The sequence below is a fragment of the Ovis aries genome, chromosome 1 (genome assembly GCF_016772045.2).
Source record: "Ovis aries strain OAR_USU_Benz2616 breed Rambouillet chromosome 1, ARS-UI_Ramb_v3.0, whole genome shotgun sequence".
In the NCBI taxonomy this organism is placed as follows: domain Eukaryota; kingdom Metazoa; phylum Chordata; class Mammalia; order Artiodactyla; family Bovidae; genus Ovis; species Ovis aries.
Genome location: NC_056054.1, coordinates 266,056,691 through 266,115,868, shown reverse-complemented (window position 1 = coordinate 266,115,868; position 59,178 = coordinate 266,056,691). Strand labels below are relative to the sequence as shown.

Here is a 59,178-nt window from a genome sequence, read left to right as displayed (position 1 = left end):
TTTAACTAGATCACGTACATTGGGGAGAATTTGTTCAGCTGCTTTTTACTGATTGGTAGATGATTCAAAAAAAGTTTTAAGACCACTCACCAGATTAAAGAGTTGTATAACAAAATTTTTACATAGTTTTAAAAAATACACAAAGTGCCAAGAGGAAAACTGGAAACGGCAGAAGAAATGCCAGGAGTTATACATGGACAACATTTGCTGTTTCTCATTCGGAGCACAGGGAGCCATCCCTCCCTGTCATGTGGGGACAGTGACAGCCGTCTCTTGGGGGCCCGTGGGGATGGAGTTACTGGATGTCACTGGTGCCTCACATAGTCGATGCTACTGAAGGCGCCTGTTCTTCTGAGGTTGAATGGCAGGAACTTGCCAGTGCGTCGCGGTGACTGATCGCGCTCTCTTGGAGCGGTGAGGAAAGCACACAGTCCACAGTTCTTCCCCCAGGTCCTTCCTGGACATGCAGCTTGCCCATGAGGGAGGGACACGTGTCCACTCCCCTGGCCCAGACAGGGTGGACCAGGTGGTGTGTGACATGTGAGGCCAGGCAGGAGCAGGCAGTACGGCTCTTCCCTAGCTCTCTCGGGCCACCTGCCCTGGAGCCCTGCAGCAGAGGGCAAGGCTGGCCTGAAGCTGCCGATTGGAGCGGCCACGCAGAGAGACACGGGGACACAGTGGGAGCTCTGTGGAGCCCGGGGCCAGACCCAGCCATGAGCCAGCCTTCAGAGGTCTTCCAGCCGTCGTCCAGTGCCAGTGATGGGGAGCTGCCTGGAGAAGACCCATCCAGCCTGAGCCTAGCAGACAGGGACCTGCGACGGCTATTGCTTTAAACCCCTATATGTTAGGGTAACTGTTTCCCATGTGGCAGACTGGCATGATATGTGAAGCTGGTGACCTTGTTCTCTCAAGAAAAGAGCTATGGGGTGTGCCCCCCAACCCTGTCCCCACCTGCCGAAGATCTCACCGAGGGTGGGCAGTTTATCACTGTATTTTACTAAAAACAAGAGAAGCAGCCACACACCACCAACCATGCCTGTGCCTTTAAAGTTCTGTAAAAGTAGAATTTTAATCAACCCAAAGCTGGGACAGGCCCTCCTAAGCCCTGGGATTAACAGCTCAGCAGTGCAGCAGTCCGGAGTTGGGGGGCAGGGAAGATTGTCCCCCAGAGGATCCAGTCCCCAGAGCCAGGAAGCAGGCATCTCATCAGGAGCTGGGCCCCACAGCACCGTGTCCTGTCACTCCCTGCATTTCTCACGACAACACTTACTTTGGGACAAAACTCCGTATTAAAGTGTTCGAGGGGGAAATCTGCAGATCATCTTGACAGGGATGAAGTGACTGATCCTTTCTGGGAGTTGATGTCACGGCAACGGCGGGGGGGGCCTCCGGATTAAACCCTGGGTTCTGGAAACGGCACACTGTGCTCCCCGCCTGTCACTTGAAACTGAGGTATTTGGCTTAAGCTTATTTTCCTCCTAAGCTGCCCGGCACAGACTCTGCCCAGAGCGGCTTTGCCAAGCAAAGATGTTTATTTCCTGAGTTGCGGAAATCCATACCCCTCTGAGCGACCTGCTTACGTGAGAAGTTAAGTAATGAAACGCCAGCCCAGCAGATAGGGCCGCCGAGGGTCTGATGCACCCTGAACCCCACCACCAGCCAACCCCTGCGTCTTCTTGCAGTCCTCTTACCTCCCAGGGTGATCTCAGTGCTCTGCTGGGAGTGTGGGACCACCTGGATAGGGCAGGTCTCACTGTCCGTCCACATAGTGGGGAGGGCCAGGCCTGAGGAATCTCCCCCTCTGCCTTCCTCCCAGACAGCGGGCATAGTCCAGGAGGGCAGCAAGCCCCCTGTGTCACCACCTCTGGCCCATGGCTCAGGCATCCTCTCAGCCCAGTTCCCTCTCTTCAGAGGGCCAAGGACACCACGTCCTGATGGGGTATAGGCTCACGTGGAAAGCAAACAGCATCACACGTTATGTGAAATGCTTCAAGAGCGGGGAGCCGCCAGACAGTGGGGCGAGCTCTCTGGGGGGCAGCCCCCCCTGTCTGAAGGCTTGCTGGAGCTGACTGTGTATCAGCAGGACTGTGAGCCCATCCAGGGACCCAGACATGCCGCCGCCCTGCTGTCCAGTAGGTTCTGAGCATCAGCTGTGGAGAAGAGGGAGCCGAGGCAGAAGGAAGAGGGAGGGAGGGCAGAGGCCTGGAGTGTTTGTGGGGGGCTCCTCCACCCTCTGTTGCAAACTCAAACATGGCCACTTCCGCCAGGCCTCTCCTGCAGCCTGTCCCCCCTGGAGCTGTAAGTGTGACCCCATGTAGGAAAAAGGCCCCGTGTGTGGGGTTCAGTCAAAGATGTCAAGATGAGAGATGGTTCTGGATTATCAGGTGAGCCCTCCCTGCCCTTGTGCCCTGGAAGAGAGCAGTCCAGGGAGCTCTGACTACAGACAGAAGGGCAACGATGACCACAGAGGGAGAGTGGGCTGAGTGACACGGCCACAAGTCGAGGGAGGCTGGGAGCCTCCAGGATCTGGGCGAGTGCAGAGCCTCTGAGGTCAGTGTGGCCCTGCCCCACCCTGATTGCTGCCCGGTGATCCTGATTTCAGCCTCTGGCCTCCAGAGTGTGAGAGAGTAACTTTGTGTTGCTGCAGGTCAGCATGTCTGTTGTCACAGAGAGCCCAGGGCTGGGGGGGGGGGGGGGGGGGGGGGGTGGGCTAGTGCACTGACCAGAGGAGCAAGAGGCCAAGATGAGAGGTGAGTGGTGGGCACTGTGTGGGGCCAGCCCCATGAGGATGAGAGTCCAGCCCTCAGTCCGTCCCCCTGGGGACACCCAGCCTCTCAGAAGAGAAGGCCAGGCTGGGCCTTGCAGATGAAAATGCACCCCGGCCCTGTTTGCTCCGGAGGTTCTGTGTTCTCATGAAATCACTGGTTCTGCTTAACAACCAGTTGGGCTTCCCTGGTGGCTCAGATGGTAAAGAATCCGCCTTTAATTCAGGAGACCTGGGTTTGATCCCTGGGTCGGGAAGATCCCCGGGGTACTGGAGCTACCCACTCCAGTATGCTTCCCTGGGGAATTTCATGGACCAAAGAAGCCTGGCTATATAGTCCATGCAGTCTCAAAGAGTCAGACACGACTGAGCGACTAACACTATACTTAATATGACTTTGGCATGCAGTGTGGTCCCGATCCGGGCATGTTCACCTGAATAAAGTGACAGCAAGAGGGCACCGATAGAGTCTACGATGCTCTGTCTCCTGACAAACTCTTGACAAGTTTGCACCACCGGAGGCATGCTTTTATTTTTTAACTTTCCCCGCAGGGTGCCATACACAGGGCAAATGCATGAATGCGGGGTGGGGTGACTCTCTTTACCAGCGGAGCTAGAACACCAGGCCGGAAGCAGGATGTGGTCAGCACACAGCCCCTCCTTGACCCCTGGTGACCCCTGAGGATGCTGCGGCCCACGTGGAGAGCAGGAGGCCCACACAAGGAGCCGGCTGCACTCAGTCTGATTCCCTCTACAGAGGCGAGGGCACAGATGGTTGCTGGCAGACATGCCCCCCGAATTAAGAGGCTAGGTCCATGCCTCCTGCCTCCAGGGATAAATTCCTCGTCATCTCCCCAGCTCTGCTCGCCAAAGGACTGGGCTGTTTGTTGAAGCACCAGCACCCCATTTCTGTATCAGTCAGCTCTGCTGCATAACCAGTCACCTCAGAACTCAAGAGCTTAAATCAGCACGCGCTACTTAGCCCTGCGCATCAGCGGGTCAGCTGCACTAGCCGACCCCTGCTGGACTCTGCTGAGTCTTGGGGCACTTTGCCCATTTCCCACCCTCATCCGATCCTGCACTCTGTGGTTTCAATATGGCATATTCTTTAATCCCGTGAAAGTGAAAAGTCGCTCAGTCATGTCTGACTCTTAGCAACCCCATGGACTATACAGTCCAAGGAATTCTCCAGGACAGAATACTGGAGTGGGTAGCTTTTCCCTTCTCCAGGGGATCTTCCCAACTCAGGGATCGAACCCAGGTCGCCCACATTGCGGGCAGATTCTTTACCAACTGAGCTATCAGGGAAGCTTCTTAATCCCATAAGAAGCTATTATTGTTGCTGTATGCATCCAGGTCATTGGATTCACCCACATCTTTCCTCTTCATCATCTTCCACCTCCCGTATCCTGTAGTACCCACCTGGGATCACAGTCCTTCCTTGTGCCAAGTACAAAGGATGCGCTTATCAGTTATCGGGGTGGTTATGGAAATCCTTTACTGCACTTTCTTTTTCTCTCTGTCCTTGGTTTTCACTTGCTTACTTTGATGCTCCTAGGTGAGATTTTCCTTCAGTTTTCCTGCTTGGTGACTTTGCTCCTTCTTGAATCTAGAGTTAGATATCTTTCATCAGTTTTAGGAAACTATCAGCCATTATCCCTTTAAATATTTCTTCGGCTTTTACTCTCAGACTTATGCCTTTCCCCTCTGTTACAAGTGTCCAGTCTTCCCATTTCTCTGCATCACTCTGCTGCCTTCCAAAGCAGTTGTCCATGATGAGAAGGAAACTTACTAAGAGCAACACTGTGCGATCCGTGAACCCACTGACCAGAGCTGCAGGGAACCACAGAGGAAGTCCACTGGGGCAGGAGGGGTGTCCTATGGCCTCTGCCCCATGACCTTCCTTCGTCTCTGGGGGTATGGCGAGTGCCCTGTGGGACCTCTGACAGAGCTCTACCTTCTGCAATCATGGGTAGGGAAGGCTGGTTCTATCTTGTGGATGAAGATTAAATGTGTGACTTGTGCTCCGTGGAAATCTGGGGGGCAGGCCCAAGTCCTTAAAGGGCCTGGTCCTCTGCTCCCCTCAACCCACAGGGAAGGTCCTCACCTGGCACTAGAGGTCTGTCCCCATGAATGAGGAACAAAGCCCCACCCCCAGGCCAGCGGGGGCAGGCATGGGGCTGTGACCAGAGCCAAGCCTCCTCTCTGTGGGAAACCGCATGGTGCTCCCAGCCCCCGAGGTTTTGTGCAGTTCTGAAGGCTCTGACTTACATCTTGTCTTTGCCCTTGCAGGTCTTAGGAGATAGCCTCTGTCAGACAGCGTTTGAGTCACTTCTGGGCTGATTTAAAATTTGATGCTCTTGGTGTGACGTGTTTCCAGCTAATAGCTGCCTGAGAAGAGTCAGGATGTCTTCCTTGTCTAAGCCACTGTCAGGTTTGCTGCCTGGCCACCCGAGCTGGCAGCCTCGGTCACCCCACCTGCGTTCGCACAGCCACGCCATCCCTCTCCGAGGGCACCCTCCCTCTTGGGCACACCGCCAGGGCGCTGTTCTCGTCCCTGAGCCGGGTGGCGGGGCTCTTGTTGTACCAGCAGAGGCTTCAGCCACAGCATCCACCTCTCCCCGGGATCCAGACAAGAGTCTCTGACCCCCAGGGAACACAGCTGCCCCTCCCATCACTTCAGAGTGAAAAGACCTTGCGATGTTTGGTGTGGAGGGTGGGGGAGAAATGGTGTGACCATCTCCAGGAGCTTGAAAAGGAAGAGCAGGTCCTGCTGGAGGAGGGAGAGGGAGGGGACAGGGCAGTAACCATCTGCAATGATGAGACACTAAGGCAACTTGGTTCTTTTCCATGATTAACACAACTGACCAATCGAAAAAAAAAAAAGTCACAAATTTCTTCTGCTTTCAGGCGTGAAAAGGTGGCCACCTCTGCAGGGCCTACAGGCATCAGAAGGTTAAGACAAGAATGTCAAAGCAACTTCCCACCGGAAGAAATGGATGATTCCTTGAAAACACAACCTACAGAAATTGTCACATGCACATTTAACCCCCAGGAAAGTCCTGTAACTATCACAGAAACTGAGCCTGTAAAAAAACACCTTCTTGCAAAGGAAATTCCAGGCCCTGAGGGTGGTGAGCTTTTCTTTAAGGAAGGACTTACTCCTGCAGGAAACAAACAAGGGAACCCACACAGCTCAGCTGAGGGGCCAGCACAGGCCTGGCACCAAAACCCACAGGCCAGCGCTCCCCAGCAACATCACATGAAATCCTAAACTCACTTCTAGCATGTTGTACGCAGTGACTAAGAGCAACCAAAGTGACGTACAGACAAGAGGAGAGAAACCAGATTATCAGCTCAATAGCTGCAGGAAAAAAAATGGATCAAGTTCAACCTGTTCATGATAAAAAAAAAAAAAGAAATTAGAAAACTGGAAACAGAAGTCTCTCCCCTGCTGTTAAACAGCATCTTCAGAAACTCTACAGATGACATACTTGATGGTGAAAGACCGCCGCAGTCACTGGATGGAGACACAAAACAGTGATGCCATAACAGGGTTCAGGATGAAGAGTGGGAACCATGGCCCTTATCTCACAACAAACACACCAAATAACCAGGGATGGTCCCCAGACTGAACTGACAGAGGAGGCGGGGCACGGAGACGAGGAGGTTTCTGGAGGACATGCAGGAGAATGAACTCTGACCTTGGCTCTGGTGAGGATTTCTCAGGCAGGATAAAAGCATAACCATAAAATTAAGAAATGATGAATTGGACTTCATCAAATTAAAAACTTCTGCTCATCAAAAGACACCATTAAGAAAATGAAAATAGTTGAGTGAAAATATTTGCAATACAAAGACAGGACCAAAGAACTTCTACCCAAAATATATAAAGAGCTACTAGTAATAGTAGTGATCAATGCAATGAAATAGAGGAAAATAATAGAACGGGAAAGACTAGAAATCGCTTCAAGAAAACTAGAGATACCAAGGGAACATTTCATGCAAAGATGGGCTTGATAAAGGACAGAAATGGTATAGACCTAACAGAAGCAGAAGATATTAAGAAGAGGTGGCAAGAGTACACAGAACTATACAAAAAAGATCTTCATGACCTAGATAACCATGATGGTGCGAAGATTCACCTAGAGCCAGACATCCTGGAATGTAAAGTCAAATGGGCCTTAGGAAGCATCACTATGAACAAAGCTAGTGGAGGTGATGGAATTCTAGTTGATCTATTTCAAATCCTCAAAGATGATGCTGTGAAAGTGCTCCACTCAATATGCCAGCAGATTTGGAAAACTCAGCAGTGGCCACAGGACTGCAAAAGGTCCGTTTTCATTCCAATCCCAAAGAAAGGCAGTGTCAAAGAATGTTCAAATTACCACACAATTGCACTCATCTCACACTCTAGCAAAATAATGTTCAAAATTCTCCAAGCCAGGCTTCAATAGTACATGAGCCGTGAAATTCCAGATGTTCAAGCTGAATTTAGAAAAGGCAGAGGAACCAGAGATCAAATTGCCAACATCCGCTGGATCATCGAAAAAGCAAGAGAGTTCCAGAAAAACATCTGTTTCTGCTTTATTGACTACACCACAGCCTTTGACTGTGTGGATCACAATAAACTGTGGAAAATTCTTCAAGAGATGGGAATACCAGACCACCTTACCTGCCTCCTGAGAAATTTGTATGCAAGTCAAGAAGCAACAGTTAGAACTGGACATGGAACAACAGACTGGTTCCAAATCAGGAAAGGGAGTACATCAAGGCTGTATATTGTCACCCTGCTTATTTAACTTACACGCAGAGTCAGTTCAGTTCGCTTTAGCTGCTCAGTCATGTCCGATGCTTTATGATCCCATGGAATGCAGCACGCCAGGCTTCCCTGTCCATCACCAACTCCTAGAGCTTATTCAAACTCACGTCCATAGAGTTGGTGATGCCATCCAACCATCTCATCCTCTGTCGTCCCCTTCTCCTCTCACCTCCAATCTTTCCCGGCATCAGGGTCTTTTCCAATGAGTCAGTTGTCCACATCAGGTGGCCAAGGTATTGGAGTTTCAGCTTCAGCATCAGTCCTTCTAATAAATATTCAGGACTGATTTCCTTTAGGATGGACTTGTTGGATTTCCTTGCTGTCCAAGGGACTCTCAAGAGTCTTCTCCAACATCACAGTTCAAAAGCATCAATTCTTCAGCGCTCAGCTTTCTTTATAGTCCAACTCTCACATCCATACATGACTACTGGAAAAACCATAGCTTGGACTACATGGACTTTTGTTGGCAAAGTAATGTCTCTGCTTTTTAATATGCTGTCTAGGTTGGTCATAGCTTTTCTTCCAAGGAGTAAGTATCTTTTTATTTTATGGCTGCAGTCACCATCTGCAGTGATTTGAGAGCCCAAGAAAATAAAGTCTGTCATTGTTTCTATTGTTTCCCCATCAATTTGCCATGAAGTGATGGGGCCAGATGCCATGATCTTAGTTTTCTGAATGTTGAGTTTAAACCAGCTTTTTCACTCTCTTCTTTCACTTTCATCAAGAGGCTCTGTAGTACTTCACGTTCTGTCGTAAGGATGGTGTCATCTGCATATCTGAAGTTATTGCTATTTCTCCCAGCAACCCTGATTCCAGCTTGTGCTTCATCCAGTCTGGCATTTCACATGATGTACTCTGCTTTATTGACTAAGCCAAAGACTTTGACAGTGTGGATCACAACAAACTGTGGAAAATTATTCAAGAGATGGAAATACCAGACCACCTGATCTGCCTCTTGAGAAACCTGTATGCATGTCAGGAAGCAACAATTAGAACTGGACATGGGACAACAGACTGGTTCCAAATTGGGAAAGGAGTATGTCCAGGCTGTATGTTGTCACCCTGCTTATTTAACTTATATGAAGAGTACATCATGAGAAACGCTGGACTGGATGAAGCACAAGCTGGAATCAGGATTGCCAGGAGAAATATCAGTAACCTCAGATATGCAGATGACACCATCCTTACGGCAGAAAATTAAGAACTAAAGAGCCTCTTGATGAAAGTGAAAGAGGAGAGTGAAAAGTTAGCTTAAAACTCAACATTCTGAAAACTAACATTATGGCATCTGGTCCCATCACTTCATGGCAAATAGACAGGGAAACAATGGAAAAAAGGACAGACTTTATTTTCTTGGGCTCTCAAATCACTGCAGATGGTGACTGCAGCCATGAAATAAAAAGACACTCCTTAGAAGAAAAGTTATGACCAACCGAGACAGCATATTAAAAAGCAGAGACATTACTTATTACTTTGTCAACAAAGGTCTGTCTAGTCAAGATTATGGTTTTTCCAGTAGTCATGTTTGGATGTGAGAGTTGGACTATAAAGAAAGCTGAGCGCTGAAGAATTGATGCTTTTGAACTGTGATGTTGGAGAAGACTCTTGAGAGTCCCTTGGACAGCAAGGAAATCCAACAAGTCCATCCTAAAGGAAATCAGTCCTGAATATTTATTAGAAGGACTGATGCTGAGGCTGAAACTCCAATACCTTGGCCACCTGATGCGAACAACTGACTCATTGGAAAAGACCCTGATGCCGGGAAAGATTGAAGGCGAGAGAAGGGGATGACAGAGGATGAGATGGTTGGATGGCATCACTGACTCTACGGACGTGAGTTTGAATAAGCTCCAGGAGTTGGTGATGGACGGGGAAGCTTGGCATGCTTCAGTATGTGGGGTTACAGAGTTGGACACAACTGAGCGACTGTACTGAGCTGAACTGAACTGAACTAGTAATAAGAAAAAGACAAACAACCCAACAAAAATTGACAAAAACTTGAGCAGACACTGTGCAAACAGGATGTCCAAGTGGCCGATGCATGCGCGCTCAGTCGTGCACAGTTCTGCGACCCCATGGACTGGAGCTGACAGGATGATGTCCAAATGGCCAATGTGCGTGTGCTCAGTTGGGCCTGACTCTGCGACCCCATGGACTGGAGCCAATAAGTGTATGAAAAATCGCATAACATCATGATTCAGCAGGAGCTGGGCTGCAAATTAAAACTATGATGAGACCCAGGCACACCCATGGGGACGACTGAAGCAGAGAAGATGCTGACACCAAGTGCTAGGAGGCTTCAGAACAGCAGGACCCCTTCCCCTCTGGAGTCCCAGAGTAGGGGGCGGTAAGTGGCACTGCCGTCCTGAACACATTTTGAGGGTTTCTAATGACATTAAATCCACCCTTCAGCCTGGCAATCCTCCTTCTGGGCATTTACCCCAAAGAGACCACAAAAAGCCTCCACAAGGATGCACAGCAGCCTATTCATCGTACCCCCGAACTGGAGACAAGCCCAACGTTCAGCAAAAGGAACAGGGATGAAACTCAACTCATGGTTTGTCCACAGGTGGGATAAAGGGAGGGAGCATGGTAGGACACGACAGCATGCACAGCTCTCCAAGACCAGGTGGAGAGGAAGAAGCCAGGCCCAAGGAGGGTGGGCTGTGCGATTCCATGTACCTGGTGTTCATGGAAGGCCCCGCTATCCGCCCCTCGGAAAACCACAGGTCAGCGTGGGGAGGACCCCTCCCATCCTTCGGGGCTGCGGTGGGGTCACCTCTCTCTGTGATGGATCCCAACTGCAGAGGGGCCACAGTTACCCACAGTTACCTGAGGCCCCTTCTTCTTCCTCCCCATGCTTCCACTGCTGCATTAAGGTGGTCATGCGGGAGGACTTTGGGGTGCCTCCCAGGACACAGATGTTGGGAAGGGGTCTTCTGGAAGCAACAGAGGATGCCCACCACCCAGAGCCCCTGACTGGAAGCTGGTGAGACCTGGATGGCCCCACAATGGGGAGGGGACTCTGGACTTTTCAGTGGCAAGAGGACAGATGTGCTGGGTCAGCTGGGAGGCCTGTGTGAGAGGTGGAGCGTGACTGCTGCATGGACACAGGCAGGCGTCCTGGCTTAGGCCGTCTGGACCCCTTCCTGCATTAAGGGTCTCGCACTCTGGAGGCTGGAGCCAAAGCCTGCCTGGTGGGAGCAGGGCTGTGTCCCCGGCCCCCTGTCTTCCTACACCGCGAAGTGTCCTCCAGGGGGCACCATCCACCAGGAACAGGAGGCACTCATTGTGTTCTAGATCTGTGCAGTGACACGCATGTTCCATATCAAGACTCTGCTTGTGACCGCGTGTCCATAACCGACATGAATACTCACACTTGTCCTGCACTCTAGGGGCTCCTGATATGTTGCCAGTGAAAGTGAAAGTCAGTCATGTCTGACTCTTTGCATACAGTTCATGGAGTTCTCCAGATCAGAATACTGGAGTGGGTAACCTTTCCCTTCTCCAGGGGGTCTTCCCAACCCAGGGATTGAACCCAGGTCTCCAGCATCACAGGCAGATTCTTTACCAGCTGAGCCACAAGGGAAGCCCAAGAATACTGGAGTAGGTAGCCTATCCCTTCTCCAGCGGATCTTCCTGACTTAGGAATCTAACCGGGGTCTCCTGCATTGCAGGTGGATTCTTTACCAACTGAGCCACCAGGAGACCCCTGACAGGTTGCCAGAAATCACCTCGGGTTGAGACGCAAAATACGGCACCATTTTGTCTCTCAAACTTGGCTCGTTTCCCCCTAACTGGGTTTCTTTCTTTAGATAAAACCACAAGCTGTGGCATAGCTCGACCTTGAGCCAGTCATGGCACCGGCTTGGAAGGTGGGAGGTGCGGTATGGCCGGGGGTGGGGTGGGGGGGGGCGGGGAACGTTAGTGCTTCTACTGGATCCTGAGGCCCCAGGTTGTCACACTTCCAGCTCCAGAGATCTGGGCGCACTTCCTGCGTGCTGACAGCAGGTGGCGGCCTGGGGCAGCTGTGAGAACCTGAGGATGGGGAGCCGGGAGGGCGTGGGCAACGGTGTCCCCAGAGTGGACGGCGCCACAGGCACGGCCAACACAAACCACGTCTGCGGAGCGTCCACTGTGCTCAGTAGCTCAATCGTGTCCGGCTCTTTGTGACCCCATGGACAATAGCCTGCCAGGCTCCCCTGTCCGTGGGATTTCCCAGGCAAGAAGACTGGAGTAGGTTGCCATTTCCAACTCCAGGAGCTCTTCCCAACCCAGGGGTCGAACCCAGGTCTCCTGCATTACAGGCAGATTCTTTACCATTTGAACCACCAGGGAAGCTGAAACAGATGTCCGGGAAAGCCAATATAGCAGTTTATCGCCCCAAAACTCACCCCATCTCACTCAGCTCCAGGGGGGCAAAGTGCTTCCAGCTGGATGTTTTATTCACTTTTGCCGTAAATATTTCATGGGCCCCTCCGCCCCAGAGACTCCAGAGGAAATGTGCGGCGTGTCCTCGTCAGCGTCCTGGACCTCCTTTCAGAGCAGGACACGGCGGCTTCCACTCAAATCAGAGTGATCTGTCCTGTCAAGCAGAAGCTGGCTGTCAGGATTCTGTGATTTTAAGTATTGTCTGAAAATGAAATTAAGCGAGCACTCTAGCAACCGGAAGAGGACGCGGAGGCACAAGCCATCTGAGGGCGCAGCTGGAGTGCTGGTTGCCCCTGCTCCGCGTGCAGGATCCGGCGCGTCCAAGGCGCATCCAAGGTGGGCAGCGCATGCTTCTCAAGGTCTGCAGCACAGACCCCCCGCTACTGCCTGTCTGGCCCAGCCAGCCATGGGCAGGAGGGGGCCAGTTTCCCCATACTGGGGCTCGCTGGCCCCACAGCTGCATATGGGTCCAAAAGTGTGGGGGCACCCGGTCACTGTGGACCTAGAGGGCGTCTGCCCAGGTAGGCTGAAGTGCCCAAGCCCTGTGCACGGCCCTGTTTGTGTGTGCACGGCCAACACAAACCACGTCTGCGGAGCGTCCACTGTGCTCAGTAGCTCAATCGTGTCCGGCTCTTTGTGACCCCATGGACAATAGCCTGCCAGGCTCCCCTGTCCATGGGATTTCCCAGGCAAGAAGACTGGAGTGCTAAAGGGGAAAGCTGTGGACCCCTCCGTGTGCCTCAGGAGGGAACAGTGGGATATGGGTCCAACGCCTCACCATACCATCCATCTCTGCCCAGGAGTCCCTGCAGCTCCCTCCAGGAGCTGATCAGACCCTGATGCTGCCCCACAGCTCGGCCGGGAGGGGCCAGAGCACACACGCGGGTCAGCCCACAGGCAGGGCCGCCCTGCACACGCACAGACATGCACATGCACACAGATTCACGTGTACACACAGACACGAATGAAAGGGAGTGCTTCAGTGAGAAGGAAGAGGACCCCAGAGGGAAACTTGGGGATCAGGGAAGGAATGAAGAGTGAGAGATAGCGTAATTAAATAGAAGCTAATATTATGAACAGTAATAATAGGTTCCAGAGTAGAAATTGCAAGTGGTGTTAAAACAAAGATGAACAATATGCACAGAGCAAGAAGGCAAGCTGGATTCCGGCATGGTCGGCCATGAGGTGATGGGGCAACCAACGCTAGACTTTAACAACCAGAGAGTAATTTTTAACTGGCCAGCCAACAGAGGATAAGTATGGAATAAGAAAGAACCAATGAAGAAACAGGAACTGATGGGAAAAAAAAAAAAAAGACAAATGTAACATGGTGGCTCTGAACCTAAATAATTAAGCCAAGTGTGAAAGAGCCATATATTTCAGCTACAAGCTAAGGCTTGTCAGACTAGATTTGGTGGGAGACACGTCCTAAATATAAGGGTGGGAGAAGAGAGGTGTGGAACGAGAGACCAGGCACGGGGACCCCAGAGAAAGCTGGGGGTGTGTGTCACAACTCTCATGTATGCGTGTAAGGACATGCAGGCGAGGGCCCTGCTGCAGACGCGGGGACCCAAGCAGAGGATGGGCAGCCACAGCAGGAGTGGCTCCAAGCCTGGCTGGGGCTTGGGGAGATTGGGAAACAAGCAGGAAGAAGAGCTGCAGTGCCCCAGGCGGGAGTGATTCAGCTGCACTTTGAAAACATCTCCCTTCATGGCAAATGGCGCAAGCACCAGTGTGGCTTGACTCAAAGAGTGGTTTCCTTGACGCACAAAAAACTGCCCCATGGTGTGGCAGCAGCCAGACCACATGATGCGCCTGGCACAGCCCTGCACACCGGTGGCCCCATGGGCAGGCTTCCTGCTGTGGAGTCACCCCTGCACTCAGGACCACCACGTCCGATAGCGGCTGTTGGTTTTTAATCCATTGTCAGATTCACATTGCTACTTTTAAAATTGTAGGCGTTTCCCCTCTTCTTCACAAGAAAGATTGCTAATGATTTTTTTTTGTTCCTGAGCATATCCCACATATGGTAACCACTCCTGCCTCCCACTCCACCCAAATCTCTACTGGGCTTTGTTTACCGCGATTGTGTCAAGGCTGGTGTGAACACAGAAGGCAAGGTATATGGCTTCCTTTTTCTTACTATTTCAAGCAGCGTGGTAGTGAGCATCCCTGTGCATCCACACGTGTGTATGTTTGTGTGCGCATGCGTGTGCATGTGTGCCTGTTTCTGTGTGCATGCGCACGTGTGTGCGTGTGCATGCGTGTGCATGCATGTGTGTGTGTGTACGTACACATGTGCAAGTATTTCTTCAGAACAAATACTGAAAGCAGCAAGCACAGCTGTGGGATGAAAGGGCCCGCCTGGGGGCTTCCCGCACAGACCTGTGGGGGTCGGGAGCAGAGGGGAGCACCTGAGCTTCTCAAAGCTGAGCAGCGGGAACACCCCAGAAGGAAGCAGGACCGAAAGTGCAGGGACCGGGTGACCAGGGGGAGTGGGGAGGACTCGCCAGCAGTTGGGGGCTGACCCAGAAGGAGCACACAAGTCTCTCACCACCACTCAGGTGACAACCACGTGGGACCGGAAACCTGGGTGTGGGAGCAGGTCTGCAGTGTCCTGACCACTGGGAGACACCAAGGAGAAGACGGATAGCAAGATACCCAAGGAGGCAGAGAGGACGCCTCCTCCAAGCGGCGATCTGTCACTGGTGTAAACACGGCCGATTGGGGCCTCCTCCCAGGGCAGCAGCCGACCCCTCTCCTCTCCTGGACACACTTTCTTCCAGATCCTCCTGTCCTGCACTGAGCCCAGCTTCGGCCTCGGCCCCTCCTCACCTCTGGCTCCTGGGCCGTCAGCCCTGCAGCTCCAGCCACACTGTGTCCCCGACCTGGTGGACACTGGGACTCCCTGAGCCCCGAGTTCCAGCCCCTACAGCCCATCTGTCCAGCACAGCTGTTTCTCTCACATCTGGAACCTCATCCGACAGCCTGCCCACTTTCCGTCTTCCAGTCTTCTCCACACCCCACCCTTCCTCCGACCCTCCCTGACATCCTCCCTGTACTCCCAGGCCAAGCCCCCATCAGTGTTTCTGGATTATTCCCAGAGCCTCTTAAATGCCCCCTAGCCCCTACCCTCACCCTACAGTCTGCCCTTAACGCAGTGACAGAAAGACCCTTCTGAGAACTTAACTCAGCTGATCCCTGCTATGCCCAACTCCTCAAGTTTTCCCAGTTCTCAGAGTCCATCCTGGCATCCTCCCCAAGGCCAGAGGCCCCACGTGAGGCCTGGGTGCCCCCACCAGCCACGCTGGCCCTGCCAGGCCCGCAACCATCGCTCACACCTCCTCCTGCCAAGCGAGACCTTTCCCAGCTCCACCATGGCTGTCCAGCAGCCTCCCCTCCAACAGAGCTCCCAGCAAGCCCACGGTCTTCTCTAGCTAGTATGCAGCACCCCCACCCAGGGCAGAGCTCTGGTAACTTCTTCACTGTTGCCCCAGCAGGTGGAGCCTCCACCCTGAGAGCAAGTGCTCAGGCAGGTTGTGGGATTGACTGGACCCAGCCTGCCTGCTGGAGACCCCCCAGGACTTGCCCCTCCCTTCCCTGCCTCTATCCATGACCCTGACTCTGACCTTGCCCTGACCCTGACCTTGTCCCTGCTCACCCCTCTCCCCCAACTCTGCCCTGTCCGTGACCCTGACCCGGACCCCGACCCTGCCCCAGTCCATGACCCTGAACTTGACCCTGACCCTGACTTCACCCCTGCCAACCTGCAGCTCAGGGAGCAGATTCCTACCACCCTTGTCCTCAGCTGCCCCCTCACCTGGAGGAGATGCACTCACCTTTCTGGTGGCTTCTGTGAATGACATGCTCAACGTAGTGCCAGCTGTGGGCAGCCGGGTGGGTTCCTTGCTGCTCCTGGCAGGGAGTGGGGAGCCATCGGGAGTGGGGTCAGCAGCCAGGGCAGAGAGGGGGAACAGCATCACAGAGACAGGCCTATGCCAGGGATTAGCACCCCAGGTCTCCCCATGGAACCCTCAGTGAAGGCCCCAGGCTTTGAGCTACAGGACAGGGCAGGGCCTGGGGCTGGAAGGGTTGGCTGTCCGACCCCAGAAGGCGGCCCAGCAATGAGGGGCAGGAGACCCCACATTGTGGACAGGGCAGCTCTGGGCCCATCCCTCACATCTGGACCCCCACCCGGAACCCCGCTGTGGGTGCTCTTCTGCCTCTACTGCCCCAGCCTGAGCCTTCCTCTGAGAGGCAGTGGTGCTGAGGCCCAGCCTTCCCACACACCCCACGTGGCTTCCACAGTCAGATAGAGCAGAGAGCCTTCTGTGGCCCTGTCCTGCCACCCAGGCAGCACTGGGGTATGAATATTTGATCAGGCTGTGCAGAAGTGCCAGGCTGTATTTGCAAACAGGGGTGACAGGCAGAAAGAGAGAGGTAAGGCTTCATCTCTGCAGAAATCACTGTCAGCTCTGCTGAAAAGGCCAGGGGCAGAAGACCTGGGGGCTGCAGCCTCTGGAGGTCAGGGAAGGCCCCGTCAGAATGGGGCAGGCAGCAGAGATGCCAGTGTCTCCACCCCCAGCAGGGTGCTCTGCATAGCCCATCCCTCCCAGGTGGGCACGGTCACTCTGTGCAGGATGTGTTGGCAGCGTGGCCAGACTCTGTCAGCTCTGAACCACGGTGCATGGAGTCCCAAGGCTCTGAAGTGGTTGTGGTTGGGTGTCCTGCTCCTCAGTGGCCTGCCAGGCCCACCCCATGGAGCAGGGCTGCAAAGGCATGGCCTTCGGAAAGGCCCAGGTGACCAGGATTGGCTGTCTAGCCTCAGGAGCTCTGCTGTCCCCACGTGTGAAATGGGCAGATAGCATTTGTGGACAGTTGCAAACAGGGATGACAGGCAGAAGTTGCACAGAGTTGCAGAGGCTGCTCCTTCTCCAGGGCCCTTCTCTCTCCATCTCCAGCATAGGAAAGAGGGGAGGGCGCAAGGCCATTTCCCAGGAGAGAGGGTCTACTTATCCAGCTGAAGACACCCTTTCCATTCAGAGCACCCAGATTTCTTGGAAACGTACTCCACGATGTCTCTAGAGCATGGCCAGGCTGCCAGGAGCAAGGGAAGCTGTGCGGATCCAGAAGCAACTTGGTGAGTGTGTACTCAGGTCAGAGGGCCCTTGTGATCTGGAGCCTAGATGGCAGAAAGCCCTAGTTGGGGAGAGGGGCCTGAAGCATGGGCAAGGATGGGAGTCCAGACGGAGGCCCCCAAACAGTACCAGGTGTCCCAGAGAACCACACACTCAAAGGAAAAACTTACCCCCAGAAGGATCTGGATGGAGCAGGGAAAAACAGTGAGAAGAAGGGAAGGAAAGACAGAGGTTGCTCTGAGAAACCTCACAAGGACTCACATGAGTCCTCCAGTCACACTACCTCTAAGCAAGCAGAGAACCCCAGAAAGGGTATAGTTTAGCATGCTCCCGGGTTGGAGGTGACTTGCTTAAAAGAATAAAAGAAAGTATGAGAAGTAGATGCACAAGAGATGATCAACACTGAGGAGGTAGATATGGGGAAAATTCTAGAAATAAAAAAATGATAAATGAAATTGAAAACTCAGTGGATAGATTAAGCAGCAAATCAGATGCAGTTGTGTGTAAAATTAGTGAACTGGAGGCTGAACCAGGAGAAGTTACCCAGAATGCAGCATGGAAAAAGGAAGAGAGGAAACAGTCCCTGGTTAGTGGTCAGCATTGTACATGGAGCCCATGGCTGCACGTGGCCTGTCTGGACTCCAGCAGAAGGAAGCAGGGGTAAACAGGGCTAAGGGATAGTCAAGAGATGATGAGCGAAGAAGATGCCATTCATTAGAGTCTAACATTTTAAGGGGTCTAAGCAGGCTAAAGATGGAGAGAGGTAAAGATGCCTGGATGCACACTGCATCCAGCGTATAGGTACCTGGATACACTGTGCTGAAACTGGAAAGTTTCAAAGACAGTATGAGAGAAGACTCAATGGACATGAACTTGGGCAAATTCTGGGAGACGGTGAGGGACAGGGAGGCCTGGCTGCTGCAGTCCATGGGGTCGCAGAGAGTCGAACATGACAGTGACTGAACGACAGCAACCACAGGATGAGAGAAGAGCGGACTAAAGGGGGGGAGGGGAGGTAACTGCAGGGGCCCCCCGAGTCTAGGATTGAGGTGACCGTGCACACGTGTCTAGAAACTCGCTGCACCCAAGAATGAGCTGCTGGAAGGAGTAGGCAGAACAAGTTTGGTAGCTTACACAGGGCCAGCAAAGCCATCCTAACCCTGGAGGGGTGGGGTCAGGTAGGTGAGAGGGGCCCCACACTAAGGAAGCCTTAAAGCAAGCCTCAAAATTACCCCAACAAAGCCCCCAAATAGGTGAAGTAATATCAAAAGTCCAGCACATATGATGTAACACTCACAATGTCTGCTGTTGAATTTAAAATTACTACCCATGGCAACCCACTCCAGTATTCTTGCCTAGAAAATCCCATGGATGGAGGAGCCTGTTGGGCTACAATCCATGGGGTCGCAAAGAATCGGACACGACTGAGCAACTTCACTTCACATAGGGACTTCCCTGATGGTCCAGTGGTTGAGATTCTGCACTTCCGATGATGGAAGGGTTAGGGTTAGGGTTAGGATTAGGGTTGTTGCACTGGGGGTTCAGACACCCCCCATTGGCATCTTTGCATCTAGCTTGGGGGTAGGGCTGTGTGTGCCCTGGTTCCAGGCATACATAGGTGTGGGGTGGTGAGCCCCCTGCCCTCCTGTATCCACTCCTGCCCCTCCACATGGTCCTTGCACCCACAAGTAGCCCCAGCCTCCCCCATCACTTTATTGCCCAACCCCAAGTGTCTCCAAGCTCCTCCGAGGCTTTAGGGCTCTCAGCCCACCTGGGCCCACATCAGTGTTTTAATTACATTCAAAATTAAAAGAAAGATAAAAAAATTTTAGCTTGAAGAAAATGTTTTCATGTATAATATTGATGCATTGGCCTTCCTATCAATGGTTGTAACAAAGAATTTTTACTGTTTTTATGGGGAGTCCTAGGAAGCCAGGAGGCCCTCGGGCCTCTGGGCGCCCTGGCAGCACATGTGGACCCAAGGTTTCCAGGGTGTCTGCAGGCGGGGCTGTCACTCGCCTCAACTCCCAGGTTCCTGACGCTTGGCAGAGCCAAAAGCCGGGTGTCGAATCGAATCTCTCCAGTTCTTGTTGAGCCAAATTCAGGGAAAGCTTCCTGATGCTGAGAAACCCCAGGTGGCAGGAGGCCACAGCTGCCACTTCTTGCCTGTAAATAGGTGCAAATGACTCCTGGGCACAAAGAGGTGGGCGCAGCTGGTGGAATCTGGGGCCAGGAGCCTGGGGTAGAGTCTGTAGGTGGGGTGCCAGCTGCCCAGGCTTGGGGGGCTGGGGGCTAGGGATGGCTTGTGAGCAGGGGGCACCTGCAGCCACCCGACCCTCCAGGAGCCTTCCTAGAACAGAGCCACCATCTGGGGAGACAGATAAACCGGGCTGGAAGGAGGGCATTGCAGTCCTGCTTGGCAGACTTGTGGCTGGATGTCCTCTGACTGGGCCTGCGCTGACCAGGTGCCAAGCCTGCCTGAGCCTCTGACACTGAAGACTCTCCACCACCCCCAGGCTGCACCCCACCCCCAGCGAAAAGGGCCTCATCTACCCCCACCTCCTTCCCCTCAGAGGGCACTGGGTGCTTGGGAAGGAAGTGACCCTGGCAGAGAGATGTGAGGGCTCTATGGAAGGCCAGGTCTGAGGTGGGGGTCTGGCCCCTCATGCGTGGTGCTGGGGACACCACAGCCCTCCTGAACTCCCACGGACGGGATGGGGACGTTCTCACGGACCTCTTCACTGGATGGGTGCCAAGCTCCTGCACACACAGTGTCTGTGGTCAAAGGCACCAAGGCTGGCCCAGCTGGCCACCTGAGACAGAGGCTGGTGCTGACCTTCAGTGGAGAGTGCAGTGTGTCAGGGATACACTCCCGTGAGTGGCCTCCTGACACACGCAGCACTTCTGACCCCGAGGGTCTGGGTTTCCCCCACACTGTGCATCTCCCCGGCCACCGCTGGGTGTCCTACAAGCTAACTCGGTGCTACCACGCCTCCCTGGGGGTGATAGCAAGCCCCGCAGGTGATGCCAGCTGCAAGTCCAGCTTATCACCTGTGCTCTGACACCACCCCTCCTCAGGTTCCATTGATCTGCAGGAGCAGCTCCCAGAGCCCTCGGAAACAGCCATGTTCACCAGTTTATTATGTAATTAAGGAGATGATAAAGGACACAGACAAGCAGCCAGGTCAAGAAACACACAGGTGAGGTCGGGGAGCGTCCTGCAGGAAAGGGCTTCTGTCCCCGAGGAGTGGGGTGTGTCACCTCCCAGCCTGGATGTGTCTACTGACCTGGACCCCCTGCACCTTAGGCTGGGATGGTGTGGAGTCTTTGTCACATGGGCCTGACCACTGGTCACGCCATCTCCAGCCCCCTCCCTACTCCAGGGAAGTTCCGAGGCTCTAGTCCTGGCTTGGTCTTCCCAGCAACCAGACCCACCCAGGAGCCACCCAGAGTCACCTCATCATCACGTGGGAATTTACGAAGGTTTCAGGATCCCCATGTCAGGAGCTGGGGTGGGGAGGTGGGGGGCAGGTGGCGCAGAAACTAACATGCATGCTTTCTGTCACTGCACACCTGGCCGGCCACAAGCAGCCTATTGCTAAGTTGGATTCCTAAGACATCACCTCTGGAGCAAGGCCCTGGTCTGACCCCTCGGGGAACACTAACTGGCCCCAGCAGGGGGCCCAGAGGCGCCCTGAGGTCCCCACCTTATGTCCTGTAAGCCCTGCTGCCCTGATCCCAATAAAATGAACCTGCAGTTCATGACCAACAGAAGCCAGGAAGTTCTAACGTCACTTAGAGAATCCAGCCAGGCCATGGAGTGGCCGAGAGGGAGGGGTTAAAGCTGAGCTCTGCTCTGTCAGCACGAAAAGAGGCGATGCTTTGGTGGGGGCAGGGTGGAGAGTGAGCTGGGGTCTCCAGTGGGGGTGACTTTCTGTTGTCAGTGAGAGGAGGACAAACAAAGGACAAAAGGATGCTATTGCTTGTGAAGACTGGGGAACCAGCCACTCACACCCCAAGGAGGGAAGAAGGAAAGTAATCAGCTAATGGACACAGGAAACGAGACGCTGATCTGCCCCGGGACCAGAGTCTCAGAGCTGCTGCACTCAACTGTAAATCGGCTGGGGAGGCCTCCAGGCAACCTCTGAGAAATGGAGCAGTGCCCCCAAAGCCCCACTCACAGGGCCCGGTCCCAGAGTTGCCTGGACAGAGGGACAGCGAGGAGGAGGTTGCAGGGAGTACCAGCTCTGAGCCCCCGCTGCCAGGCTGGAAAGTCACAGGCAGAATGTGCTTCCTTCCCTCCCTCCGTGGGTGGGAGGGGCACTGGGGATCTCCACCTTTCCCCAGACACTCCCTGCATGAGGGCCAGAGGCCAGCAGGGAGGCCAAGGGACCCCAGATGCATTTCTGAGAATTCGGGGGTTCAGCCTTGGCGGGGCAGCCCCCTGTCTTCCACACTTGGCAGGGATGGGGAAAGGATTCACTGCCTACCCCCTGCCGACCTGAAACACCCAGGGCAAAGGTGAAGGCCAGGATAATGCTCCTGTAGAGCCAGCAGTCCCCGGAGGTGGGGGGATGAGACCCCATCCACCTGAGAGTTCCGTTGGGTGGGAGAAAAGGCCACGAGGAGGTCAGAGAAGGGGCCGTCCACACCCTGACCCCCCTGGGTGCCTCCCAGGGCAGGGCTCCACTGGGGCTCATCTGCCCAGGGGCCCATTGAGTTATCCATGTGCAGCAGCCCCTGATGAATGACGCCTGTGCCTGGGACACGCCCAGATGAGAAGTACGGAGGCCTTCTAGGAGCAGTCATTGTGTATAATGGGACCTGAACCCCTGATCTCAGAGCCTGGCCCCAAAGCAAATGTCCACCCCAGGCCCCAGCTTCCAGGCAGGATGCCCTGGGAGGGGCGCGAACCTCCTGCAGGCACAGCCTGGCCTCAGAGAGACCACCCTGGCTCTGGACCCCAGCACACATGACTGGCCTCAGAGAGACCACCCTGGCTCTGGACCCCAGCACACATGACTGGCCTCAGAGAGACCACCCTGGCTCTGGACCCCAGCACACATGGCCTCCCCAGGCCTCGGCGGCCTTCTCAAGGAGTGTCAGGATGGTCAGCACCCCTTTCAGACGGGGTGGGGGTATGTGTGGGAGGGGTGGGGGAGGCAGCTGGCTGGGCTCCCAGAGGGACTGGACATCCTCAGCCACTGAAGCCAGATGCTGCAGGACAGAGGTGAGGGCCAGGAGCTAAGGGGCTGGGTCTAAGGAGTGGTGCTTGGGAAGACAAGGCAGACCTGGAGGTCAGGAGCTGGGCAGTACAGACATCCACACTCGGCTGTGTGGGGATAGTGAGGGCTGCAGAGGCTGACCCCACTGCCCGGGAACACAGGCCGGTTCCTGTCTGCACCGACGTGGCTGTCAACTGCACCTCGGTACAGCCCTGCTGTCACCGAGCTGCCACCCTTCCGCGCAGGCTGGGCCCAGGCTCTGTGCGGAAGGATGAGTGAGTTGCAGTGGATGGACAGTCACGGTGAGCAGGATTCCCACACCCCTCCCTCCATAAGACCCCGAATCCCCGACAGACACCGTGTCTCCAATGCCCACTTTCAACAGCACATCATCCAAAATCCTATGGACACACAGACACAATGCAGGGAGGTCCTGGCGGCTCCAAGACCCAGGGAAAGTGGGAAGAGAAGCCCGCCAAAAGCAGGGGAAAAAAAGCCTGCTGAGCAGTGCTGGGGCCACTCAGCACCTCCCCCACAGGGTCACAGCCAGAGCTGTGCCTGGTTCTGGGAAGGACCCCCATCCTATGGGTGAAGGGCTAGGGGTCCAGGCTGCTTAGGGCCTGGAAGACCCACCCCCTTGGGACAGAGCAGGTTTGTGGCAGGGTGGTGGCCTGTGACCAGCTGAGGCTGGTGGCTTGAAACGTCCAGCTTACTCCTTTATTTCATTGTCAAACCCATGTCCATGTGTCCGATGCACTGTGAGGCCAGACAAAGTGAAAACTCGGAGTCCGGAGCAGAGGAAGGTTTACTGTAGGTCTGAGCAAGGAGACTGGCGACTTGTGCTCAAAAGTCCCTGCTCCCTGGTGGCTTTCAGGGAAGGGTTTTTAAAGGCAGCATGTGGGTTAAGGGCTGCAGGCTCTGGTTTTCTTCTGACTGATTGGTGGTGAGGTAATGGGTTGGTCTTCTAGGAATCTCCATCATCAGCTGTCTGGTCCTGACCAGTCTAGGGACTACATGTTCGTGGCCATCATGCAGCGAACTTCTTCCATTTGGTGAGGATTTCAGTATCTGTAGAACAATTCAGGACTGCGCATCAGACAGTTATTAAGCTACTTCAGGGAGGAACTAAAGATTCTGTGATTACCATATGGCTGATCTATTTTTCTAAATTGTCACCAGTTCTGACCCAGCTGCTATTTTTCGCTATTCCATGCTCACATCCTTTCAAGCATTAATTCTTGAGCCAGGCGTCGGTGACTCGGAGGAGGCCATGGAGACTACAGCTTTTTTTTTTTACAAACGAGGCAGGTGGAGGACTCAGGGGTGGAGTCTGTCCCAGGAAGGTCCCAGGGGGTCCTGCTCTGTTACAACTTCACTGTTTGGAAGGAAACCATGAGCTCCCCCTTCACAGGGCCTGTGGCACCATGACAGCTGCACGCTGGGGACAAGCAAACACTAGAGGCAGAGGAGAAGCCTCCCTGTGGTGGAGGTGAAACCATCCTGAGGTCTCATCAGCCCGGCAGAGCTGACTCCATCCCAAACGTGCTCGGCCTCAGAAACAGAACCATGAGACAATGGCCGGGGGTCCCAAGCAGGGGAGAGGGACCCTGTCCTTGCAGAAAGCAGGGAGGCGGAGCTAAAGAGGGAGAGTGCACATGGATGCCCTGGAAGCTCAAGGTTGAAAGCTTCAGTGCGGGAGGGGAGTTCTCAAGAGGACTCGCCACGGGAGACAGATCACTGAGCTGGGGGCCGCCTGCCCAGATGCAGGGGAAAGTAAAAGCCGTGGAAGTTTTAGAGACACAATCCCACTCGAGTGAGGAGTGAACATACTTTTGTGGAATAGAGACAATTTCAGTTCAGTTCAGTTCAGTCGCTCAGTCATGTCCGACTCTTTGAGACCCCATGAATTACAGCACGCCAGGCCTCCCTGTCTATCACCAACTGCCGGAGATCACTCAAACTCACGTCCATCGAGTCGGTGATGCCATCCAGCCATCTCATCCTGTCATCCCCTTCTCCTCCTGCCCCCAACCCCTCCCAGCATCAGAGTCTTTTCCACCGAGTCAACTCTTTGCATGAGGTGGCCAAAGTACTGGAGTTTCAGCTTTAGCATCATTCCTTCCAAAGAACACCAAGGGCTGATCTCCTTCAGAATGGACTGGTTGGATCTCCTTGCAGTCCAAGGGACTCTCAAGAGTCTTCTCCAACACCACAGTTCAAAAGCATCAATTCTTCGGTGCTCAGCTTTCTTCACAGTCCAACTCTCACATCCATACACGACTACTGGAAAACCATAGCCTTGACTAGACGGACCTTTGTTGGCAGAGTAATGTCTCTGCTTTTGAATATGCTACCTAGGTTGGTCATAACTTTCAGAAGTAAAAATAGGCAGTGTGGCCAGTCCTTGGCTATTGCATTACGTTCTTTGTATGACTGAGCCAGCACAAGGTCAGTATCAAAGGCCTGGGAGTCAATGTGCTCTGATTCTAGAGTATGTGCTTCTAGAACAAGCGATATCTCTAAGTTTCAAGAAACGGAATGCCCAACTCTAATGGACCTCAACATGAACTTGCTAATAAATACTGACTCCTGTGACAGGACAGTCCAGAGCAGATATGATCAGGTTTCCAGACTCATTGCTGCAAATATCTGTTTGTGCAGCTCTGCTCATGTCAGCCTTACCCTTGGGGTGGCTGCCCTCATAATGTCAAAGTAGCTGCTAGTTCCAGTCTTCACACCTACATCCACACCCACAGGGCCTGCGGTGGGGTGGGTGTGCCTCTTCTATCTGGTCATCATAGCTCTTCATGCTCAGACCTGTGCCAGGACTAGGGGACCCAGAGCTGTTCTCAAACCACATCCTTTACTCCTGTGAAAGTGAAAGTCGCTCAGTCTTGTCTGACTCTTTGCAATCCCATAAACTGTCCATAGAATTCTCTAGCCATAATACTGGAGTGGGTAGCCTTTGCCTTCTCCAGGGGATCTTCCCAACCCAGGGATCGAACCCAGGTCACCTGCACTGCGGGCAAATTCTTTACCAGGTTAAATCTCCCGCCTCTGCTGAAAACAGCCCGTGGTGTCACTCTGTCCCAGCATGTTCCCAAAGCCTGAACTTTGACCTTTGAAACAGCTGCACAGTTCATTCTAGGGGAGATCATGCTTGTTATCCCCGGAAGCAAAGCTGCAGGGACCCATGAAATGCTTTCAACCTTGCTGGTTCTTTGCCGACAGAGGTATCAACATTATAGGAAACAAATTCCTTTCTCTTTTTTTAGTTTATAAAGTGCAAATCAGGGCCCAAAGCTCCCTAGACTGAGTGACAGGATGGGAACCCTTGCTGCAGAGAAGAGGAGAAGGCTGGGCACAGAGGATCGGCCATGTCCTCAAGGTCAGGGCGGCAGGAATGGCACGGGGCCTCGCCCAAAACAAACTCATTCACAGGAACCTGGGAGCCCAGCACAGCCTTTCATGAGTCAGCAGCACCTGCACCCACCCTGCTTCTCACACTGAGGGGAGGATGGAGGAGGCCCAGGCTTTACGGCGGGGGGGGGGGGGGCGCCCTAGGGGGCACTGTGTGTTCACTTCTGCAGGAGCAAGGCAGCACCCTGCTTCCATGAGCGCCTCGGGGGGACCCCACGCCCTCAGACTCTGTGGGGCTGACGGTGGAAGAGGGTCTGGCCGGACACAGAGATGGACCGCCTCCCGGGCACGCAGGCCAGCTCTTCCCTGGCAGCTGTGTGAACCTGGCAACCGAAGTGAGAGAGGCCCATTTGACAAATTAAAGATGTGACGAAGGGAAAACATCTCTGGAAATTTCCATATGGGGCACTGGGGACCAAATCTGGTCACCCCATCCGGATGGCAAGCAGGCAGCCATGTTCCTGCCAAGAAGCTCTGCGGGGCGTGTTTCCGCACAGTGGGCTGGAAGAAGCCAGTGCTTAGCCGTGTTATTTCTTAAACACAAGACATTCAAAGAAGAACGCAGAAGATATTTGTCTTAAAAATTATGACCCACTCCCCCGGAGCTGTTTGCTGTGCAAGGAGTTCGTATGGGATTTATTCAGGTCCAATGACACAACTGCCCTTGGTGTGTGCTGGTTTAAATTTTTGTTTGTGTTGGCAGATTTAAGCATTTCAAAGTCCATTTATCATTTTAAAGCCCAGAAGGAACTTTAACACACTTTTGACGTAAAAGCAAGAGGCTGTGTTTTCAACACCAACAATTCACTGATTTCACCAAAAACCCACAAGTCCAACTTCTTGAATTCCTTGTGCTTTTGCCTGAAATTTTATTGGGAACAGAAATAAACCATCCACCTTTAAAGTGGAGGAGTTGATACATACACACTTGTGAACGTAGCATGAGAACCAGGATGGTGAACAGTCACCTGGATCTTCTGCCTGTCCCTCGAAGCCTCCCGCCTGCTGCCTGTCACCATGATTACCTTGCAAGTCCCAGAATTTCACATAAGTGGAGTCGTCACCACATTCACCTTGTGGTCTGGCATCCTCACGTGACTCAGCACTCACTGTCTGAGGTCCCCGCTGTGGTAGGCGGTCCCCTCCCTTACGGCTGCCAGCCTCCCCCCTATGGCTGCCACAGTCCAGAGTTGTCTAGTGATGGACAGTGGGCTGAGCTTTGTCTTGGGTGATTACAAAACTGCTCTGAAGGCAGGTGATTGTTTCTCTTGGGCAGCACCCAGGAGGGGACTCCCGGATCACACACAAGGTGACTCCTGAAAGTGAACTCTAAGGAAGAGCCCCTCTGCCTCTTGGAGCAGGTGCACGTGCTGTGGTCCTGGATCCTCGTCAGCATCTGGCTCAAGGCTCGCCTTTTTGACTTTGATCTTCTAGTGGGGTGTAGCGCTACCTTGTGGAGTTTTTAATTTGCATTTCCCAAATGAATAATGACATCTTTTCATGCGTTATTTCCCATAGATAAAATTCTTATTTTTCCCCCTAGTATCGTTTGTTCCTTTTTATTTTAAGTTCATCTGTAACAGTTGTAGATTTATAAACTGTAAAGATAACACAATGATTTCCTACACACCCACCCCATTTTTCCCTATTAACATCTTGCATTCATGCGTGGCATTTGTTACAATGAGTGAACCAATAATCAACACACTATTGCTAATGAAACCAGTAAGTCACAGTCTGTTCAGACTCCTCAGTTTCCCCAACTGACCTTCTGCTGCCCCAGGGCTCCGGCCAGGCCCCCATGTGACATGCTGCTATTGTGTCCCCTCAGAGCTCCTCTGGGCTGTGACAGTCCCTCAGACCTTCTTGTCTTTAACGACCTTGACGGTTTGGAGGAGGAGCCAGGCGTTTTGCAGGACGCCCCTCAGTGAAGACCACAGAAGGGAGGGGCCCTTCTCACCACGTCTCCTCCAGGGTGCGTGCCGTCACGTGACCTCCATGGTGGACGCTGACCGTGGTCGCCGGGCTCAGGCGAGTCTCGCAGGCATCTCCACTATGCTGCCACCTCCTCCCATCGTCCTCTGGAAGGGGGTCGCTGTGCACACCCCCTACCCGAGGAGGGGCGCTCCCCTCCCCTGAGGTCGGGGCAGCTGCAGAGCCACGTGAATCCTCCCGGTTTCCTTCTCCATCACTTGTTTATGTCAGGCTGGCCCCGGGGGTATTTATTTATTTTTTGCTTTGGGCCGTGATCCAGTACTGTTGCTGTTCTGCTGCTGAACTGGCTCCGGCACTGGCCCTCGGGAGTTCCTCGGTTGGCTCTGCTGTCCCCCTGACATGCCCGCCCTTGGGGGCTGTTGTGGTTTGTTTCCGAGCACTTCCCTTCCTCGAGCCATTTCCTGCTCCTGTCTGAGAGTCAGTGTTCCTCCAGGGAGCCTGGTCCCTTCTGCTGGAAATGGTGTAAGAGACCACGATTTGGGCGCTGATGTGATCATTGCTGCCGGGCTGTGGCTGCTTCTAAGTCCGCTCAGCTGACAAAGAAGGAACTACCTGTGTGTACATTAACCTGTGTGCCTGTCTCGCTTTATTGTGCTTTGCAGACATTGTGCTTTTGACAAATTGAAGGTTGTGGCAACCCTGTGTCAAGCAAGTCTCATGGCTCCATTTTTCCAGCAGCATTTCATGTCTCATATTTGTGTCACATTTTGGTAATTCTTCAGTTCAGTTCAGTTCAGTCGTGTTTGACTCTTTTTGACCCCATGGACTGCAGCACACCAGGCTTCCCTGTCTATCACCAATTCCTGGACCTTACTCAAACTCATGTCCATTGAGTCGGTGATGCCATCCAACCATCTCATCCTCTGTCATCTCCTTATCCTCTTGCCTTCAATCTTTGCCAGCATCAGGGTCTTTTCCAATGAGTTGGTTCTTCAAATCAGGTGGCCAAAGTATTGGAGTTTCAGCTTCAGCATTAGTCCTTCCAATGAATATTCAGGACTGATTTTCTTTAGGATGGACTGGTCTGATCTCCTTGCAGTCCAAGGGACTCTCAAGAGTCTTCTCCAACATCACAGTTCAAAAGCATCAATTCTTCAGTGCTCAGCTTTCTTTATAGTATAACTCTCACATCCATACATGACTACTGGAAAAATCATAGCCTGGACTAGATGGACCTTTGTTGGCAAAGTAATGTCTCTGCTTTTTAATATACTATCTAAGTTGGTCATAGCTTTTCTTCCAAGGAGCAAGCATCTTTTAATTTCATGGCTGCAGTCACCACCTGCAGTGATTTGGGAGCCCAAGAAGATAAAGTCTGTCACTGTTTCCATTGTTTCCCCATCTATTTCCCATAAAGTGATGGGACCAAATGCCATGATCTTAGTTTTCTGAATGTTGAGTTTTAAGCCAGCTTTTTCACTGTCATCTTTCACTTTCATCAAGAGGTTCTTTAGTTCTCCTTCGCTCTCTGCCATAAGAGTGGTGTCATCTGCATATTTGAGATTACTGATAATTCTTGCAGTATTTTACAACTTGTCATTATTGTTGTATTTACTGTGATCTGTGATCAGCGATCTTTGTTGTCACTACCACAGCTCTCTGAAGGTTCAGATGATGATTAGCATTTTAATCAAAAAGTACTTTTAATTAACTGATGTACATTGATTTTTATATACATAATGCTATTGTACACTTAATAGATGACAGTATAGTATAAAATAACTTTAATATGCACCGGGAAACCAAAAATTTTGTGAGTCACCTTATTGCAACATTCACTTTATTGTCTGGAACTGAACCTGCAGTATTTCTGAGGTGTGACTGCACACATCTAAAATTCCTCCATTTATAGCCATTGGCGTCCTCCTTAAGCTAAACGTGAGTCCACCCCGATGCCGCTAACTCTAGCCATTACCACGTGGATCACCTTCCCTCCTCACCTTCCTGAGGTGTAACCTCCCCCCCCCGCCCCACCCACCAGCAGGGGGACACCTGGCTCCCACCCCATCCACTTACCTAACTGTTTAATGCCAGTATCAAAACTGAGCAGGACCCTGCAGGGCCTTCCCAGGATCAGACCTGTCCTCATCCCCCATTTCTTGTTTGTAGAAAAGCCTTAGCCACCTAAGCCTTCCCTGACTTCCCAAGAGCACATTTAATCAGAAAAGTGAGAAAATGTAGACACAAAGGAAAGTAGTTAAAGCAAAACAAAATAAAAATACTTTCACCATAAAACAAAGCTAAGAATGCTTAGTTCCTCCTCAAGGGAGGAACTATTATATTATAGATAATATGATGAATATATTAAGGCTTTTTTGAAGAAACTGAACCCTGACCAGGTGGAGAAAGCGACTGCAGGATGATTACCAGCACACAGACTCCAGACAAGTTGGAGTCAGAAAACGGATAGCTGAAGTTCCTGAAATACCACCCTGGTATCTCACCACCAACCAATCAGAAGAATGTCCATGATCATGCACCCTGCAACCTTCACACCTAATGTTGCCTTTAAAAATTCTTCTCTAAGAGCCATTAGGGATTCAGATCTTTTGAGCATGAGCTGCCCATTCTCCTTGCCTAGTGTCCTGCAAATAAACGCTGCACTTTCCTTCACCACAACTTGGTATCAGTAGGCTGGCTTTGCTGTGCATCAGGCGAGCAGACCCAAGCTCTGTTCAGTAATAGCATACACATATTGTTGTTGTTCAGTTGCTAAGTCATGTCCGACTCTTTGTGACCCCACGGGCTGCAGCACACCAGGCTTCCCTGTCCTTCACTGTCTCCTAGAGTTTGCCCAAACTCATGTACATTGAGATGGTGTTTCCATCCAACCATCTCATCCTCTGTCACTCCCTTCTTCTCCTGCCCTCAATCTTTATTAACCCATGTCCCCCAGGAAACAACTATATCAACCTATGCACAATTTCTTTGGCCTTTAGACTTATAGACTCTACCCATTTCCAAAACTAGTCATTCCTAAGGGGGTCAGTGAGGATGCACCCTCCCCAGTGAGGATGCTTTATACATTTGTGATACAGTAAGATTATTTTGTCACATTCTGGGCTCCATCCTGAGATCCCCAAACTCCTAAATGCACACAATAAGGTATATTCTTCATGCCGTAAAGTTCTATGAGTTTTGACAAATGGACAATGTCATATATCCACCATCAGCATCTCATACAGAATAATGTAACCACACTAAAAAAAATATCCCCTTTGCTTCACGTACCCAATCCCTCATCCCTTCTCACAAATTCCTGGCCATCACAGATCTTTTTACCATCACAACAGTTTCACCTTTTCCAGAATATCATAAATACAATTATAATTACATGATATGCAGTCTTTTCGGACTAACTTCATTCACTGAGCAATCTGCATTTAAGATTCATCAAGAATGTTTTTCTGCATCTATTGAGATGAAAGTATAGATTTTCTTTATTTCTATCTGTTATTGTGATGTGTTACATTGATTGATTTTCAAATGCGAAACCAACCGTGCATTCCTGAGATAAGCCTATGGTTTCTCTTAATTTCTGTCTGTTATTGTGATGAATTAGATCAATCGATTTTCAAATGTTAAACCAACCTTGCATTCCTGGGATAAACCTTGCTATATCGTGATGTGTTTTCCTTTTTACATATTGTTGAGCTTGATTTGTTAACATTTAGTTGAGAATTTGGGCATCTACAGTCAACCAAGGAGAGTGGAGTGAATATTTAAAGTGTTGAAAGAAAACCTCCACCAACCTAGAATTCTGTCTGATGAAATTATCTTTTAAGAGTGAAGGAGAACTAAAGACTTTCTCAGACAAACAAAAACTGAAGGAATTCATTGACAGCAGACATGCTCTTTTCTAAAGTTCTTTGGGGAGAAGGGAATGATATAGGTCAGAAACTTGGATCTACATAAAGAAATGAGTGTTTAAGAAGGCTGTGAAAGTGCTGCACTCAATATGCCAGCAAATTTGGAAAACTCAGCAGTGGCCACAGGACTGGAAAGGTCAGTTTCACTCCAATTCCAAAGAAAGGCAATGCCAAAGAATGCTCAAACTACCGCACAATTGCACTCATCTCACATGCTAGTAAAGTAATGCTCAAAATTCTCCAAGCCAGGCTTCAGCAATATGTGAACCATGAACTCCCTGATGTTCAAGCTGGTTTTAGAAAAGGCAGAGGAACCAGAGATCAAATTGCCAATATCCTCTGGATCACAGAAAAAGCAAGAGAGTTCCAGAAAAACATCTATTTCTGCCTTATTGACTATGCCAAAGCCTTTGACTGTGTGGATCACAATAAACTGTGGAAAATTCTTCAGGAGATGGGAATACCAGACCACTTGACCTGTCTCTTGAGAAATCTGTATGCAGGTCAGGAAGCAACAGTTAGAACTGGACATGGAACAACAGACTGGTTCCAAATAGGAAAATGAGTACGTCAAGGCTGTATATTGTCACCCTGCTTATTTAACTTCTATGCAGAGTACATCATGAGAAATGCTGGACTGGAAGAAACACAAGCTGGAATCAAGATTGCCAGGAGAAATATCAATAACCTCAGATATGCAGATGACACCACCGTTATGGCAGAAAGTGAAGAGGAACTAAAAAGCCTCGATGAAAGTGAAAGTGGAAAGTGAAAAAGTTGGCATAAAGCTCAACATTCAGAAAACAAAGATCATGGCATCCAGTCCCATCACTTCATGGGAAATAGATGGGGAAACAGTGGAAACAGTGTCAGACTTTATTTTTTGGGGCTCCAAAATCGCTGCAGGTGGTGACTGCAGCCATGAAATTAAAAGACACTTACTCCTTGGAAGAAAAGTTATGACCAACCTAGATAGCATATTCAAAAGCAGAGACATTACTTTGCCACCTAAGGTCTGTCTAGTCAAGGCTATGGTTTTTCCTGTGGTCATGTATGGATGTGAGAGTTGGACTGTGAAGAAGGCTGAGCACCCAAGAATTGATGCTTTTGAACTGTGATGTTGGAGAAGACTCTTGAGAGTCCCTTGGACTGCAAGGAGATCCAACCAGTCCATTCTGAAAGAGATCAGCCCTGGGATTTCTTTGGAAGGAATGATGCTAAAGCTGAAACTCCAGTACTTTGGCCACCTCATGTGAAGAGTTGACTCATTGGAAAAGACTCTGATGCTGGGAGGGATTGGGGGCAGGAGAAGGGGATGACAGAGGATGAGATGGCTGGATGGCATCACTGACTCGATGGATGTGAGTCTGAGTGAACTTTGGGAGTTGATGATGGACAGGGAGGCCTGATGTGCTGTGATTCATGGGGTCGCAAAGAGTTGGACACGACTGACTGAACTAACTAAAGATAAAATAAAATCCTTTTCATCCTTATTCTTAATTGATCTAAAGCATAACTGTTTAAAGTAGTAATAATAGCAACGTTTTGGGTGACTAAGTAAAACAAACAGCAGCAATGGCATGAAGAATGGAGTGAAATTTGGAACTCTACTATAAGGCACCTCCACTCTGTATGAAGCGGTACAGTTAAAACTGAAAATGGGCTTAAATTAACCTCAGATAAACCTCACTAAGGTCGTGTTTTAATGTACACTGCAAACTCTAGGAGTAGCACTTAAATATTTTTTAAATCAGGAAAACTGATACGCTAGGAAAGGAGATAAATGGAATCATATAAGATGTTTAATTAAAGCAGAAAAAGTAGAAAAAGAAAACCTCACAACCTGATAGGTTGTGTATTCATTTTCATCCTGGTTAAAATGCTTTGAAATTTTCCTATAACTTTTTTTCTAATTTGTGCATCACTTAGATATCTGTGTTTAGTTTCTGAATATTTGGAGATCACCTAGTTTTGTTACTGAATCTTAATTGATTCTCACTGTGGTCAGAGAACATACTTTGAATGACCTGGATCCTTTAAATGTATTGAGAATCATTTTATGGGCCAGAATATGGTCTATTTTTGTAAATCAACTATGTGGAGCAAAAAGATTACATATTCTGCTGTGGTTGGGTGACATACTCTACAAATGTTAACTTGATTGATAGTGTCATTTAAGTCTTTTATTCATTTGCTAAGTTCTCTGTCCATTTGTTCTGTTAATTATTGAGATAAGGAGTTGAAATCTCCAACTACAATTGTTGACTTGTTCTTTTCCTTCTGGTTCTAGCACTTTTTGCTTCCCTGTTTTGAAGCTTTTTATTAGGTACATAAATGCTTAGGGTGTTAGTCCTCATAATGAATTGATCCCTTTCTTATTACAGAATAATCCTTCATATCTCTTACAATGTTTCTTGCCGTGATATCTACTTGTCCAATGTTATGAGTCACTCCAACTATCTGTTAAGTAGTATCATTATGTTATATATTTTCCCATCCTTTTATTTTTAACCTATTTGTATCTTTACACTTAAAGTGTTTTTCCTGTTGGCAGTATATTATTTGGTCTTCTCTTTTATTAAATCTTACAATTTCTGTTCCAGTTGGAATCTTTTGACCATTAGAATATCAATGTGGTTATTAATATGGTTAAGTTTAAATCTATAATCTTACTATTTATTCTAAATTTGTCTCATCTGCTATTTTTTGCCTTCTTTGAGATTAATAGTTTTTAATTCCATATATCTTTTATGTTTGCTTATCAGCCATAATTCTTTCTTCTTTCTTTTATCTGTGGCTCTAGGTTTATAATGCACCTCCTTAACTTAGCACAGTAATATTATGTTGTATGTGCTGTGCTAAGTTGCTTCAGTCGTGTCCGACTCTTTGCAACTCTATGGACTGTAGCCCTCCAGGCTTCTCTGTCCATGGGGATCTCCAGGCAAAAATACTGGTGTGGGTTGCTGTGCCTTCCTTTAGGGGATCTTGTATTGCAAGAGTAGATTTCTGTTTCTCCCTCCCAGTCTTTATGCAATTGTTGTCATGCATTTTACTTCTAAGTTTGTAACAAACCGCACAATACACCATTTTTTCTTTAAGAAGTCAGTTATATTTTAGAGATTTTAAAACACACCTTTATATTTATCCATATTTTCCCATTTTTGATGCTTTTCTTTCCTTTGTACTGATTCAGATTTTCCTTCTTCTCAAAGGACTTTGTTTAATATTTCTGGTGATATACATGAACTGGTGTGAAGACTTTCAGTCTTCCCACGTCTAAAAATGCCTATTTCACCTCTACTTTTGAAAGGCAATGTTTTGGGTGTATAATTCTAGTTTGAGTTTGTATCTTTCAGTACTTTAAAGAGGTTGCTCCATTGTGCTCTTATTTGCAGTGTTTCCATGATAAAAGCTATTATTCTTTTCTTTTTTCTACTATATGAAAGTGTCTTTCCTCCCTCTGACTGGTTTTAAGATTTTTCTCTTTGTCATTAGTTTTGAACAGTTTGATCGTGCTATGCCTTGGTATTATTTTCTTTTATTTCTTTTGCTTGGGGTTTATTGAGATTCTTGGATCTGTGCATTCATGTCGTTCAAATGTTTGTCCCCTCTACCTTGGGGAACATTGGTAATACACATATTAGAGGACTTTAACTCGTCACACTTTCTATTTGTTTTTTAGGATATGTTTTTATGTTTCATTTTGTACAGTTTCTAGCACTGTATCTTCAAGTTTACTAATCTTTTCTTCTGTGATGTCTCAGTTCAGTTCAGTTCAGTCACTCAGCTGTGTCTGACTCTGTGACCCCATGAATCGCAGCACGACAGGCCTCCCTGTCCATCACCAACTCCTGGAGTTCACCCAAACTCATGTCCATCGAGTCAGTGATGCCATCCAGCCATCTCATCCTCTGTCGTCCCCTTCTCCTCCTGCCCCCAATCCCTCCCAGCATCAGAGTCTTTTCCAATGAGTCTGCTACTCCCCTCCAGTGTATTTTTCACCTTGAACATTGTCGTTTTCATCTTTAGAAACTTGATTTGGATCTTTTATATCTGTATCTGTCTTTATCACATCTACTCTTTTTTCTAACTTCTTGAACATAAAAATATAGTTCTAACAATTGTCTTAATGTCTTTGTCTACTAAATCTGTTTTCTTTCTCATTTCTGGATCTGTTTCTATGGACTGATTTTTATCTTCATTTTCAGTCATATTTTCCTGCCTTTGTGCACATCCCATAATAAGTCATAAGTCTTGAGAGAAAGGAGTTGTTTCCAAGTCGCTTAATTGCTTTCCAGAACAAGCTCAAGCATGCTAATGGGAACACAAAAATATCTCACATGGGGAAAACATGATGTCTGACAGCCAACAGAAAATTATGGGATATCAGACATAACTGAGTGACTAACACTTTCACGTTCAAGAGGAAAATGTGGGTAGGAACCACAGGACAGTCTTACTTTGAAAAGAACTGCACAGAGGAAATTCCAGAAATCTGAAGAGGATCCCCATCCAGAAGTCAGGTGAACACAACTGTGTGGGTGTTCTCACACCGGCAGGCGCCTATGCTCTCTGCCCAGAACTGGCTGCCATGGTTAAAATAAACCTCTCCACACACCCCCAACCCCTACCCCCACTGGGGCCACTCTGACAGCAAATTTTTATGTCCAGGAAAGGCTCTTATAAATATCCTTGTGCACCAGCACAATGGTGACTGTTCAAGGTGATTAGTTCTTCACTGCCACTCAGAAGAGAACCTGAAGTTCCTGTGTGTGGGTTTAGAGCTGTCTCCAAGGTTTACCAAGAAAGGGGAGTAGTGTGCACGGTCCACTGGCAGCCACACAGCAGAGAGGGGACGTGGACATGCGTGCTGCTGCATGTTTGGGGCAGGTTCTCCCCTCGATGGAGGCTGCCTGTTGGGGACAGGGCTGGGATGGCAGGACCTGCATGGAGAGGGGATGGGCCTATCATTGCATCACTTTTTATACTTTTTGACATTTGAATTATGCAAATATACTACCCGTTCAAAAAAAGAAAGACAAAAAACCCTGAAAAAATAGGTTTCTTAAAAACCTTTGCAAGTTGGACTGTCAAAACCGCACTCTCATGACTTTAACGTGACTATTTTTAATTCTTATTTTGATTGGTCATCATCTCTATAGCTTGCCCATCCTTCATAGTGCATGCTCCTCTTTTCCTTGTTGGTCCAACAACCTCATCAAACATAGGAATATGCAAATATGTGCACACACACACCCGTTGCCTGAAGACACCAGCCCTACCTGGCATGGGCAGAGGCAAGACTTTCAGACACTGACCTCTGGGCTCATGTGCTGTGCCTTGAAAGCCAGGGTCCAGCTCCTTGACCCTGTGTCCCTGTGGTCATCTCCTGCATGGTGTCCATTCTCATCTCTTCTGCTGCAAGACTCTGGGTGAGGATGGGTCTGGATCTCTGGCACACGGTGGGGCTGGTGTGTCTCAAGCCTTGAGGGAGTGTTCTGGGCAGCTGAGGTCAGCATGCCCACAGAGCTGTCCACAGCTATAGAATCGGCCCTCGCCTGCACTGTCCATTCACACGTGACCAAGGGCCTGAAACAGAGGAACTAGGTTTCAAATTCTACTTAATTTATTTGTCAGGACACGGTTAGTGGCCACTGTGGTGGACAGAGCAGGTGTGGAGATGACAGGAAGCCTTAGACGCCCGGCTGGTCCAGGCAGGACCGCAGTTGGCTGCAGCTGGGTTTGGGTAGAAGAACTTGCGAATGCAGAAATTCTCAAGAGGCGGAGGGGGCGGGGCCTGCGGAGGAGCGGGGTGGGGGGCTGCGGAGGGGCGGGGCGTGCGGAGGGGCGGAGCCGTGCACCTGGGCACTGCACGCTGCTCTTCTCTGACTCTGACCACGTCTAAGGCCCCAGGAAGCGTGCAGGCCGGCCTCCTGGATGTCACAGCTGGTCCTCGGGGTCCCCTCTGTGATCCCAGGTCTCTGATGGCCGTGTCACAGCCCCCATGTGAGGTGTGGGGTTTGGAGGCCACCTCGGGACACGGCGGGTTCCCTATCTGAACTGATGGGAAGGCCGTGTCACCTGCCAGGGCTACAGTGGGGCCCCCAGGGGCACAAAGCCTGAGGCTGGAAGAGGGGACACGGGCCGCAGCTGCTGGTCCATGCTCTGCTCCTCTGCACTGATTGAAGTTGTGAGAGTCATTTCTCCAAGTTGAAGATGCAACTGTTACCTTGATAAACCTGCACAAAAGGTTCCAGAGAGTCAAGACAACACGGTTGGGGCTGTGGCTTCATCCTCTAGTCTGAAGGGAAGCTGGCCAGGGTACCCCACTAACGGGAGGTGGGCAGGGGACTGGGTGGCCGCCCCCACCTGCTCCTGCCCGCTGCCTCACTTCCTTGCATCCAGCTGGCAGACCCTAGAGGCAGAGGCTGAGAAAGGACGGGACTCTCCCTGCCCTACAGCTGGCTCCTCTCAGTTCCTGTTGACCCAGGGCTGGGCGAACAGGACACAGCCACGGCCAGCTCTGCTCAGAAGGAGCCACGCAGACCAGGCAGGCCACTCCATGCTAGGTGTCAACTGCTTAGAGAGGTCTATGTACCTGGGAGCACCCTCTGGTGGGAAGACCCTCCCCCAGGTTCCACCCCCACCCCCTATCCCCAGGAGGAATCTAGTGATGTCCCCCTCCACCCAGATGGCCCTAGACCTGCAGCCAGGCTTACAGGCCTCAGCTTGTCACTGACCCGCGGCTGTGTAGGTGGGCCCATCCAGGGCAGGAGACAGCACCCCAGCTTCTCCCACAGGTGCCCCAGCTGGCAGGGGTGGAGCCAGCATCCAGGCAGGATAGTCATGCCAACTCTGACCGGGTAGAGGGGCAGAGAACTGGGGGCCAGACACTGCCCTTGATGTGCACAGGCCTGAGGAAACAGCCAGCGCCATTTCCCCCTAGGCCCAGGGTCCCTGGAGATGAGAGGCCCAGGGAGGTCAGAGCTCCTGAAGGGGACTCTGGGCCAGCCTGGGACCATCTGCAGTGGTCACATTATGCCCTAATTAAGCCCATTCAGCCTCCCAGCCATGTGCTCTGTGGGCCTCCGGCTGCCTGTCTAGCACCCCACTGCCCCCCAGGGCTCTGGGGACCCCACGGTGGAGAGACTGCTGTGGTGTCCTTCCCACCCTTCCCTGCGGACCCATGCCGGGATTTCTCTGCACTGGAGCTGGAGGCCAGGGGCTGTCACCTGGCTGAGATGGCCCTTCCTTTCCGCTGGAGTTTGCAGAGCCCTGCTTGTGAGCCATCCACCTCCCCAGCAGTAAGGAGGCCTGGATGCACTCATGGAGCAAGGGAATGCTGGTTGTTTACCAACCCACTGGCAGCCTCACTTTGGAGGTGCAGCTCTAAAAATACCCCGAAAAGGTGTCCCCAGGTTGTGCCCGCCAAGGGTAGAGCCACTGTTGAAACAGTGATGAGAACCCTGCTCCTCAGAGGCAGAAGGCAGCTCTCCGCCCCAACCCTGTCCACCACCTCACTCTCCGGGGATGGAAGCCCAGGGCAATGGGGTGCAGTCACCAATATACCCACCTTCCCATGGGCACTGCTCTCTGTTCACGCTGAGGGCTGATGTTGTCTCCTAGATCACCAGATCGCCAGATCCTCATCTGAGCTGGACAAGCTCACCCCTCTTGTCACCTGTGGATCATCAGAATCTCCCAGGACAGAAGGGCAGAGGGCAGCTAGGACAGAGGCCACAAGAGCCCTGGCACCTCTCAGGGTGAGTGGCACCAGCCTGTCCCCACCTGCCCCAGGTGAGTCACCTGATGGGGAGAGGCCCTCACACAGCTCCATCTACATCTGTGGCCTCATTAGCCCTGTGGGCCCAACCAGGCAGTCAGCCAGGAGACCTGGTCTCAGTCAGCCTGGAACATGAAATGTGCCCCCAGCTCTGCCCCAGAGCACCCCTCTGCCTGCTCCTGTGAGTGACCACGGGTGGTCTCTGCCCCCCAACCCCCAGCTCCTCCGCTGGGGCTACACCCCTCTCAGGACTGAGACCAGAGCTGGTCCCTCTCTGCACATGATCCTACACCACTGGCCCCCCAGACCCACCCCCCACCTGTCCTTATGCTGTTGCTTCCCCTCCCCTGTGAGTGAGCAGAGACCAAAAGGTCATCCCTGTTCCCAGTGGAGCCAGGGGACTCAAACTGGTGACAGGACCAAGTGGGACAACAAGGCTGCCTACCAGTGCCTGCCAGGACTCACTCCCACGAGAGGCCTGGGGACTGTGGAGGGGGTCACATAGAGCCCTGGTGGGGTCGGAAGCCCTGGAGCCCTGAAGGGGTGAGGGACTCTGAGTGGGCAGTGGCCCAGAGACCAGGCTGACCCCCAGGAGACTATGTGGACGGGACCGACCTCACTCAACCAGCCAGCAACTCCCATTTCCCATCCAGGAAGCACTGGGGAACCTGGCCGAGACAACCAGTAAAAGACTTGGGCAATGTCACGAGACTTATCGGCAGCAACTGGACCCGAGTCATTTCTCTCCTACTCTCCGGGGTCAGGCCCTTCAGGCTGCCGCCCACCTGCCGCCCACATGCTGCCCACCTGCCAGCAGACGTGTGTTGGCGTGTCAGGTGCTTTAGTCAGCTCGGGGCTTGGAAGAGAATTCAATTAGTTTTAATTAGTACAAATTTAATCAATGTTAATTAGTTTTAACTAATTTAACATTTTTAATTAGTTAAAAATCAGCGCTTTCACATAAAATGTCAGACAGTAGACCCTTGGCACCTCTTTCCGCATCTCTCTGCCCACCTCCCTCCCAGCTTGTTCTTACTCCAAGGCTCTGACCCGTGACCCAGGCAACCTTGGGCTCTGGACTGCTGTCCATACAGAGCAGAAGTGTCAGGGAGACCACCAGGAGCCTCTGCCGTAGTCCCTGCCCTCTGCCCCCAAATAACAGGAAACCAGCAGAGAGATGGCAACCCTGTCCGGGCCAAGCTCTGAGGCATCACCTGGAACAAGTAAGGTGAGGCGTCACCTGGAGACACTAGGTCCCTGCCTGGCCCTCTCCCCCGCCCTGTCCCCTGCCCCCTACCCCTGCCTGGCCACTCAGAGTCCGAAGAAAGAGGTGGTTTCAGGAGTCAGTAGGCAGCCTGGCCCCCAGGGGGGGCCCCATCCTCAGGCCACCTCACTGCCCGGCCCACCCACAGTCAGCTTTCAGGGCGCCAGGGCCAGGAGCCGGGAGAGTGAGGGTCCCAGGGCCAGGAGGGTAGTGAGGGCCATGAGGACACGTGAGAGAAGGCGCGAGCCACTGAGGATGGGGGGGACAAGGAGGGCAGACGAGCGCCGTGGGAGCAAGCACGTGCAGGCGGGGGCAAGGGCCAGTGAGGATGGTTATAAGCAGGCAGGGGCAGGCATGGGCAAGGGAGGATGGGTGAGGGCTAGGTGAGGGGCAGAGAGGACAGGTATTGGCGGGTGAGGGCAGATGAATGCCAATGAGGACAGGTATGAGCAAGTGAGGGCAGGTGTGGGCCTGTGAGAGCAGGTGAGGTGGAGGAGGGCAGGTGTGGGCAGGTGAGGCAGATTAGGGCCAATGGGTACACAGTATGGGCAGGTGAGGGCCAGTGGGGACAGGTATGAGCAAGTGAGGGCAGGCGAGGGCCTGTGAGAGCAGGTGAGGTGGAGGAGGGCATGTGTGAGCAGGTGAGGTGGAGGAGGGCAGGTGTGAGCAGGTGAGGTGCAGGAGGGCAGGTGTGAGCAGGTGAGGTGGAGGAGGGCAGGTGTGAGCAGGTGAGGTGCAGGAGGGCAGGTGTGGGCAGGTGAGGTGGAGGAGGGCAGGTGTGAGCAGGTGAGATGCAGGAGGGCATGTGTGAGCAGGTGAGGTGCAGGAGGGCAGGTGTGAGCAGGTGAGGTGGAGGAGGGCAGGTGTGAGCAGGTGAGGTGGAGGAGGGCAGGTGTGGGCAGGTGAGGTGCAGGAGGGCAGGTGTGAGCAGGTGAGGTGGAGGAGGGCAGGTGTGAGCAGGTGAGGTGCAGGAGGGCAGGTGTGAGCAGGTGAGGTGCAGGAGGGCAGGTGTGGGCAGGTGAGGTGCAGGAGGGCAGGTGTGAGCAGGTGAGGGTCAGTTTGGACTCCCAGCCCATGCTCTTCCACACCCATGTCTTCCTGAAAACCCTGATTCCAAGGTTCTAAGTGCCACTCCTGCCCGTGGGCATTTCTGTGGGCATCATCTCAGTCCACTGAGCACCGACCGCCTCTGCTGACCGACTCTCCTGCCAGTGACTACTGGGCTGGGTGCCAGCCTCCAGGTCTGTGCCTACCCCCACCACCAGCATTGCCAAGTGCAGAGCCCACAGGGACCTGTGACAACTGTGCCTCTGGGCAGCAGCCTAGCATGGGGGTGGACCAGTCCACTCTCCATCCTACAGGCAGGAAAGAGCCCCTCACTGGGCCCCTCGGCTTGAGGAGAAGGCCCAGGCAGCCACTGCCCTTGAGTGGAGCACCCCTGAAATGTAGACATGTGGTCATGTGCCCCTGATGCCCTGCACCCTGCTCGGCGGCCAGTGGTGTCCCTGTCTCCGCTCAGGGTTGGGGGGCTGCTGCTGTGAAGGGAGGTGGTGCCTGCACCCCACCCAGGTGGGGGTGCTCTGCCCACTCTCCTCTTCCCACTGCCACGCACCACCCCCTGCTGATCCCCCAGGGCCGCTGGTTCCAGGGCTGGCAGGGTGGGCCTGCCTGGCACTGTGCCCAGCCCAGCCCTTAGGCTGTGAAGCATGGCTCTTATGCCTGGTTGCCCATGAAGCCGGGTGGCGAGGCCAGCAGCCACCTGCCACCTGCCACCTGGTGGTCAAATCCCGACAGGGCACATCTCAACAGCCTCGCCATCAGGAAAAGCAATGGAAGATAAGCCAGTTCCAGGGCTGTTTATGCAAAGGTTTAAAATGGGTCCAGTAACAGGGTCAAGGATTTGGAGACATGAACCCGTGGATGAGACTGTAAATCCTGAATGCACGACAGGGTCCTTGGTGGGGGAACAAGAAGGGTGAGGTTAGGGAAAGTTGGCTCCCTGGGTTTTCTAGTAAAAATGGAAGGTGAGGCAGGAGATGGATGGACTCTAGGCTGGGCACTTACGACTGGCCTCCTGCTTACATTTCTGGGGACAATAAAGATGGACTTCAGGCCAGACACTTACATGTCATCTCCGGCTTGCGTCGCGTGAGACAGGTAGGCTCCAGGTTTGGCATTTACAGTCAGGCTCCTGTTTGCTCTCCGAAATGGGAAGTAACAACAGAAATAGGATAAACAGCAGGCTTTGTCTCTTGCAGTCACCTTGATTCAACAGGAACAGAGAGGGGTTATCTAAGTAAAGGATTGCTGCTGCTACAGCTGCTAAGTCGCTTCAGTCGTGTCCGACTCTGTGTGACCCCACCAGGCTCTGCTGTCTCTGGGATTCTCCAGGCAAGAACACTGGAGTGGGTTGCCATTTCCTTCTCCAATACATGAAAGTGAAAAGTGAAAGTGAAATCGCTCAGTCATGTCCTACTCTTTGCAACCCCATGGACTGTAGCCTACCAGGCTCCTCCGTCCATGGGATTTCCCAGGCAAGAGTGCTGGAGTGGGGTGCCATTAGGAGGTTGTATATTCCCCATCCTTGGAGTACAAGGGAGACATTGCACATGTGCAGAAAGGCTTCTTGGGGGTCAACAGGAGGAGGCACCCCCCCCCCCCGGCCATAATACGTGATGCTAATATGTGATCCCATAGGCCTCTGGGCTGGACTCCATCACACACACACAAGTTGGGGAGGGCCCTAGGGTAGGTCAGGCATGGAGAACGAAACCAGATAATTAGCCAAAGGTTGAAAAAAGACCCAGAGAACCGCCCTATATAATTGGCTGAACCACCTCTTACTGCGCTCCTCCTCTCTATGGGGGACGTCCACACCCTTTCTCTCCCAGTGGGCATCTCTGCCTCGCTTCTGTCTGAACTAAACACGTTGTTTTTCTGGGAGCTGTCCCACTTGTTGTGCTGTGTCTCTGATAATAAACTTCCCCAAGGGCGACTCTCAAGATCCTATCACAGAGCGCACTCATGCATCTTTCCACAGGTACTCTGTTTTTTCCAACAAACTGTTGCTTTTCTCTTTATCATCTGCCCCCGAGTCAGAATTCCTTCTTGTTCAGACAGGCAAGGACTGGAAATTTAGGCCTTAACTGCTGGGCTCTGTGCTCCAGCAGCTAGGACTCCTGGGAAGGAAACTAAGGTCTCTCTTCCAGCTACTGCTCACTGCTGCGTGTGTCCAAAGTCATAGCCAGCACATGTGCTCAGTCATGTCTGACTCTGCGACGTATGGACTGTAGCCCACAAGGCTCTTCTGTCCATGTAATTCTCCAGGCAGCAATACTAGAGTGGGTTGCCATGCCCTCCTCCAGGGGATCTTCCTGACCCAGGGATCCATCTCACATCTCCTGCATTGCAGGCGGATTCTTTACCGCTGAATCACCAGGGAAGCCTGTTCAAAATCATTAGGATCTAGTAAATCTGGATGGTGGATTAATAGTAAAATAAGAGTAGTAAAAGTTTTAAAATGTATAAAAGTAAAATAAAGTAGGGAAAGCCCCAAACCCCAACAGAAATGTTTGCCTTCAATTTGTCAATAGCAATAACGGCATAGCAGCCGGACAGTCAGAAGGTGGAAGAGACCTGAGTGTCCCCTGGAGGATGATGGACAAGCAGAACACAGTCCATGCACTGGATGGAGTATTGTTCAGCCTCAGGAGGCAGGACACGCTGACCCCTGCTGTAACACAAGGGAACCCCAGTATGATACTCAGCTAAATAAGCTAGTCACAGAAGGACAGACGCTGAAGGACCCTCTGATACGAGTTCCCTGGAGAAGTCAGATCCACAGAGACAGAGGGACATGGTGAGGGAGGGGGAGTGTTTCATGGGGGCAGAGTATCCATTTGGAAGATGGAAAATTCTGGAGACACAGTGGCGATGCTTGCTCAACAGTGTGATTGAACTTAATCACCCTAAGCTATGCACTTAAAATTGGTTACAGTGGTACATTTCATGCTAAGTATGTTTTAACTACAGTAAAAAAGTAATAGTAGGGACTTCCTTGGTGGTCCTGTGGCTAAGACTCCACGCTCCCAGCGTGGGGGGCCCAGGTTGGACCCCTGGTTAGGGAACTAGATCCCACATACTGCAACTAAGATCCAGCCACAGTCAAATAAAGAATTTTTTAAAAGTAATAATAGTTGCCAGGCCTAGTGAGGTTGGTGCCATGGGGACCCAGCGGGGGTGAGTGGAGACAGGAGATGTGAAAGCACAGCCCCCAGCAGTGACTCCTCTGGGACTGCGTCCTGGGGTTGGTGGGGGGGTCCTCCAATATGGTCACTCAGGGTAATGAGGGGCTTGTCACTCAGCAGTGTCTCTGCTCCCCAGAGGGGGGCTGCTGGAGGCTCACAGTTCAGGCTGCAGTGGTCCCAATCATTGGGCACTGGGTCTGGTCACCGGCCTCATAGCTCGGGAGGGCCAGTGTTTCTCACCTGTTGGGTGGGCTCCTCCTCTGGGGCAATGTGGGGTAGTGAGATTCCAGTGCTGAGAATATGTGTGCTTTAACATGAGAGAATCTGTTGGCCCCGCATTGCAGGGAGAAATTTCCTTGTGCCCCAGGTCTGTGCAAAAGCCAAGAAGCAGGGGTACATGTTGTCCTGCCATAACTTGGGCATGGGGCAGGGTGGGCAGGCAGGAAGGTCCTGGGTCCAGCAGACCCCCACAGGAGAGTGCTCAGCCCAGGACAATAGGGCTGGGCACCCACGAGGGCCTCAGCTGGAGGGTTTGCTGAGGAAGGGCTGGGGCCCTGGGGCTGCTCCAGGCAAGGCACCTCCTCCTGACCCGGTCCAGGCACAACAGTGACGTGCTTGTCCCTCCACCCAGGGACCCCTCAGTGTCCCCAGACCAGACGCATTACTCAGCTACACGCAGAGCCGCACTGCCCCTCGTGGCCAGCCACTGGCCTGAGGCTCTTTCCAGCATGGGTCCTTCTGCTTCCTCGCTTTCACTGGACAGAGGAGCAGAGAACAACGCCACAGAACATGGAGGACATTCTGACCCGAGGGCCCTGCTCACTTGTTCCATGCGCCTCCCTCTTCTGGGTCCTGGGACCCCCCAGAGGGGACAGTCTCTGCCTCCTGAGCTGCAAGAGGGGCTGCGGGGACCACCAGGGGACACACACAGAGATGGACAAGGGAGAGAACCAGTGTGCATATGGAAGCGGGGGGAGGGCTGGGGGGGGGAGAGGCAAGGAGGGGAGGGGTGGGGAGGGGAGGGTCAGGGAGGGATGGGGTGGGGAAGGGAGAGGATGTGAGGGGAGAGGCAGGGAGGGCAGGGGCAGGGAGGGGAGGGCCAAGGAGGGGAGGGGTGGGGAAGGGAGAGGATGTGAGGGGAGAGGCAGGGAGGGGAGGGCCAGGGAGGGGAGGGGCAGGGAGGAGAGGGGTGGGAGGGAGGGATACAGAGGGGAGGGGTGGAAGGATGGGGAGAGGCAGGGAGGGGAGAGGTGGGGAGGGGTGGCGGGGGGGGGGGGGGGGGGGAGGAGGAATAGAGAGGTCATGGAGGCCGGAATGTGGAGTAAGCACTACTGACCCAGCTGACCCTGCAGTCTCTATGGGCTGGACCTGAGATCATTGAGTCCTCTCAATGTCTTTACTGCCTGGAAAATCCCTTGGACGGAGGAGCCTGGGAGGCTGCAGTCCACGGGGCACTAAGGGTCGGACACGACTGAGCGACTTCACTTCCACTTTTCACTTTCATGCACTGGAGAAGGCAATGGCAACCCACTCCAGTGTTCTTGCCTGGAGATCCCAGGGACTGGGGAGCCTGGTGGGCTGCCGTCTATGGGGTCGCACAGAGTCGGACACGGCTGAAGCGACTGAGCAGCAGCAGCAGTGTCTTTCACACTCACACTCTTGCACGCGTGTTTACACACACCCTGCGCACACAGAGAAGTACGATCAGAGCAGTGGCATGTGATCGGTGCTTACTGCCTCTTCCAGACACCAGTCGCTGTGCACGTGTCAGGATGTGGCTTCTGCAGCCTGTGGGGTCTCGCTGAAGCACACTTCCGACTTGTGCAGCCCAGTAAGGTCCTCTGAGTGGCTCCAGGGTTTGCTTTTTTAAACAGCAGTCCTTCACAGCTTTGTGGAGGTGTGATTCACACGATGGCAAGGTCTTTCATTGTTAGCACGGGCCAGCAGTGAGGGGTGGTGCTCAATTGTTTATCTGCAGCCTGGAAATGGGCCTCTCCCCTTATGTCACCACCTTCAGGCCCACAGGCTGAGCCCGCCCCCAGCTCTGCAGAGGCCATGCCTGGGTCTTTCCACCACACAACCCACCCTACCCCGCCTCCGCCGCAAACAGCCTTCAATTGGATGCTTTGAAATCAGCTGGGCCGGTGGCAGTGTGGGGAAGGGTGGGTAGTGCGGAGGTCAGGTCCTGGCACAAGGATGGGTGGCAGCAAGCCCCAGAGGTCTGGAAAGGGGGTAAGGGAGCACTGATGACACGGGTCCCTGTCCCCACCCTGGGCTTTCAATCTCATCAGGTATAGCCCCCCCCCCACCAGCCACCCCCAACCCTGGCCCTCAGGAGAGACACAGGGGTCAACTTTGGGAGGCTGAGCCAGGTCCAGCAGCCTTACCACCTCTCCATGAAGCTCTGAAGTTGGTGGTGGCTGAGCTGGTCATCCACCCTCCCAGTGAGCCACAAACTGAGGGCCATCCTTGTCCCTTCCTTACATGGCGTGTCCTCCACCCTGGCCTGCCACTGCTTGCACCCCCTTCCCCAACCCAAAGCAGAGCACAACTACAGCATTCTTATAGTGTCCCCCTGGGGGACCAGCCCCTGTGGACAAGTCCTGGCCCAGCAGGTCCAATGGGTCGACCCCAGCCTGCTCACATGGACCCCTCCTCCAAGTCTCCCAACAGTCACTATTATAAATTCATGGCTGAAAAACCCATCTAAGGAGAGATGAGAAGCATTTAGACCTCATTGGAACCATAAAGAACCTGCTAAGAATAATAATACTAAAATCAAATAACAATAAGAAAGTGCTCAAAAGACATTAAAATAACCAGTGGAAAAAGGGCCAGTGCAAGGTAGAATTTGCCTGTTTGAATGTGCCTTCCTGCTTAACACAGAAGAAACCTCCTCACCTCCAGAAGCATCAGCATCCTTAGCCTTCTCTCCCACGTGGAGTAACATCAGCTGAAGCATTTGGGGTTAGAGGGGTTTTCCATCCAGCAGCCCTGAGATCACTGGCAGTGGACACTGGACACAAGCTATTTTTAAACTGTCCACATAACATCCTTCTTAGTGGTGAGAGACTAGATGCTCTGAGGCTGGGAGCAAGGCAAGGATGTTGGCTCTCACATGAGAGTCAATGTGATAAAGTAAGAAAAAGAAATAGAGGCAGAACAATTGGAAAAGAAGACGTGAAAATCTCTACTAACAGATAGCATGACTGTGAGTACAGGAAAGTCTAAGGAATCAATTCAAAATTACTAGCATCAATAAGTGAATTTAGCAAGGTAACAGGACACAAAGTTCATACAAAAAACAGTGTTTCTATACATTAGCAACAAATAATAGGTAAATAAAAATTTGAAAACAGAACTACAGTCACAATAAAATCATCGGTGCTAAGTTGCTTCAGTCGTGTCTGACTCTTTGCGACCCTTTGGACTGTTAGCCCACCAGGCTCCTCTGTCCATGGAATTCTCCAGGCAAGAATACTGGAGTGGGTTGCTACACCCTCCTCCAGGGGATCTTCCCAACCCAGGGATAGAACCTTCCTCTCTTGAGTCTCCTGCATTGGCAGGTGGATTCTTTACCACTATCACCAGCTGGGGAGCCACATTAAAATCATAAAACACCTTCAATTTCTCACAGCAATGTTTTGTAGTTTTCAGTGTAAAGAACATGAAAGTTTTCAGTAAGTTAATTATTTTCTTCTTCTTCATACAATACATAATTTAATGAAAATTTTCAGGTTCTTTAACTGAAAATGACAAAGTACTGCTTTGAGAAATTGGAGAATGTCTAAAAATTGGGGCGATGTACCATGTTCATGGATTGAGAGGCTCATTGCTTGGGTGAAGATTCTCTCAGAGTTGCTGTATAGATTCAATACAACCCAATCAAAATCTCAACAGGCTTTTTATTTTGTAAAAATTGAGAAGCTGATTCGAAACTCACATGGCCATGTAAGGAACATTCAATAGCCAGAACGATTTCGAGAAAGAAGAGGAAAGTGGGAGGGCTCATACACAGAGAAATCAAAGGGAATGGATAGAGTCCAGAAAAAGACCTACATGTACGGAGACAACTGACTGTCAACAAAGGTGTCAGAAGAATTCAGCTGGGGGGAGCCCAGTCAAGGACAGTTGGATATCCACTGGGTACCTGCATTCACAAACACTCATCTGAAATGGGCATGAACCTGACGACTGAAGGGCCTCTTGCCATCTAGTACTATGAGCATCAAGTCACTGACCACAACAGTCTTGACTTTTAACACACCCTGAAAGTTCAGGGTAGAGATCAGGAATGAGGCACTCTGGGTGAAGAGCTCTGGGAAAACTGGAAGAACAGGACTTCAAAGAGTTAGATATTTTTAGAAGAAAATGTTATGAACACAATTTCTTGCATCTTCTCAGATCTAGAAAGCATGAAAACCATTAACAGAGGCATGTGCCCCTGGTGACCAGTGGGGCCCTTCTACTTCACTGCACATGTACCTTCTTGAAAATCACTTATGTACTGATCCTCCCCTGTTACCCCTGCAGAGCAGCTCCTCAGGACTGAGAGGCTGTGTCCTGGGCTCCAGTCCTCCACGAGTCTCCAAATAAAACTGAATGCACGGCTCTCACGTGGTGCTTTTTTTTTTCAGTTGACCAACCTCAGTTTAAAAACTTAATCTGTAAAAATTCTAGACCTGTGTTGTTCATTTGCGGAGCCACTAGCTATATGTCATATTTAAATTTAAAGTAAATAGATGGGGGGAAAAATGAAACAGTGACAAACTTTATTTTCTTGGACTCCAAAATCACATCAGACAGTGACGGCAGCCATGAAATTAGAAGATGCTTGCTCCTTGGAAGAAAAGTTATGACAAACATAGACAGCATGATAAAAAAGCAGAGACATTTTGCTGACAAAGGCCTGCTAGTCAAAGCTATAGTTTTTCCACTAGTCATGTACAGAATGTGAGAGCCGGACCATAAAGAAGGCTGAGCGCCAAAGAACTGATGCTTTTGAACTGTGGTGCTAGAGAAGACCTTTGAGAGTCCCTTGGATAGTAAGGAGATCTTTTCTAAAAAATGTATTTATTTATTTTAATTGGAGGCTAATTACTTTACAATATTGTGGTGGGTTTTGCCACACATTGACATGAATTAGCCATGGGTGCACATGTGTCCCCTGGTCCCAACCCCCCACCCGCACCCCCAGCTCCCTCCCCATCCCATCCCTCTGGGTCGTCCCAGTGCACCAGCTTTGAGTGCCCTGCTTCATGCATCAAACTTGGACTGGTCATCTATTTCACATATGGTAATACACGTTTCAATGTTATTCTCTCAAATCATCCCACCCTCGCCTTCTCCCACAGTCCAAAAGTCTGTTCTTTGCATCTGTGTCTCTTTTGCTGTCTCGCATATAGGGTCCTCGTTACCATCTTTCTAAATTGCATATATATGCATTAATATACTGTATTGGTGTTTTTCTTTCTGACTTACTTCACTCTGTATAATAGGCTCCAGTTTCATCCACCTCATTAGAACTGACTCAAATGCCAAACCAGTCAATTCTAAAGGAAATAAATTCTGAATATTCATTGGAAGGACTGATGCTGAAGCTCCATCTGATGCAAAGAGTAGACTCACTAGAAAAGACCCTGATGCTGGGAAAGGTTGAGGACAGGAGGAGAAGGGAGTGACAGAGGATGAGATGGTTGGATGGCATCATTGACTCAATGGACATGAGTTTGAGGAAGCTTCGGGAGTTGGTGAAGGACAGGGAGGCCTGGCATTCTGCGGTTGATGTGACTGCAGAGTTAGACACGACTGAGAGACTGAAAAACAACTACAATACCTGGAGGAGAATATTAATATTCCATGTGTCTAACACAGAACTGGTAACCAGAATACATAGCAACCTTTACAACTCACCAAACAGAAGACAAATATCCTGTTTTTAAAATACACAGGTTTTGATTCCGGAAGCCCACAGCAGTAAACGGCAGCTTGCAGCGAGCAGCAGCGAGCGGAAGGTGGAAGCGAGGCCCCAGGTTTCCAGACAAGGAGTCCTAACCACTGGGCCACAGGAACCAGCAGTTAGGGCTGAGTCCCTAGTCCTAGCCTAGTCAAGAATGAATTCAGGCGAGGAGGCAGAAGGTAAAGAGTAAAGGAAGACATTTATTGAAAAGAGCAGTACATACAGAAAGGTGCATGGGCAAGTTCAGAGAGAAAGTCAAGTCTTTGGTTAAGTTTAAATCCTTTATAAGGAGGCAGTTTTCCAGGTCTGTCTTCCCTCAGGCCAATCATCTTGCTTTGTTCCCCACCACCACCACCACCCTGGTTAATTTGTCTCAGGACCCTCCCCTGCGGCGCGCACGCTCTTGAGCCAAGATGGATCTCGAAGTGATGGCTTCTGGGAGGAGCAAGACTCATCATGGCCTGGAATCATCCTCTGAGTTTTGACCCCAAGGAGCCTTTCTGCGCATGTGTAGTGTCTCCCTTATCCTCAAATGGGGAGGCAGAGAGCTCTTAATCCCTCACTCAGACAAGGTTTTGCCTCCCTTTGTCCTGGCCATGATTATTTCCTTGAGATGTTTGCAAGGGACAAAGACTATTCACCCTGCTTTGTTACTTCCATTTTGGAGGGCGAACAGGAGACTGATTGTAAATTCCTCAACTAGAGCCCACCTATCTCTTGTCTCAGGAAAGGCAAAGAGGAGGTTGGCTGATTACAAACGTCCAATCTCCTATCAATCTCCTACCTCGATTTGAACAGCACTTAACAAAGATACACACGAACCACTAATGAGCACATGGGAACATGCTCCAGGTGAGAAAGGCTGGCGTTTAAGGAGCTGACAGCACTCAGTGTTGACGAGGCTGTGGAAAGACAACGGCACTGTCCTGGAACATAGGCAGTTTCTCGCAGAGTTAGACCCCCCAGTCCACTCTCATGCATCTACTCACATATTCACCAAAACACTGGTGCACAGATGTTGGCAGCATTGTATTTATAATCCTTAAAACTGTCAACCACCCAAAGGGCCACTAGGGAGTGGAGGGTGAGCACGGGAGGCGTATCTGTGTATGGAATCTACTCAGAGCCCCCAGGGAGGAGCCTCTGAGTGGGTCCCCAGGAGCCCAACTCCATAAACCCTCAGCCCTCAAAACCGTCCCAAGGGGAGTTGCTCAGAGCCTGCCTGCATTCGGGGGTAGGGGTGGGGTGGGGACAGTGGCTGGGAGGGGCCTGGGGTCTCTCTGGGTGGATGCACAGCCCTCTGTATGGGGTGGGTGGAGAGGTGGGGGCTGAGCTGTCAGAATGCCTTGAACTGCACACTTCCCAGCACGATTAATTCATGTAACTTGCATCTCAATGAACTTGATTCTGTAAACCTTGCCCTGCCTTGCTTAAGTGGGTTAAAGGCCATGGGACCCCCGTCATCTCCCTCATCTCCTGGGGGTCCAGCCCCAGCTGGTGGTGACAGGGAAACAGGCAGCGGAAGAAGAAGGTGGTGGGCAACAGGGTCCGAGGGAGCAAGAGGAGAGGCAGGGGAAATGCCGTGGGTGATGACAACTGGGGCTGTGAAGTGGACGGGGTGCCAGCAACCTGGCCCTCAGTCACAGGTCAGTCCATGTCCTGGAGCCTTGAGCTGCATGGGAGGAAGGTCAGATGCGCACTGGGTTGGAACACACTCTCAGCCTCACAGCCTCCGTGTGACTTCACACCCATCTCCCACAGTGACCATTCCCTGCCCCCCACCCCCAACCTTCTCAGCCCCCAGGCCACCCTCCCAGGGCAAACCATTCCTGTGCTTTGGGGTTGGTCTCTCCCCACAGTGCAGGCTGATGCACTCGGATCTTCCAGGGGGACCACCAGTGGTCGGGGTGGAACACGCCCGGCACCTGGCCTCACCTCCTCATCCTCCCTGTCCCAGTCTCCTCATCGTTCCGATTGCATGCCCTCAATCCCCCTCCAGCCCGCTAGCCAGGGTGATGCCTCCTGTGTCTGAGTCTGCCCCCTGGTGTGGGTCTCCCATCTCCCCAAGTGCCCCACGGTCGATGTGGGCCCGGCTCAGGGGATCCCTCCCCCAGCAGCCAGTGGTCCTTGCCCATCCCTCCAGGTGCTGGACTAACACCATGGAAGAGGGAGTTCCTCGGCTATCCTGTCTCATTTAGCCTTAGAGATGAACTGTAACTGTAATTTGCCAAGTTTCATAGACAGACAGCTCCTCCTGAGACATGAGCGGGACTGCATTAAATGAAGAGGCAGTCAAGTCTCTGTAGACAGAGGTTCTGCCAAAGGTGAAACGAGGTCAAGGTGAGGGCGGCCAGTGTTCCGTGTCCATTTTCCCAGACATCACAGTCGTCCTCGGGGGAGGGGGCTGTGCACATACCCCCCAAACCATAAGCCCTGTCCGTCAGCCCCATTCGTTTTGGGGGATACCTGCCTTTACTCTGTTTCTTGGCCAAATTGACCAGAGCATTCCTTATGCTGTGTTATTTTAGTCTTTTGAGGAACTACTTTTTGGATTTTTAAAAAACAATCTGTATGTGTTTCCAATAAATGAATTTCTGTTTTTCTCCTTACTTCTTTCTTTCCATACTTTGCTTCTCCATTCTGTCCCATTTCTGAGTTAGCTGCTGTGGCTTTCATTTCAGTGGTAGCACCAGGAAATGAACAAGCTCTCACAGGGAATTCTCCGTGGGCCCTTTCTCGGGGCCCCACCCAGTCTGGTGACGGGTGTTTACCCCCAGAAGCCTGACTTCCTCTTTGACCCGTGACTCCTTGGGAAGAACAACTGAAAATTTTCAACCAGTCAGGTTTGACTGCACTGTTTTGTATCATTAATATTGAGTTTTATGGAGTTAAGATCCGGGAACCTGGCCTAAGTGATTTTTCATGTCTTCAAATTGGTTTGAACTTTGATTTGCAGCTTGATTTGGTGTCATCTTTTAAACTTATCTACCAAATTTTGGGGGAAAAAAAGATGTCTGTTCTCCCTAGGCATACTGCATTTTATATGAAAATATTATCAAAAGCGCTCATCGTGGGACTTAAGTCTCCTATGCACCCATGCATGTTCCGTGGACCTCTTGAATATTGCCACAAGAGTCAGCATTCCCTTGTGGCTGGAAGTGATGCCACCCTGCACACTTCTGTATTGCAGTGCAAAACCATGTGACTGTCAGAACCTCTCCACCAGGCCACGTCTGAGAGGCAGGAGTGGGCTGGGCAAGTCCTTCACAACTCAAACCTCCCCATTATCTCCTGTCCTCCTGGGTCAAACTCAAGGGGTGACCCCACCACTGCTCCCCACCCCCACCCCAGGACACGCACACCTTCAAACAGAGAGCTGTGCTCCAGACAGCGGCCTCCTGCCTGCACTGACAGGGCTCAGCTTGTTTGCAACTGCCCTAACACAACCTCGCCAGCCCAAGGTTCCGTGACCCTGGGGTGAAGTTGAGGGCACTCAAGCCTCCGCTTCACCCCGGGAGAGGATGAGGCCCTTTACCTGACATCCTGACGCCCCAGCACAGACTCCTATGCTCTAGCTGAAAGCAACGCTGCATGACTGTGTGCCCTGCGCCTGGGAGGTGCCCTGTCCTCATGCCTTCTCCCCGTGCAGTCGCCTCAAACCTCCCAAAACCTTTACCTGAGCCTTCTGGGCACAGAGACTCCAGTACACACTCCTGGCAGGGCAGAACCCTTGGGGCTGCTCCACTGCAGAGCAGTGCTTCAGAGCCGGCCCCTGGCCTGACCACATGCTGGGCAGCTCCCTGGGCGCCTTGGAGGTACCCTTCCCAGAAGGTTCACGTTGGGTGCCTGTATGTGCGTTGGGTGTCTGTATATGTTGGCACCTCGTCTCAGCCTTGCTTCCAGAGGTGACATGTCACCAAGGTTGAGGTTTGGGGGAATGCACTGTCCACCCCACTTGCCTTCCAGGCCAGATGCCATAGGTTCCCCAAGGGGCCCTAACCCTGGGGCGGCCAAGGTGTGCAGAGCAGGTCCATGGGCCTGTGCCCCTTCTGTGTTGAGTACTGCCACCTGTCCCGCCCCCCCCATGTCTCTCTGTCTCCCTCCCTCCTCCTCCTTGCTTCCTCCCCTCCCCAGCACATCTCTGTGTCTCTCCATCTCTCCCCCTCCTTCTTGCTGTGCTCCTGCCCCCTCAGTCTGGTCCCATTCAGCAGAGGTCACTTGGCTCCTGTCCCCTCCCCACCCCGCCTTGCTGGGCATTTGCAGTTGAGATGGTCAGCCTCTCTGGTCTGTGTATGTTTGAGAAACAGAATATCAATAAACAAGGATGTCACAGTTATTTGCGACTGTATCCCTCCAACCTGAGTCTGTGAGCCCTGAGGGAACTCAGGAAGGAAAGAAGCCTGCCATCTACCAGCCATCAGACTGCAGCCATGCCCCCACGGTGAGCCTTGGGGAAACTCAGGGTGTGAAAACATGGGGTGCTGGCCCCACACAGCTGAGGTGCACATCAAAGGGATGAGGTCAGTGAACTCAGACTCTTACATCACCCATCCATAGCAAAGCACTGAATTCCTTGACTGGGGATATCTCCTTTTCTTTAATTAGCAAACATCTTTTGATGTTCTGACTACCTGCCCTTTGTTGCAAAACTTCTACAGAAACTGGCTCTTTTCCCACTCCCCCCACCTCCTCGGAGCTGTTCTATTAGGGTTACTTGAGATGCTGCCTCCCAGGCTTAAGTCTTAAGAATTCCCACAGAATAGAATAAAACACAACTCTCAACTTTTAGGTTGTGAATATTTTTTAAGTCTACACGTCCTTCCCCACTATCTCCTCAGAGCAGCTCAAGGTCTCCCCCAAACCCCATCCCTGGGCCCTCCTTTTGGGAATGCACTGGCTCCTTGGATTAGGCTACGGTGTTCCCACAGAGCCCGAGAGGCCTGGGCAGGAGCTAGCAGCTGGGAGAGGTCCACCACCCACCCGCAAATCCTGGGAGAAGTCCACCACCAGCCCACGAAGCCTGGGAATAGTCATCCCAAACCTTTTTGATACCAGGGACCAGTCTTGTAGGAGGCAACTTTTCCATGGGTGGTGTTGGGGGGATGGTTTCAGGATGATTCAAGAGCAATACAGTCATGTACTCTTTATTATTATTATTATATCAGCCCCACCTTACATTATCAGGCATTAGATCCTAGAGGTCCCCTGCTTTGGGAGACAGGGTGCCATGGATCCCTAAGGATGAGCCCCCCTCTAAATCATCCTGAAGGAGGAAACAGACAGAACAGGCTCCATCTTGAAAGCAGGACTCCATCTTGGGCTGGACTGTGGACTTTGAGCTATATGCCCAGTATCTATGGAAACGACATACCAACTGGAAAACCAGGCCCCCCAGATGGAAGAGCCCAAGGCCTCGTACCTAGACTCTACCTTGCCTAAAGTGAAAGTGAAAGTGACATTGCTCAGTTGTGTCCGACTCTTTGCGACCCCATGGACTGTAGCCTAGCGGGCTCCTCCATCCCTGGGATTTTCCAGGCAAGAGTACTGGAGTGGGCTGCCATTTCCTTCTTTAGGTGATCTTCCCGACCCAGGGATCGAACCTGGGTCTCCCGCACTGCAGACAGACGCTTTACCATCAGAGCCACCAGGGAAGCCCATGTTGCCTAAAAGAATACCCTAATTATCTGTGTAACTGAATAGAATCATAAATTCTATTACGCTTATTGGGGTATGACCACAGGCCTATTGATAATTATCTACTGTTAACTACCTAGGTTTAAGGCATATGAATCACAGGTTAACTTTGATTGTATCTTTCTTTTCCTTTGTTCAGATTAGTTTCAAGGAATTTGGGGAGGTGGGTTTGGGCACCTGCACTTAAGAGTATATAAGGTTTTCACAAAAACTGGTTGGGATCCTTGGCTAAAAGGAGACTCGGCCTTGGGCCCGCCAGTGTAATGAACTGCACTCCACTATCTGCGTTGTCCTTCTGAGTGAGTTTGTTTCCTGGAACACGTGGCTACAACACTCCTAGGGGGTGCTGTGTTCCAGAGGTGGACAGGCAGGCTGGCCTACACGGCCATGGGCAAGCCCCTCCCTGTCTCAACCTAGACGTACGGTATTGGGCTCTACCTGGTTCTGGGGAGGGAAGGGGACGGAAGGGGAATGGGATATATTTGCGGGGGGGCTCACAGGAGGTGGTGAGCTGGGGATGCTTGGAGCTGACAGACTGGGGCACCCCACTGCGGGGGAGACAGGGCTGGGTGGGCCAGGTATGGGCTGGGGGCTGCAATGCTGAACCCTCTTGAGCACCCCTCCTGGAGGGGAGGGCTCTGGCAGGCCTATAGACCCTGGCCATCTCTGGGAGCAGACATAACTGGAGCCTACAGGCTGGTGAAACTGTGGTTCAGTGCTGCGGGCCCATCCTGACCCTCCAGGTAAGGGTCCACCTGGGGACCCACTCTCACTCCCTCTGCACCCCCCACAGCAGCTGCCCCGACCCTGTGCAGAGCAGGTACATAAACATCTGACACGAACTGTTAAAGCCAAGAGCACCCCTTACAACCACGATGACTGGAGCACAAGACCCATCCCCCACAATGAGCTGGCCCCCAAACCATCTGTTTTTGCACATCTCTCTGCCTGATGCTGGGAAAGTCTGAGGGCAGGAGAAGGGGCCAACAGAGGATGAAATGGTTGGATGGCATCACTGACATGAGTTTGAGCAAACTCCGTGCTGCCATCCATGGGGTTGCAAAAGTCAGATGGGCCTGAGCAACTGAACAATGAACAACTGCTTGACAGCCTCACTTTCCAGCCTGCTGCAGCCACAGGGCCTTAGTGAGCCGTGGTCTGGCGCCCAGGCCGCTCCTGGCAGCAGAATCACATCCTGGACTCTGGAAGCCCTTCCCTCTTCCCGCCGAGTAGCTGCCCCGCTCTGGTGACAATGCTCATGGCCCAGCCAGACACAGCAGTCCTGGCCAGATCTTGGGTGGTGGGGGCCAGTGGTGAGCGTGAACCCTCCATCCACCCAGAGCCCAGCTCCAGCCAGCTCCCTAGGCTTTGTGTGGCCAGGGACCAGAATGAGGCAAGGCATGGGCTCCACACACACCCAAGTGCCAGAGAGGGGCCACCAGGTGAGGGACGTGGGGGAGGAGCTCTGATCCCACCTAAGGGGGAAGCTGCTCTCTGTACACCTGTGCACACCAGGTCCCCGGGTGCTATCTGTCCTGCTCTCTGAGGGGCTGCACTGCTGTTTTGAGCCGGCCCAGTTTCCAAACTTGGCCAGCTGTGATGGCTGACTAGTGATGGGTTCCCGAGGGCCATGCTCCTTGGTGCCAGCTTTTCCCGCAGAGGGAGGGAGCAGCCACTTTCTGAGGTTGTGAGGCACCTCCCACAGGGGCTGCTTCTCAGTGCTCCCCCTTGAGGGTCACAGCCTGGGCACCTGAACCTCCCTGCTTGTGACTCACAAGTATCCTCCCTGCCAGTGTCCCTCACTGTCAAAGACTGCACAGCACAAGACAGGCCACATCCAGGGGGCTGGTCTTGCTGTGATCAGGGTCGGGGAGGCATTGGCCAGGAGGCTGTGAAGCCAGACACCAGGACTGGACGTTCCCTTCCTGGGATCCCTCCAGGGACATTCTGCTCGGTCCAACTTGGCCTCTGGGCCACTCCTTTGTCTTTGTACCCCTCACCCAATCTGCTCTGCCTCCTGGTGATGGGTGGGGGAGAAGAGGAGGGGGAGCAGTGCCAGCACTTGCTAGAGTCCGGCGTGATTGACAGGAGCTGATGGAATCCGGAGGCACCTACCAGACCAAATTTGGGGCCGGATGATCCACACAGCCATCTGCAACAGGGGGCAGGGGCTCCTTCCAACCCCACAGTGCTGTCCTGCCTGGCTCAGTGACCAGTGCCCCTGGCTGGAGTTTGTGGGTTGGCGAGGGCAGGCACGTCTCAGGATAAATGAACCTAAAAGATAAAGCTCGAGAACTTCTTGCTGTGGTGTCTCCGCGACAGGCGGTGCCCAAGTCAGGGGGCGGCCCTCGTCCAAGGGGCACTTGCAGCCAGGGGTTGGCGGGGCGGGGGGAGGGGCGCCTCTTTCCAGGCCCGGTGCGGAGACCTCCGGCACAGCCGCGAGCTGTGACCAGTGTGACGAGTCCGGCGCTGGGTCGGTAGACACGAAGGATGCGCGAGCGGCGCGCGAGGAGCTCCGGGGTGGGCGGCGGGGGCTGCTGCCGGGGGCTCGGCCGGGGGCGGGCTGG

The 59,178-nt window shown here is 52.0% G+C and overlaps 1 long non-coding RNA gene across 1 annotated transcript; it reads right to left on the bottom strand.

The window, feature by feature from the left end:
- Nucleotides 1-23,075: 23,075 nt before the first annotated feature.
- LOC121817518 (uncharacterized) lies at nucleotides 23,076-42,337 on the bottom strand. Its single transcript, XR_006057467.2, has 3 exons — nucleotides 39,238-42,337; nucleotides 36,983-37,903; nucleotides 23,076-23,448 (listed from the first exon to the last, which is right to left on the bottom strand). It is a non-coding gene; the product is annotated as an uncharacterized LOC121817518 (long non-coding RNA).
- Between the last annotated feature and the right edge of the window lie 16,841 nt (nucleotides 42,338-59,178).